This window comes from Peromyscus leucopus, chromosome 7 (genome assembly GCF_004664715.2).
Source record: "Peromyscus leucopus breed LL Stock chromosome 7, UCI_PerLeu_2.1, whole genome shotgun sequence".
NCBI classification, from domain to species: Eukaryota; Metazoa; Chordata; class Mammalia; order Rodentia; family Cricetidae; genus Peromyscus; species Peromyscus leucopus.
The window spans coordinates 40,964,579-41,036,667 of NC_051069.1; the positions used below are offsets into that span (position 1 = coordinate 40,964,579).

Consider the following 72,089-nt stretch of genomic DNA (forward strand, 5'->3'; position numbering starts at 1 on the left):
GCACTTTGTTAAGGAGAAAGTCCCAGTGAAGTACAATAACTGTTGTTTTCCTCTAGGTAAGCAAGCATAGGCCTCCTCTCTTCTGCCTCCTTGCCTTTTGCAGGCTGGCTACTCATCCTATTCATGGACTCTCAATGGTCTCTCTCTCCTCTGCAGTGCAGGCTCATTCCCAACTTGTGTGAGTCAACCATTGGGAGACATCTCTGATTCTCATCCAGGCCCTTTGACCCTGAACACATATGTGAGTCTCACCCTTTGGGCCTCCACAGGTCATACAGGGTCATACAAGAGACTCCTTGTTCTATCTTCTACATCTTCCTCTTGCCTCAAAACTTAGAGCCAACCAACTGTAAGAGGAACAAAGTCTTAACTGGAAAATTTCATTCTGCTATAGAGTCTATAATGCTATTGTTTACCTAACCTATTGAAGTTCTGTTTTCTGTAACATACTTTCTTTGTATCTTATCCAGAACTAACTTGCCCAGAATCCAGGACTGCCGAAGTCAGCAGGGCCAAGCCACAGACCTCCTGGATCCAGAGAGAACCAATGCTCCATCCCACATGCTGAAAAGAGAACAGAGAGTCCGTTCTCATCCATCTCCCCTTGCAGGCCCCATGCCTGAGTTTCCCTCTTTCTCCAAAGAAGAGATCACAGGTTGTGAAATACCATGATGGAAAAACAGCCACAGGGCACCAGCTTAGCAGGAGTATATCCAAAACCATTATGTCATGAAAAGTTTCTTTCCCCAAGTACATGCAGGCTGTTTTCCAGCAATTATCCCAGCTCACTTTTTATAGAGAGATGGGCTAAGGAGGAGGAGAGGGGGGGTTTACAGCCCAGAAATGCACAATCCCCCATTCATGTCTCCTGGCTCCAGATTATCTCACATTAGTAAGGGGGTTCTTCCCCAGCCTGAGGCCCTGGGCTCTCCCCAATCTGTCCCCTTCACCAACACCCTTTTACTCATCAGGAGGGATTTTGACATGCAATTTGCTAAGTTGGTATTTATCATATTTTGCAGAGCCTTGCTGGGAATAAGCTCCCTCAAGACAGGAATGCAAACCATTTATCTCTATGTAAGATAAGCAGTTGGCCTGGGCACCCTGGTGTGGAGCTATTCAACTGGGAGATGTTGGTGTGATGGAGAGAGATGGACACTAGTCTGAGTTCCATCATAAAAGAGCAAGTCGTGTAGAATCTAGGCACGGTACTGGCATGCCACTTAAAAAATCCAGTAGGCCTCTAAAAGGACTGAGCTGTCTGTCTATCTGTCTGATTCAGCTGAACATGGTACCTTGGAGACAGCGATGAAGGTAAAGCATGTGAGAGCCATAATTTCATTGCTGTAGGACAAAAACAAGGAAGGTAACTATGAAGTTGCATGGAGGAGCAGAGGCAAAGGTAGGGAGAGGCAGGTGCAGAGGATGATGGGAGATGGGAATCTTCTGCAGTTGATTTGAGAGAAAATCAGCACAATGATTGGCTAATCAGTATACAGACCAGTTCCAGTGGCCTGGAATTAACCAGCTAGAAACTTGAAGGAGTGAGCCTCAGAAATCAGGTCACCACCTCCTCACCTGTGGCAGAGAGGCTCAGTGGGAGCATGGACTTTGAGAAATCTGTGTGGGTCAAGAGTGGCCATGATACATACAGCTAAACATGAGACTGGCAGAGACAGCCCCTGGATTGTCCTCCAAGTCAATGAAGTTATAACTTGCTACCACAACAGCATTTTATTCTGATGGTTTTTATAACATGAGATTGAGATCAGTAGTCTGTTTTAAGACCCTTGTAGAGTATTGGGGATGGGAGGGGGTACATGAATATTTTTCATCCATAAAAGAAGAACTAAAGCCTAATATTTGAAGCAGTATGGCTAGAACTTGGGGTGGAATGTTAATCAAAACCAGCTAGATACAGAGAGACAAGTGTCCTTTCACATCCTTGAAACCTACAAAGGAAAAACAAGACTTAAAAGTTGGACGAAGAAGAGGGTTTACTCAGGACTGAGAAGGGGATGTGAAGAGAGTACAGAAGGGTGGAGAGATGTGATCAATTCATGTAAACTTCAGTGACGTTTGCAAGCATAGTAAAAGAGAAGAAGAGCCCATGGAGAATGGAGTCACCTGGCTTCCAGGCAGAAGCTCTGGGTAATTTCAGCAGCCAGGGGGAAAGCTTCTTCATCCTGGAGAGTGCTGGATTACAGCAAATTACAGCTTTATAAAAGAACTTATAAAGACACCACAGATCTAACTTGATCATACAAAGTGTGAGAGGTAAGAGTCTGGCCACGAGGATTTTCTTTTCCTGTGCGCAACATAGCTTTGCCAGCCATATCTTTCTGGGGACAGCGCCTATGGCAGGGGGAATTCCCATGCTGCTTCAACCCTCCTCTCAGGACATTAATATTAATGCTTGTGTTGATATGGTATAGATATCTTTAATAAGTTTCCTGGTTTCAACACCGCAGCAAAAAAACAGGGAAAGTCCCAGGCACAGAACAAAGTTCATTGACATTACATCCCCTAGCATTGTTCTCAGTTATTTCTTGGCATCAACATCTAGAGAGCCCAGGTCTTCTGCAAAAGCCCTCTGAAAACCTTCCATGAAGAGTGGAAGGACAGAGTTTGAGAACCCTCAAGACTAGGATCAAAGGGGACTGCGTTCGTTACTTCGGTTCCAAGATTAGCACAAATACTTGAGCGTTATGTTTTCCACACACAAGGCCGTTCTCTGACATAATGATACAGCATAAAACCCAAGAAATTAATATGCCTACATTCCTGCCACCTAATCATCATAGCCATTGAGGTTGTGCTGACTGTTCCAATAATGCTAGAGGCCCCAAAACCTTTTTAAAATGTTTGCATGTGTGGGTGTTTTGCCTGCATGTTTGTGCACCATATGCAATCCTGGTACCTGAAGAAGCCAAAAGAGGCCATTGGATCCCGTGAAACTGGAGTTACAATGGCTGTGAGCCACCATGTAGGTGCCGGGACTCAAACCTGGGTCCTCTGCAAGAGCAGCCAGTGCACTTACCTGCTGAGCCATCTCTCCAGCCCCTCCCTGGTTTTCTCCATCCATTCTTGACTTTCCTGACTGTGGTACCTTTGAGACCAGGTGAGTTATTTGTGACTGATTCCGGTGATGCTTTGGGGACAAGAGGGTCACACATGCGCTCTCATTGCATTCTCATTGATGACTGTCACTACAGCTGACCTTCCGTCAGCTGATGTGAACTTGGATCACCTACCTGAGGGGCCTCTCCAAGTTCTCTACTAAAAAGTTGCTCTTTTTCTCTTTGCAGAGACTAAGAAAATACATCTCCATCTAACCTTCAACACTCCTGGCCCATCCTAACATCCTTGACATTGTTTCCTGGGTGAATTAACTACCATGATGACTGCCAACTGGTAATTTTCCAATTTTACTCTTCCTTCCGAGTGCTTTGATTGGAAGGAGACTTTCTTTCTTTATTCGTTTGTATTTGCACCTGTCTGACTCATGGATTCCATTTTATCCAGCTGTATAGAATCCATTACTAACGCTCATTTTCATGACACATAATGACAGGCATGGTCATTGGGAGCCCCTTCAAGCTAGCTCCTTTGTGCTTCTGCCATGTTGGAATCATTCTTTAAATACTTCCTGATTTTCTAATGCAGCCAAACATCCCAGTTGCTTTCTGGACTTTTTCAGCCATAAACTTGGAGCTGGTCATTTCTCAAAGGAGTCTTGGCTCCTCTTAATGAAGAAGTAATTTGAAAGCTAAGATGTAAACATTAAGCCTGCTTATCTCCATTGGAGTATTCTTATCCCCCAATACACACACACACACACACACACACACACACACACACACACACACATACACACACACACACACACACTGTACTAACTGTATTAACTACTGTAACAAAAAGTAGATTAATAGTTCCTGAAAGTACATAAGCAAAATTTATCAAAGTTTCATTTCAAATATGCAGCAATCATATGCAAATCAAACCTCAATAAAGCAGTAAAGGAAGAAGGAAGCATTTGCAATCTGGTGAGAATAAAGAGGTTTGGAAGGATGCAGAGAGAAAAAGCCACACAGTAAAAAGTTAATGTGTGACTTTTGCTGTGGCTTCTGCCAATGAAAGCCACCAGAGATAGATGTTTGTCTCAACCCTTGAGGAGGAGCCACAGAACACGGCAATAAAGGGGGTTAGGACTGAAGTCACTGTAGGAGTTTATGTATGATTAGGGGGGTTAAGGAAGTGAGGGCTCACGTGATGTTGGACTGTGAGTAGAGTAAGCTCTGATCTCTAAAGCATGAGAGAGAGGTGGAGGGTGGATTTTCTATGAAAGGTTATGTAATAAATCTCATCTGAGGGAGCAGAGATGGACAAGATCAAAGCTGAATTTGGAAAGAGTGAGGAAGTGGTCATTATTTTCCCAGTCAAGGGGGACGTGTTCATCATTTTTCATGAAGTATAGTAATTTGTTTTTGTTCTGTGTTAGACAAAAGTAAGAAGTGGCTTGGCTTTGCCGCCTTCCATCATGACTTGGTGTTGTGTGTATGTCTCTAGTAGGTTCAACTGTAAATGCCAGGTCAGCTTTTGAATGTCTGGACTCTCCCCCACTCCTGTCTCTCTGTCTCTCTGTCTCTGTTTCTCCATCTCTGTCTCTCTCTCTCTGTTCAGTTTCTCCTCTCTCATGTCTTTGTCTCTCTGCCTCTCTGTCTCTTTCTGCTACAGACTGTTATAAGCTATCATGAGGAAGCTAGAAATCAAACCCAGGTCCTCTGGAAGAGCAGCCAATACTCTTAACTGCTGAGAACCAGTTAAGATCTCCAGTCCCCTGTCTTTGTTTTTGTTGTTTGTGTGTGTGTGTGTGTGTGTGTGTGTGTGTGTGTGTTGGTTTTTTGGTTTTGGGTTTTGAGATGGAGTCCTATATAGCGTTTGTCTCCAACTCACCACATAGTGGAGAATGACCTCAATTGAACCCCTGATGATTGCCTACCTCTATCTTCTAAGTGCTGAGATTACAGGTGTGAGCCACCACATCTCGTTTATATGGTGCTAGGAATCAAATCCAGGGCCTGTACATGTTGGAGCTAGCATGCTACCAACTGAGCCACATCCACGGCCTCTAGAACTTAAAATTTTTAAAGTAGCCAGACACAGGAGGCACTGACCTGGGTCCAGAGATCCAACATGAAAGCTGAACTGGGACAGGTACCCTTCTTGGAGAGTATCAAAGAGAGACTATGAACATAACCATCTCTCCTGCTCCCTGCCTCCATCTCCAGAGGAGCCATAGCAGAACTGGGCGTGCAGAAAGGAGGATATGGAAGTCAAGCTCCTTCTGCGCTGCAGTCTCCAAGCCTGATACAGACCCTGCCTCAGGTCAGAGCCGTTTAAATAGTCCAATGGACTTGACTCTGTAATATTCCAAGAGACATTTCTCAACATTTATGAAGACCAGGGAAGTTTCTGCCTATGATATCAATAAGAAGAGGACAGAGAGTCAGACAACCAGGTAGTTCCAGGCCAGCCTGGACTACAGAGCAAGACACTGGCTTCAAAGGGGGAAGCGGGGAGTTTTCAGATAAGACAAAATAGTATAAAAAATGGATTTGCTTTGTGAGTGTGTCAGCACACCCCATTGACTCAATAAGCCATTACATCTGCACAGTAATGATATACTGGTATGTTTTTTTTTAATTAATAGAGTTGTTTGAATAGTTTTAAGCTAATAGAAAACATGTTACATATTCCCTCTGTGCCTCACTACCCACAGTTTTTCCTGTTATCAACATATTGCATTAATGAGACACCCGTGAGCCAATACTGATACGTTATTATTGACTAACACCCGTGTTTATATTAGGGGTCGTCCTCTGTTTGCAGCTTCCTGGTTTTGACAGTGTACATGCCACACATCTACCCTTACAGTGTCATGCAGGATACAGTCATTAAAAGTCCTAAAAATCCATGCACTCCATCCTCTCAACCCTCCCCAATCCCACCTAGAACCAGAAACGACTGACATTTCTGGTTTCCACAGGTGTTGCCTTTTCCAGAATGTTGGACAGTTGGAAATCACACAGTATGCAGCCTTCCTAGACTGGCTTCTTAACTTGACAATATGCATTTCAATTCCTGTGTGTCATCTTGCAGCTTGAGACTTCATTACTTTTTACCAGTGAATAATATTCCACTGTATGGATAAGCTATACTTTATCCATTCCTCTATTGCAAGATATTTTAGTTGATTCCAATAGGGCAATAATGAATAAAGCTCTTCTAAACATCACTTGCAGGCTTTTGTGTAAAACTAAGATTTCAAGTCCTTTGACTAAATACCAAGGAATGTGATTGCTGGAGATTACAGTGGAAGTATGTTTAGTTTTGCAAGAAACTGCTTTCCAAAGTAGCCAAACAGTTCTGCATTCCTGCCAGCACTGAGTGAGAGCCTGTGTTGTTCTGTATTCTTGCCAGCACTTGATGTTGCTGGAACTGGATTTTAGCCATTCTCATGAATGGGCAGTGATATCTCATTTATTGTTTTACTTATGTATGTTTTAAATCAATTCTCCAGAAAAAAAGGAAAAGTTTGCCTTATTCATGAATTTCATGGTGTTCATGGTCCCATCGTGGGAATACAAATAATGTAGCCATTATGAGAAACTGTAGAAGTTCTAGAGAAAATAAAAAATAGAGCTGTCATATGACCCAGTGTCTAGTTTGCTTTCTGTTGCTGTGATAAAAGAAAGAAAGAGAGAGAGAGAGAGAGAGAGAGAGAGAGAGAGAGAGAGAGACAGAGAGACAGAGAGACAGAGACAGAGAGACAGAGACAGAGGCAGAGAGAAAGAGAGAAAGAGAGAGAGAAAGAGAGAGGAAGAGAGAAAGAAAGAAGAAAGAAAGAAAGAAAGAAAGAAAGAAAGAAAGAAAGAAAGAAAGAAAGAAAGAAAGAAAGAAAGAAAGAAAGAAAGAAACTGTCCAAAAGCACCTTGAGCAGGAAAGGGTTCCCTGCATCTTGCATACCAGCCTATCATGAAGGGAAGCCAGGGCAAGAGCTTAAGCAGGACCTGGAGGCAGGAATGGAAGCAGAGGCTATGGGGGAGGGCTGATGGCTGGCTTGTTCCCCATGGCTTGCTCAGCCTGCTTTCTCATAACCCCCAGAACCACCTGCCCAGGGATGGCACTGCCCTCAGTACACTGGGTGCTCCCACATCAATAATTAATCAAGAAAATGTCCCACAGACATGCCCACAAGACAATCTGGTGGAGGTAATTTCTCAGTTGAAGTTCCATCTTCTTGGGCAACTCTAGTTTGTGACAAGTTGACTCATAGATCCTACTTCTGGATATCCACAAAAGAAACAAAGTTACTTTCTCCAATAAATATCTCCACTTCAATGTCCATTACAGCCTTAGTCACCATAGACAAGACAGGGAAGTCACCTAAGTGTCCACCCACAGGTGAGGGGACAAATATGTGATGCACACTATACATAACAATAGAGGCACTGTGTGCCAAAACTATACAATGGAAAAAAGAAAGTATCTTCAACAAATGGTGCTGGCATAACTGGATGTCAATATGGAAAAGATTACAAATAGATCCATATCTGTCACCATGCACAAAACTCAAATCCAAGTGGATCAAAGACCTCAACATAAATCCAGTTACACTAAACTTAATAGAAAAGAAAGTAGGAAGTACTCTTGAATACACTGGAACCAGAGACCACTTCCTTAATATAACACCAACAGAACAGACCCTGAGCACAACATTTAATAAATGGGACCTCTTGAAACTGAGAAGCTTTTGCAGGGCGAAAAACATGGTCAATAAGACAAAAAGACAGCCAACAGAATGGGAAAAGATCTTCACCAACCCCACATCTGACAGAGGATTGATCTCCACAGTATATAAAGAACTCAAGAAACTAGACATCAAAATACTAAACAGTCCAATTAAAAAATGGGCTAAAGATCTAAACAGAGAATTCACAAAACAAGAATCACAAATGGCTGAAAGACATTTAAAGAAATGCTCAAAGTCCTTAATCATCAGAGAAATGAAAATCAAAACGACTCTGAGATACCACCTTACACCTGTCAGAATGGCTATGATCAAAAACACTAATGACAGTCAATGTTGGAAAGGATGTGGAGCAAAGGGAACACTCCTCCACTGTTGGTGGAAATGCAAGCTTGTACAACCACTGTGGAAATCAGTATGACGGTTTCTCAAAAAATTAGGAATCGAACTACCTCAAGACCCAGCCATCCCACTCTTGGGCATATACCCAAGGAATGCTGATTCATACCACAAAGATACATGCTCAACTATGTTCATAGCAGCACTATTTGTAATAGCCAGAACCTGGAAACAACCTAGATGCCCGTCAATGGAAGAATGGATGGAAAAAATGTGGTACATATACACAATGGAGTACTACTCAGCAGAGAAAAACAATGAAAGCATGAAATTTTCAGGCAAATGGATGGAACTAGAAAAAAACATCCTGAGTGAGGCAACCCAAACCCAGAAGGACAAACATGGTATGTACTCACTCATAAGTGGATTCTAGATATAAAATAAAGAATAATCAGACTACATCCCACAGGGGAAAAAAATGTCTGTTTGGAACCTGGGGCTTATGCAGGGACACTTAGCTCAGCCTGGGAGGAGGGGACTGGACCTACCTGGACTGAATCTACCAGGTTGAACTCAATCCCCAGGGGAGTCTTTGCTCTGGAGGAAATGGGAATGGGGGGTGGAATGGGGGGAAGGTGGGGGACTAGAGGAGGGAGGACAAGGGAATCCGTGGCTGATATGTAAAATTAAATTAAATTATAAAATAAAAATATAACATAAAAAAAGAAACAGTAACAGTTGAAAGGTATTTACACTCCCAGACCAAAAAGGGTCTGGGCTCTGCAAAAACAGACCTTAATATAACAACCCATTACTGTTAGATGTTCTCAACAATTGATCACCTGTGTCTCCTGGATGCTAAACTAATAAAGGAAACAGGTGCCTTAAAAAAAATAATGATTGGACACACATAGGATTATCTTTCAAAACCTCCCTGGGGTTCAATTACATAGCTGATTATCCTCTTCCTGGGACATTTTTCCCCTTAGTCACCAATAATCGGAGTTGGTAATGATTGCCTGGTGACTTACTGTCCAGCAGTTCTTTGACCAACACTAAATTTAGCCTTTTTATGTGAGATTATTCTTTGAAGTGTGACCAAATGAAACTTGGAGCCACAAGAATAAAACAGGTGCAGCCCTGAAGTCAAAGAAGGAGTGTGTGGGCAGGACTCCTGGGTCCGGTGCCCAGTTCTGCCCTGTAATCCTTAATCTGCCTTCACAGAAGGGACACTTTAGCATAATTAGTAACCAGGATTAGCAGGGATGATCATGCCAGAGAAGTTATTTATTTGAAAGAGAAGCAGCTCTCCTCAGCCCAGAAGGTCCCCGTCAGTGGCTGGCCCCTGTAAGTGCCCTGCATAAAGCCTGATCTGACCTCAGGCAGATTGCACAAGCCCTGTGAGATTAAGTTTCTCATCTGTTACCTGAGACCACAAGCCTTTCATGATGGACAGGTGGTCTGGTGCTGCGAGAACAGCCATGGGCTAGAAGCAGACAACAAGGAATTTAAAACTAGTCGTCTCCACGGGTGCCATGTGACCTTGACTAAGCAAACTACTTCACTTGAACCTGTTTCCCTCTCCTTGCTAAATCAGGATGCGGAAGGAGGAAGAGGAGAAGGAGGAAGAGGAGGGGGAGGGCTAGAAAGCTGCGCCACGACTGTTGAAGTTCCCTGGCTCTAAAAATGCCGTTAGGGCTGGCAAGATGGCTCAGCGGGTGAAGGCATTTGCTGCCAAACCTGATGGCCACATAATGAAAGGAGAGAACTGACATCAGTTGTCCTCTGACCTCCACTTGCACATCAAGGCATGCACAAGTGTGTGCTCGCACACACAAATAAATAAACAGATGGATAGGGTAGGGTAGGGTAGAACAGGATAGGGTAGAATAGAATAGAACAGGATAGGGTGGGGTAGAATAGGATAGGATGGATAGGGTAGGGTAGGGTAGGGTAGAGTAGGGTAGGGTAGGGTAGGGTAGGACAGGACAGGGTAGGGTAGAATAGGATATAGGGTAGGATAGGATATAGGGTAGGATAGGATATAGGGTAGGATAGGATATAGGGTAGGATAGGATATAGGGTAGGACAAGACAGGAGAGGGTGGGGTAGAATAGAAATGTTCTTTTAAAACAAAACAAACAAACAAACAAAAAAAGGTTAAACCTGATGTGAGCCCAAGCTTATTGGCCTTTGAGAAGCCAGTCTCCAACACTCTCTGGTGAGCACACCTCTTTTGAATAGCTCATCTATACATGATGTCTGTGTTCTGACCAACCCTCAGCCTCAATGACCACACATACACACACACACACACACACACACACACACACACACACACACACACACATTCAAAATCACTTCCATGCCAACAAATTCCTAGAAATCAAATAGGAGGAAAACACAGGGGGAATGAGACTTCTGTCTTCCTGCTAGTTTGCCCCTACAGCCTCCCCGGCATAACTTTTGTTTCTCTTGTTGGTTTTTTGTTTGTGGTTCTGAGGATGGAACCCAGAGCCCAAGCATACTAGACAAAACTCTGCTCTGGCCTCCATGGGAGACTGGGCAACCCCTCTCCAAATCTGTATCTCGGATTCTGGCTCTGCCAACGGCCCCTTTACACTTCGCCTCTGACCCAAAGAACTGATCAAAGTCCTTCTCCCACAAATGGTTTCCTCCCAAAGGGAACACTGTTAATGGGTGACTTACAGGAAAGTCTTTTCTCTGCCAGCCATCATTCAGTGGTCGCAGCAACTCTTTTGTTATTGTTTGGGGTTTTTTTTGTTTTGGTTTTTGGTTTTTGTTTTTTTTTTTTTTTTTTTTTTTTTTTTTTTTTTTTTTTTTTTTTTTTTTTTTTTTGTTATTTTGGTTTCTCGAGACACAGGGTTTCTCTGTATAGCTTTAGAGCCTTTCCCGGAACTCACTCTGTAGCACAGGCTGGCCTCGAACTCACAGAGATCTGCCTGCCTCTGCCTCCTGAGTGCTGGGATTAAAGGCATACACCACTGCTGCCCTGCAGAGCAACCTGAAGAAGTGCAGTTTTACAGATAGGGAACTGAAGCTCAGAAATGTCACCAGCATTGCACATTGACCAGGCTGGCCCCTTGCCCTCTATCTGCTACTGAAGAGCCCATGAGGGCTGGTCCTGAGGAGTCTCTGCTTCCAGGGAGCTGTTGCCTGCCACCCCTACTCCACAGTAATAGCAGAGACCTTCTTATCACCAAGTAACTGATGAGTCTTCCAGATTTCCTTCTCTGGAAGAGCAGGGCACCACTGCTTACCAGAGAGTTGGTGTTGGGAAGGACCCCATACGCTCTCCTGGTTGTATTTGTAATTCTGTATCCAGTCCCCTATTGATGTAACCAACCATCTTATTAAAGATTACCACCACAGTCCCCTCCCCAACTCTCTCATTCTTCAGCACCAGCAGTTCCAAATATATATATATTGTTTATATATCCATCCCCTGGCTGGTGAACAGATAAAAAGACCAAAGTGCACAGGACAGAAAGAGAAGCAGCAGAAAGTAAGTTAAATAAATTTGCCAACTGGACTGGGGGTGTGGTTCAGTGGTATAATTCTTGCTAAGAGCATGTGTGGCCCCTGAGTTCAATGCCAGACAATGTGTGTGTGTGTGTGTGTGTGTGTGTGTGTCAATGTGTGTGTGTGTGTGTGTGTGTGTGTGTGTGTGTGTGTGTGTGTTGGTTGGTTCGTATCTGCAGTTCCTGAACTAGGGAAGTAGAGACAGAAAGAGTCAGATCAAGACCAGCCTCACCTACACAGTAAATTCCAAGCCAACATGGGCTACAAAGAAAGACCTTGTTGCCAGGTGATGGTGACTCACACCTTTAATCCCAGCACTTGGGAGGCAGAGACAGGCAGATCTCTGAGTTCAAGACCAGCCTGGTCTACAGAGTGAGCTCCAGGGCAGTCAGGACTACAAGGGAAAGACCTTGTCAAAAACAAAACAAACAAACAAGAAAAAAGGCAATTATAATTATAATGAGGGGGGAAAGTGAGAACACATCTCAGAAACAGGTACCTAAAGACTGTGTCTTTGGAATTCAGCATTTCTGTTACAGGACTTCCTACCTGTAGTGATGCCCAGAAAAGTGCAGTGGCGCCCACTTTTCCCAATAGGGAGTGAAGGGAGGAGGCAGAGAATGTTCTGGGTGTCCCAGGGAATCAATCTAAGATTAAGGACTAGCTATGGATCATATACAAAATGAGCACCAGCAAAATGTTAACAGTCGCCTCTTCTGTCTAAGACTAGAATCTCCAAGGATGGGGTGATGAGACACAGAATAAGCAATAGTGAAGTTCGTGTCCGGGACTTAGGTGGATGGAGATGCAGTTATGATAACACCTGACATTGGCACAGCACTTCCATACACATCCAGAGCTTTCACATCCATAGGTCCATGTCCTGTGCTACATGTGCTGGAGTTAAACATCTCATTTGGTGGCCAGTACCACTTCCTGCCCTTCGGAGAATGTATGAGAGGAACCCACTTTGACTTGGCTCTCACTGCCCCCTTCTATACAGTAGGGATGCATCTCATAGGGGGACTAGGTAAGATACTCATTCACCCAGGAGTACTGAGGGGAGAAGGAAATACACACAGCAAATATGCCACATTGTATATTACAGAGCCAAGATGCCCAGCGCCTCACAAGCACCCAGCAAGCCTGGGCTGGTACTGTTTCTACCTCAAGCACCTGTGAGGCACGTTGGTGCCCAGCCTGTGTTTTACAGGTGTGCAATCAGCAGCTCAGAAGGTGATAGACCTGGTCAGGGACACACAGATGGCAAACGCCAAGGCAAGCCTCAGAACGAGCTTCTGACTCTATGGGGTGCTTCCTGCAGCTTTCCCTAGCCCCGTGATCCATGAGAGACCAGCGGTGGTGGAGGAGGAGCTTGGCCTCAGAGAAACTGTGGCTTTTCCGGAGCCCAGAGAGAAGCAGACTCTTCTTTCCGGGGGACCATGGACAGTTGACAGCAAGAGAGGAGGCTGCCTTGTCCTCCAGAGTCCCGGCAGTCTCACACTAAGGGTTCCCATGGTAACCTGGCTGTCAGGGTATCGGGGACGGACAGACACGCTGGCCTGCTGCACTGACTTTCCACTCAGCTTTTCCCTCCAGGCCTGTGGCTGGGAAACAATGAACGAGGGCCACAGAGAGGTGGCTCTGGCCCCCTGCCTCATCCCAGCCTGGGCAGAGCCACAGGTGTCCAGGGCTCGAGGCACTGGGCAGGGTGCCACCAGTCAAGTCCTGTGACACCAGCCAGGCCCTGCCTAGCCACTCGGCCATACAGGGAGGGGACAGACCTCAGGCACACTCTGTTCAGAAGGAGGGGAGACTTCTGCACAGAGCCTCAACGGGCTTAGAAACCAGTACCGGCATCATTTCGATCCTAGGCCATGGTGGCCACCATGAAGGGCTCTGCCTCTGCTGCATGGTCAGCTGCTCCTGTGCAGCTAAGGCTATCTTCATCCTGGTTTTCCATAAGTCCTGGCCTGGCCACTGGAACTAACTGAGTCACCCTGGACATAAGGCCCCACTACCTCTGTACAGTATCTGCTGTCTTCATCCCACATGTATTCAAACCACCCACTGGCTCTTTAGAACTTACTGCTCCCTCCATGGAATCCCCATTTCCCCAAGGCTAGTCTTTTCTCTTTCCAGATTTCTCTCCCATTCCTTCTACAAAACCACATATGCAGGTAGGTTGGAATGCAGCTCAGTAGTAGAGTATATGCCTTGTAAATACAAGGCCCTACGTTCTGCCATTGACACAGTAAAATAAAATAAGAATGTAAGTAATAGACTAAGTAAGTGCTGAAATGAGATGTCAACCCTGTCCATGGAACGGAAGACTCTATGACATCTTGATGAGCTTCTTTATGCCACCTGCCTACCTGCCTAGGTCTTTGAATTAAGTTGCTGCTGATGGTAGACCCCTAAATGGCATCTGGCACCACCCAAAGGTCTCCCCACTGAGAGAACTTCCTCCCCAAACTGTAAGACAAGTCCAGTACTCTCCTACAATCTTTCCCATTCCAAGGAGAACTAAGCAGACCCTGGCCTGCATTTCAACCTCATCAGCCAGGGCCCTGGTCTCTAACAGACCATGCCTGAACTCCATGTGAGGGCCAGAGTTTCCTAGTTCTCAAGAGCAGAATGGAAATGGAATTATATTCTGCTTTGTAAATACCTTTATTTCTTATGAGTTTTACCACAGAATTCAAACAACAAAACATGTACAAAGTAAACATGTACAAAGTAAAAATTAATACTCCCTGATGCTCCTCTTTCTTAATCTCACTGCCCTGAAGAGTCCAGTTAACAGTTGTGGGTATTTAAACACACACACACACACACACACACACACACACACACACACACACACACATGCATGTATGCACAAATGCACACACACAAGTATGCATATGCACACTCACTACTCCACATAGAATTTTTTTCACTTACATGGAAACAAACAGATTGTCCTGAACCTTGCCAAAGACATTTTTCCCCTTTTCAGGAAATGTAAAGCTAACTGGATGAGGCATAACTTGTTTAATTATTCTCTTACTAATGCAATTTAGACTGTTTCCAGCCACTCAGTTCTTTTTTTTTTTTTTCTTTTTTTTTTTTTGGTTTTTCGAGACAAAGTTTCTCTGTGTAGCTTTGCACCTTTCCTGCATCTCGCTTTGGAGACCAGGCTGGCCTCGAACTCACAGAGATCCGCCTGCCTCTGCCTCCCGAGTGCTGGGATTAAAGGCGTGTGCCACCACCGCCCAGCCAGCCACTCAGTTCTAAAACAGCACTACAGCACACACCTCTTGACACACAATTTTTGTTCTGGGGTTTGCCCAGGGGTGAGTTTCCTAACCTGCTCTAATGTGCACTTTAAAAATTAAGAGCGAAATTGGCTGGTTCTTTGGAGATCTTCTAAGACATATTTTAGACATGTGTGGCCAGGCTGACCTAGACTAATAATTATTCTGCCTCAACCTCCCTAGTGCTAGGATTTCAGGCAAACCTTACCACCCCCACCTTCTTCTGTGAGTTTATTCCTTCCTCCTCAGATGTCTGCAATTCAGATGTGTGTAATGGGACTGGACACTCTGCCTTCCACTTCTAGAAACCTTTATCCCACAGACATCACTGTTCTGATCTGCCATTGGATCAGCGTAGGCCAGAGAAGAAAGAACGTGTATAGAGACATCACTGTCGTCCAAGTGGCACAGCTGGAAAGTTCAAGGAGTGTGTCTTTTGGAGGGTGCCTCAAATGAAAATAGGGGTCTCAGGAGGGGGCCATGGAAGAACACAGCAGGGGACTGGCAAGATGTTAGGATGAGCACTATGGAAGAAGTCTTGTCATGGCATGATTTACAGAGCCTTGAGGGATGAGATTCTGTCCCATCTCTTGTCCCTCCCTGCACTGGGTGGCAAAAGGTGGTGAGTGAGCCAAACAGCGTCACTGGTCCTAATTCTCTGATGCCATGCTGCTTTTCAGAACTCCTGGGAGTCATTGGGAAGTGATGCACCTGATTAGGGAAAGATGAGTATGGCGCTATTTGGGATATGAAGGCGATGCTGAGCAAACATCACTCTTGCCCTGGGTCAGAGATGACTTGAAATTGAAGCCCCGTTCCACCCCTCCCCTCTGTTCCCTACCTGTCTCATGAAGGACAACCTCCAGGACAGATAACTCTGCTCTTCAAGTGTATTGTTATTGTTACATGAAGGATAAAACCAGAGTCATCAGGAAATACCCCAGCCTTGCCATGTTGGCTCAGTCTGTAATATGTGAGAGCTTCGCCTGGTTCTCTTCAGCACTGTCTCCTCAGAACCTTTTGGAGACGGGCTCTGGGACTGAATAACCAACTGTTCATGAATTGTATCGGAGATGCTTGAATGATTTGCATATCTCTTCCAGTTTTATTGAGGGGATATATTAAAAAGCTCATGTTTGAGGGCTCAACTCTCAGTGCCACTTACAGCGGTGGGAAAACAGTCTTGTGGTGAGGCTTCTGCTCCTCTCCCGGCTCAGAGCTAGAGCTGGGTCCAGACTGGCTGCCTTCTTTTCCCTGTGACACTCCTGTTTTCCTCCATGTTTCAACTGCCCTGAATCTTTGTGGATTTCCAATGTGCTCTCTCTCTCTCTCCTCCCTTCCTCTGTCTCTCTCTCCCTCCCATCCTCCCTCTCCATCTTCCTTCCCTTCCCCCTCTTTCCCTCCCTTTTTAGTATAGAGTCTACTTTGTCTTGTGTTGACCATTCTCTCTCACCAAGTGCACAGAGGCAGCTTCAAGTCCACCATCTTATTCAAAAATTTCCAAATGCTTGAACCTTGGCATTGCTTCTGGGTCAGTGTGGGCAAGGTTAGGCTTGTGTGTCCTCACAGGTGACCTCCATTATCTCTTCAAAGCAAACATGCAAACATCACACATTGAAGTTTATTTTAGGCTGAGGAGGTAATCCAGTGGCAGAGCACTTGCCTAGTACGTACAGGCCCTGATTTCAGTCCAAAGCAGTTAAAGAAAGATGAGGGGGGAGAGGAAGGGAGGGAGGGAGGGAGGGAGGAGGGAGGGAGGGAGGGAGGGAGGGAGGGAGGAAGGGAGGGAGGGAGGGAGGGAGGGAGGGAGGAAGGAAGGAAGGAAGGAAGGAAGGAAGGAAGGAAGGAAGGAAGGAAGGAAGGAAGGAAGGAAAAGAAAATTAGGAAAATGAAGTCATGGAATTTTAGAGTGCATGTAAGGGAGGAAAGGAATTAATGAATGCCGATGAGATTCTGTGTTCTATTCATAGGCCAACCTTGTGTTTGTTATGATTACCTCCACACTGCCATCAAGGAACACACAGAGGTCTCATGGTGAGTAAATGGCAAGGAGAAGAGCCCAGTTCTTCCATGTCCAGAACACTTCCAACACATCACATTGATTACATACTCTATTGACTATCTTCCATGGGGGCAGTTAATGAGCAAAACTAATTTGTCTTGCTTTCTCTGTATTTTTGTTCTAATATACAAATACCCCAAGTGGGCAAGGGAGAGGGAATCGGAAGACAGACAGCAAATCATCCTGTGGGCTGAAGGACAGCCTACAGAGGTGGGGAGAAATGGCATGCCTCAATGAGCCAGGATCTAGGCGCTATGGGTAAAAGAGATGTCCTTTGCAATCTGAGGGCTTCAGGCTGCTAGCTTCTAGCTTCACTGTGGAATGGCCAGCCATGGTGGGGTAGGAAGTGATTAATGATTTACTCCTCAAGAAAAATAAAATCCCCGAGTTTGTACACATTTCCTTAGTTTCCATAGTATAACTATGACTCCCATGCTCACTTTCAACCTCCAGTGTGATGCTACTGGCAAGCCTTAGCAACTGGTACCAGGACAACACCCACAGCTTTGGAAGTCTAAGAGAGAGAGACAGAGATGTCCTCAGACCAAGGAAGAGGATCAGACACCACAGGAGGGAGAAACAGACATCTTGGATGAGCCTCTACCAGCTACATTCTTCTCATCTGTCCTTTGTACACAGAACTGTGGGTGGCATTTAAGAAATAGAGTATAAGGTGGACAAAATTCTCTGTCAGAGAATCGTCTGTTTCTTAAAAGTTCTTTTGAAATTGGCCAGTTTGACTTCATCTTGTTTGGTTTGGGCAGTGTCTTGGACTAGGGCTGTACCTCAGTGGTGGGTAGAGTGCTTGCCTTGCATACAAGGTGTCATCATACCCAGTTTGTACTGTCTTCAGAGAACCATCTATTCATTAACCCACTGATTGTTGATTTATTGGTATTTTTGGTCTTTTAGTTGTTTGTATATCTTAGATATTAATCCTCTGTCAAATGTACTTAATTAGCAAATTTTTCTCCCATTCTGTAGGCTTGACTGTTTCCTTTGCTCCCCAGAAGGTTTTGATTTCATGAAATACCATTTGTCAACTGTTGGCATGGTTTCTTGAGAGATAGAGTCCTTTTCAGAAAGACCTTGTCAAGACCTAGATCTCAAATTGTTCTTCCTGGTTTCTCTTCCAATGATTTCATAATTCCAGATCTTACATTTAGTACTTTGATCCATTCAGAACTGACTCTTGTGCACATCAAGGAAATGCAAATTAAAACAGTTAATACATTGAGATTCAATCTTAACTCAGTCAGAATGGCCACCATTTAGAAAAAAAATTAACAATAAATGCTATTAAAGATATAGAGAAAAGGAAGCCTTTATATAAGTTCTATAGAAGTCAGTATGAAAAAAAAAACTAACAATAGCGCCGGGCGGTGGTGGTGCATGCCTTTAATCCCAGCACTCGGGAGGCAGAGCCAGGAGGATCTCTGTTAGTTCGAGGCCAGCCTGGTCTACAAAGTGAGTTCCAGGAAAGACACAAAGCTACACAGAGAAACCTTGTCTCGAAAAACCAAAAGAAAAAAAAAGTCAGTATGGTGGTTCCCAAAAATCTAAAGATACATTTATCATATGACCCAGCTGTCTCCCTCCTGGGTATATTTTACCAAGAGGTGCTCCAAGCCAATGTATCACAGAGGCACAACAGCTAAGCTATGAAATCAACCTAGGTGTGCATTATCAGGGGGATAGATAAAGAAAATGAGGACGGGGAGATGGTTCTGCAGGTAGAGCTCCCGCCATGCAAGGTTGAGGATCAGAGTTCTAATCCTCCGTATCCATGTAAATGCTGGGTGGGCATGGCATCCCACCTGTAATGCTGGCACTCGGAAGACAAAGACTGGGATCCCCAGAGCAAGCTGAAGAGCTGGACTAGTTGGAATGAATGCTGAGCTCTAGGTTAGTATGAGAGACTCTGCCTCTGTGAGTAAGGTGAAGTGATCAAGGTTTGGGGACTCTACATGCTCCTGCACCAAACGCACATGCACGCACACGCACACATACACACACACACACACACACACACACACACACACACACACACACACAGAGGCACATCACACACACATGCAAAAAGAAAATGTAGTGTACATACACAGTGGAATTTTATTCAGCCATAAAAAATAATGAAATTATGCCATTTGCAGGAAAACAGACATAATCAGAGATCATCATATTAAACAAATTAAGTCAAACTCAGGAAAAAATGTGCTGTTTTCCCCGGTTTGTAGATTTAGACTGTGTATGGACACATAAAATCATGTCTGTGTTTCAAATGGCACAAAAGCGGAAGTGAAAACCCGCCTGGAGAATGAAAGGGACTGAGCGAGGACAGATGTGGATAGGAAGAACAGGGGAGCAGGAGGGCGATGTGGTCAAAGTGCATTACCTACCTGGATGAAAACACCCTTATGTAATCCAGTACTACCTACAATGGACATAGGCCAGTAAGAGAAAAAATAGTCTGATTTTTAAAGAAAACGGGGACATTTTCTTCTATTGTCTTGCCTGGCCCTTATTTCAAAATCTAAGCCAGTGTGACTGATAGACCTTCCCACCTTCTATCAGTGGCCGAATTCCCAGGCCACCTTTCAGACTGGCCACTCATCAACCTCCGGTGTCAGGCTAGGACTTTTTCTAGTGGAACAATTGAATCATGTCTCTCTCTTGATTGAAAATTTTCCTCCCATCCCTTTCTGCTTCCTCACTAGGTAGCTATCTTTCTTAGCAAATGTTAAACTCCCTGAGGGTATGGGCCTTGTCTGCCTCATTCACCGTGGTACCCCACTGCTGAAGGTGGTGTTTGGCATGCATGAGCACTCGATAAATATTTGTTAGATGACTCTCAAACTGCTACTTAATAATGGATTCATCAAATATTTTTAAGCTCCTCGACATGCTAAGAACTGAATAGGGCCCTGAAGATGTAGAAATCAATAGGCATTGTTGATGCCGTCCAACGTTGGTTTCTCCTTGTGCGCAAAGACGTGAGCCACAGAGCAAATATTCCCACATTCTCCTGGAAGGGCAGCCAGGTACCGATGGAAGCAAGAGGAAAACCATGGATTCCAGCTATAAATTATACAAACGCATGGCATTAAAAAATTATTTTAGCACATCAAATATTAAGTCATTTGTACGCTCTGCAATTACTTTATCTGTCATCAGCACACTCGAGCTGTTTGAAGCGGTGACAGATGGGAGGAAGACCATGCCAAGTTCTCCTGCAGGTGTGCATCTGGGCTACAGGGGAGGGTTCCGTACGTGCAGCAAGGGAGGGGAAGGGAAGGGTGACTGAGGTTATGAAACTGGAGCTGATGTGAGAGGCTTGGCAGAAAAATAAAAATTACCAATTTGCATCCTGGCGAGCTTCAGGGCACTGCACTCCCTGGGAACCCGGAATGGGGATTAGCCAGGCAGCTTGGGGGAGTGAACTTGCATGCTGCCTGATTGCAGAAGGGGCAATCAAGGCCCAAGACAGGGCTTCTGGCTCCTCCTGCTTTGTTCTGAACCCTAATCTATTCTGAGGGCAGCAACCCAGAGGAAGTCAGGCAGAAATCATTTGGGGAGGAGGAGATGGAAGCTCACCCCGAGGAGAGCACCTCAGTCATCCTGGGGAGGGTTGGCATGCCGGGAGGTTATGGAAGGATCGACACAAAATATTTGAATTAAGGAGAATGATTTTTCTCAGAACACAGAAGTTATAGAACTTAGGACCCACTCAGACTGAATGGTTCCTTCAAACCCAGCCTGAGGCAGAACATCTCTGGTGAGCTGTTTTCTTCCTGGGATTTTGGCAGATCTGGCCAGATTCATTTGTCCTCATCTCCTCCCCCAAGATTCCCAGAACTTGAGGCTCTGCTCCAGGGCCAACATCCTTGGCTGCTTCTGGTGAACGGCAACCTCCGCCGCCTACTCTGGAGGGCTCAGCCCATCTCTGCTGAGCTCACCAATTCCACCCTCAGCGGCTCCACCTGCCAACGCCCTCTTCCACCTGTCTTGACCCAGCCGCGGCGTTGTTGAGCCATGATCCCTTAACTCTCTTCAGTAGCTTTGGCATCACAGCTCGCCCCTCCTTCCCTCCACAGTCTCTCTCAAACTCTGGAGGACTGGAGAGGACTGGATGGTAGGTTGACATCCCCTTCCCCTGCCACTGTATCCCTGCTCCAACCCAACACACATGTAGTTGGAATGGGAACATATGTGAAAGAAAATCACTCCATGGGTTTCTTTCACTGAAGCTCAAATCCACAGAACTGGCTCGGTTCTGTCTTCTAAGGCAGGGAGCAGAATGACTTTCAAAGCACGGCATGAAGGACAGAGGAGAGGTCACTATGAGACATAAATTCCACCTGGTGGAGTTGCATAGTCTAGGTTTATAGAGGTTCTGAAAGTGACCTATTTGACTATGGCGGAGGTTTTCCAGTTATGGAGAAATTGGGCAGGGCATTGCTTACAGAGGCGTGGATGGAGGCAGTATCTTCCCCACTTCCAGGGACCCCTTAAGATGAGGAGGCAGTGGGTACCTTACAGAAAGACAATTGCCAAATGGTGAAAGCACCAGGAAATAACTGACTCTCAATAAACTGAAGTCAGGGCCTGGTCTAGAGCCATCAACAGTCTAAGTAGGCTGATAACTCCTGAGGCAGGAGGATTTCAGTGTTGGGAGACTGAATAAGCATATGTGAGTCCAATTGCTTTGAGTTGGCTTAATATCTAGATTTGATTGTTCTGAAATTTCAATAGCATTAGAGAGAAGAAGAAGAAAAGAGTCTTATGTTTAATTGCAGAGAGGGTGGCTTTCTGAAAATTGTGCAACTTTGTTCTTAGATAACACACATCTGGATTGGGGCAAAGGCTGCACTGAGCTCAGCGCTTCATTCACTCCGTCTATTCAGTCCGGTAAGCAGGAGTCATTCGTTTCCCTTTGTGGGAACAGCTCTCTGCGAGGCCTGGGATTATGAGATGAATAAGCCTCGTCCCCAGCCCTGAGAAAGGCATAATCCAATGGTTAGGAGCTGGCATGAGAGGGAGCAATAAATCATTCTCACATGGGACTGGCTGGTTGTGCTGTGTAGAGGGCTAGGGCAAAAAGATAGAGGAATGGGCCTGCCATGAGTCAGAGAGACTCACAGGAGGTCGAAAAGAAAGGGCACGGAGGAACAGCAATCAAGGAAGCAGGCGAAATGTGTGAGATATGGTGGCTGGCGCGTCCCCAGGTGTTCAGAATTTCCCCCCAAATGACAATTTCTGAATAGCCACGAGGGAGTGGTGACAGCTGCTCCAGGGACAGGGGAGGGTGGTGACAGGGACTTGGAGAGCCTGGGTACCAAGCTACTGAGTTACAGATTTGTTTACAGGTGACGGAGACCCATTGGATATGCTTAAGGAGGGGGTGGCAAGAGCCCTGAGACCTGTAGAAATCACCCTGAGTGTAGACTGGAGAGGGACAGTTCCGCACAGGAGGTAGAGGCAACATTAGGAGGTGACCGCCATGAGCAGAGTCTGTGTGCCATAATCTCCATCACGTTGGCCTGCCTGACACACCTTCAGTGTCCACGACACAGAACTGTGAGTCCAACCTTAAACTTCGTAAGATTTCCATCAGGAGAAGGGAATAAAGTTGGGGTGAAAGTGTAGTAACTATGGGGGTGGGGCAGAGAAACAGCTTCCACAAGACAGGGAAACACAGAAAGATAAAAATCCACTTGATGAAAGAACTCAAGGACTGGTGAGTGTTAAACTGTTTAGTGTGTGCAAGGTCCTGGGTTCAATCCCCAGCAAAGAAAGGGAAGGAAGGAAGGAGGGCAGGAGGGAGAAGAAAGGAAAACGCAAGAGAAAAATAGAGAAGAAATATCCCTTCATTCCATGAAAAGCTTTGCCCTGTATCCTAGAAGAATATTTTAAGCTTCTCCAAGAAGCTGAAGATTGCAGACCTCTGGTAGAAGAGGCCCCAGTCTTAAGGTCATCTTGGCAGATACTCTCCTGTGGATCCCTAGTCCCACCATGTTTTGTGCAGGGGCTGTTTGTGCTCAATTTCATGTGGTCATGAACAGAACTGACCTCCCTGACTCAGCGGTCCTGACGAGATCCCTGCCCCAGGAGGCCAGGCTCCCTGGCATGCCCAGCTCCTTTGCCACACCTGATGTCAAGAGAGAATGATGCATGCTCCTGAATGGATGGGGCTGAATGGGGAGACCAAGCCCCTGTCAGTCAAACGCCAACAGGGCAGCTCTGAACCTGCCGGCTGGGTTAGTCATCACCTTTATAAAACAAATACTCCAGTAATTAATACAGGGCAAATTAATTAAAGGAAGTGGGAGCAGTGCAAGGCCCATTATGAACTGGGTGATAATTATTAGCAAACACAGGAAGAGGTTGAGTAAGTGCCCCTGCCTCCTGCTTCATTGGCAGTGAACTAAGCCTGAAATCCCATGTGTCAAAGGTCAGGAAGAACTGGGCATCGCAGACCCGAGCCCACCCGTCCACGGGACTTTACCCACACGACTGAAGCACCTAGGGACTGCCCAGCTCAGTTCTCTCTCTGACCATTCTACCCACTTGAGAACTTTCTAGCATTTCTGCCCCTCGATGAGTTATGACTCCAGCCCTCCACCAATATAATCATGAGTCTCTTAAGCTTTCTATGCAAAAGTTAAAAAACAGGGATTTTAACCCTGTAATAGTCAAACATTGCTTCAGCTTATGCCTACACACATCTTTCATAAGCACTACCCAAGCCCTAGGTGACATCCTACCCATAGGGACAAAGAGCCACATTTGTCTGGACCAAAATTTGTAAGTGACTAGAAACACTCTGTCTGGTCTCATCTCTTCCTCCTCTCTCCCTCCCATTTCCACAGTATGCATTCCACATTGTTTTAGAAGATCCATCCAAAGTGATGGGCATGTGGATTGGAAGGAAAAGAGCAGAACTATGCACAGGTGCAGGTGAGATCACGTGGTCTCAAGAGAACCCACAGGAGTAACCTAGAAAGCTACTAAAGTGATAAGTTCTGTGAGGTTGGAGAACTGACCTTCAAAACTTACACACAAGGTACCAAACATTGGAAAACGAAAGAAAACAGAAGTATCATCTACACTAACATGGAAACAAGAGAATACCTAGGAATAAACTTATCAAAAGTTATACAATGTTTGCACTCTGAACTCCAAAAAAAGCCTCCAAAATAATGTTGAAAGAAACAGCAGAATGCCTAGAAAAATGGAAAGATGCCTTGGATTGGACTGGTTTGTTTTTTTTTAATTTAAGAACTTTTTTATTCATTTTACATACCAACCACAGATTCCCCCTCATCCCTCTTCCTGCTCCCCACTCCAGGCTTCCTCCCTTCCCCTGTGCCCTGGTCCACCCCCCATCCCCTCCTCTGAAAGGGTAAGGTGTCCCATGGGGAGTCAGCAAAGCCTGGTATATTCAGTTGAGGCAGGACCAAGCCCCTCCCCCCTACATCAAGACTGTGCAAGGCATCCCACCATAGGTAATGGGCTCCAAAAAGCCAACTCATGCACCAGGCATAGATCCTGATCCCACTGCCAGGGGCCCCTCAAATAAACTAAGCTGCACAATTGTCTCCAGTATGCAGAGGGCCTAGTCCATAGGTTCCACGGCTGTGGGTCTAAAGTTCATGAGTTTCTATGAGCTTGGTTCAGTTGTCTCTGTAGATTTCCCCATCATGATCTTGACCCCCCTTGCTCATAGAATGCCTCTTGTCTCTCTTTGACTGAACTCCTGGAGCTCGGCCTGGTTCTTGGCTGTGGATCTCTGCATCTGCTTCCATCAGTTACTCGATGAAGGCTCTATGATGACAGGGTATTCACCAATCTGATTACCGGGGTAGGCCAGTTCAGGCACCCCCTCCACTATTGCTAGTAGTCTAAGCCGTCATCCTTGTGGATTTCTGGGAATTTCCCTAGTACCAGGTTTCTCCCTTACCTCATAAAGTCTCCCTCTATCAAGATATCTTTTTCATTGCTCTCCCACTCCATCCCTCCCCCAGCTCGACCATCTCGTTCCCTCATGTTCTCATCCCTCATTCCCTACCCTCTATTGCCCCCCTCCCACAAATTTACTCCAGAGATCTCATTTATTTCCCCTTCCCAGGGCAACTACAACCCACAGCTCCAGAGAAGCTAGCTAACAAGGATTGGACAATTTGATGTTTTTAAAACAGCAATAGCACCCACATGGACTAAAAGGTTCAGATATGACACCTAAGTCAACTCTACTTTCCTCTTTCATTTCATTCAGTTCCCTACACCTGCAGCAATTGCCTGTGGCCTTGCTGGTTTTCTACCCTAGCTCATAGCAGAACAGATCTCTGCAGCAGAATGTCAGCCCCATGAGGTGAGGCTTCTTGACGAGCATGGGCTCCCTTGCCACACCTTGCATCAGAGGGGATGATGTTTCCACCCAAATGGATCAGACTGAATTTTGAGTCTGCAACATCCAAAAAAAAGGAAATAGTGCATTTATCGGTTCCCTGGCATGCTCCACTGTAACAAAACTCCCCAGGTGAAGAGGTCTTCATTTAGTTCACGAAGATAGTCTTTGAGCCCAGAGTAGTGTCTAGTAGACAGCGAACAAACATTTTGATGAGTACGGTGATAGCAGTTATTTTCAGAGTGACTCTGTAAACATCGTAGAGTTCTAGGGGTGAGCTTCCCAAAGCATTGACCCTTCCGCTTCTCACTGCTGCGCTTGGTACAGTGGGAACTACTGAGAAGCCAGAAGGGATGAGAACGTAACTCCTGCAGCAGGTGACCACACAGGCTGGGTGGAATCTGAGCCTCTGAGATTCCCTGGTGTGCTTGTGAACTTGCCAGCACCTGTGAGGAGATAAGAATAGCCGGACTTGAGTTTATGACCCAAAGCTCTGAGCAGTCCTAGAGTTAGACAGGCCAGGCCCTCACACCTCCCCCGGAGGGTCTCGGACCACGTCTCCAGCACGCTCAGTCTGATCTCAGAACGCAGGCCAGCTAACCTTGTGTTCTGGGTATGCAGTGAGTGGCGTGTCCTGTTCCTGATAGAAAATCTTGTATTGAAAGTCTAGTCACTAGTCCTGATCCCTACTCTTCAGAAGGGCTGTGACCCACTTCTGGGACTGCACCATGCTACAGAAGGTAGTAGAGGCAACTCTCAGCTAGGAGAGTATTCTGTTCTTCCAATGCAAGGCTCCAAGAAAAAAAAAATGTGCTCTGCTGCTGCCTAGGCAGAAAACAGCTGGTCTGCAGACAGAAACTCAACAGATCCCAGAAGAAAGTCTTTCTTCAATGGAGTTGAGAGACTCTTGTACCATTCCTGGTGACAGATAGCATCTCATTAATCCAGGTCTCTGGTTAGGGGCCAGCTGGAGTTTTATCTCTTTTTTCAATGATGCTTAAAGTGCCAGGGTATTTTAGCTGTGGGGCAAACAGAGCGCCCCCTCCAAGGTGGAGTGGTAGGTCTCTGTAGTTACCTGTCCACACAGGCAATGCAGTCAGATTAAATGAGGAAGGAGGTCTCAGTAGGAGGAATATCTCTTCACATTATCTGTCTTGCTTGAGGGGACACAATTGTATCAGTTTTGCTCATTTGGCGATGAAGCCATGGGTTTGAAAATCTACTCTGGCCACCTACTAAACATCACCGTCTTCTTCAGCTCCCTCTAGAACACATCAGTCCACACCATCTCTCCCTTGTGTGGTTGTAACCAGTCCTAACCGGAGTCCCTGCAAAGCCTTATTCCTTCCATACATGTGCCTTCCAAAGGGTCTTGTGGTCCTGGAGGCTGAGCTGAGACTCCTGATGTAATCTGTCCCCTTCTGAGCCTTTCAGCCTATGTTAACCATTCCTCCATCTCCCATCCAGGAAATCAGCCATATCTGTCTTTCCAGTTCCCACATGCCATGCCCCTGCCCCTGCACAGTGCTTCCATTACAGTGATGTCTCCCTCACATGGCTTCCTCCTTCCTCCATCACATCCACAGCTTTCAACTTCCCTTTTCACACCTTAATTCCTACTGGTCCTTACAGTCTGCTGCCTTCGGCTCTTCTCTGACCCCCAGACCAGATTATATCTCTGATACATATTGTCCCCTGTCCAAATTCAGCCCATTTTTAACTCCCATAACACCTTTGTGATGGCCAACTGCCCATGGGCCTGAAAGCCCATCTGTGCCCATTCCATCGTCTTTACCAGTACCTGGGATATTCCTGGATTATTCAGTGTTCACTGAGTGGAAAAACTGGACTCATTTTAAAAATAGCTACCAAGTTCCCTCTGTGCTCATCTCCAAGTTTAGCCTTCAGCGCTGCATTCATTACACGCCTGGGACCCTCCTTTGATTCAGTCTCTTTGAACCTTCCTTCCCTGATGTATCTTTTGCCATCTCCTTTCTTACTCGCTATGAGTACTCAGCCTCAGGTTCCTTCCCTAGACAGTAAATTCTTTTTCACTTAGAACTCAGATCCCCAGAGACATTGGGAATGAGGAATTGCCCGCTTAACTTTTTAAAGCCATTGGGAGTCCTGGCATGCCCCCTAGAGGAGGTAATATTAAAATGCTTTTATAAACCACGTGCTCTGCCAACAACCACCAGCATTCCCATAGTAGTCACCAGATCTAGAAAGATCGTGAATGTCCACATTCACAGATTAACTCCCCAGAGTCACCCCAAGATGTGATGTGACTTGACAACAGTTGGACAGAGGTCTGGAACACAACCCAGTGTCCCCTGTGTTGTTGACAATCGTAAGTGACCTCCTTAATGTACAAGTCCCCAGTCTCTCCACAGACTGCCCCTGGCCCCTTTAACCCTGCTTTCTGAGGGCAGAGCCCGTGGTGAGCATGCCTGTAGGGCCCACAAACTTCCCGATGATCTCAAAGAGAAGCAATGGTGAAAGTTCTGACCCCACACTGCCCCTGGCCCACTCCTGGCGATCTAAATTCACCCCGACTGTAGATTCAAAAAGAGTCACAATCTCCTGAGGTGAACCTCAGCACCTGGGGTGGGACCCTTCCTTTCTAACAGGGGTGGAGAAATGTGACTGTCATCATGTGAGTTTATTTTACAGCCAACAGAAGTCTAAGGCAACCAATGAAGTCAGGGCTCATTTTCATAGGAGCATTCAGAAACTCTAGTTCTGAATCTCTTTCCTAGAAGCAGGCATAGTGGAATACTATTGCAAAACTTTATTTCTATCAAACAGCAATCACTGATAGAACACCTAGAACATTCTACCTAAATGTAGTAATCACACAAAATCAGAAGTATCTACAACAGACATTTGTGTAGCGCCTACACAACAAAATGAGGGACAATCTCGGTGTTTGTAAGTCAGGTGCATCTCTGTCCCACTTCTGCTGAGTCTGAAGTAAGACAGGCCTATTTCACCATCAGTACCCTGGGAGATTTTACGGTTTGAAAGGTGAAGGAAGCCCGGGCACCAAGGAGCAAACACAGCCCTGCCATTGCCATCAGGGATTGAGCAGACAAGAAGACCCACACTCACGCCTGGGGTGCCAAGGAGAAAACACAAGTCCACCTGGTGCCTTAATGCACCAGGCAGTCTGGAAAGGAACTATTATGGTAAGCAAACGTATGGTGTGGTGTGGGAGAGAGACAGAGAGAATGGTTCATGTCCTGTGAACAGAGGCATACCTGAAGAGGTGAAAGCAGTGAGCAGTGGGCTGATGTAGGTGGTGTGATTGCCAGCCAGGGCCATGGTGATGTCTGGGCCTGGGCTGCTGCCGGGGGCCCATGTCTGGGTTCATGGCCCTCATGCAGCCATGATCTGTGTTGACGTCTGTGGATGCTGATACCACAGAAGGTTGTGAGGATAGGGCTGCACAGAGTTGGCCCAGCCACTCACTGGCTGCAACACTAGGGAGAACTGGTCCTTCCCCTCACCTGCTGAAGCACTCAGGAGAAAGGGACCTACACCTCACCTGGGCAGCACAATAGAGCTGACCCTGTTCATGGGGGCATGGGCAAGCTGGCCATGAGAGTGTGAGAATGGGAGAGCAGGTCCTGCCCCTCCCCATCTGCCAGGTGGTGGTGTGGATGAGGGAAGGATGCCCTCACTCCTCACTCTTTGCCACCTACGGCAGGCAGGGAAGCTGACCCAACCCCTCACCAGTGGCAACACTCGGGAGAACAGGCCCTGCACCTCACCTAGGCAGAACAGTAGAGCTGACCCTGTAGACAGCGGCACCGATGAGCCAGCCCTGAGGGCATGAGAGTGGGATGCCTGGTACAGCAACTCCCCACCCCCCATCTGCAGTGTGATGGTAAGGGTGAGAGAAAGATGCTCTTCCCCCTTCACCCTGCCACCTGCAGCAGACAAGGGAGCTGACCGTCCCCCTCACCAGCTGCAGCACTCAGGAAAGCAGCACAGTAGAGATGACCCTGTTAATGGGAGTCCACATGAACGTGAACTTGGGAGATCTGGCCCTGTCCCTCACCAGATGCAGTACTTGGGAGAGTGGCACCTGCTCTTCTCCTGGGCAACACAGAAGAGCTGGTCCTGATGGTGTGGGTGAGCTGACCTGAGAGCATGAAAGCAGGAAAACTGGCCCCACCCCTTGCTCATTGCTTCAAGGGGTGAACTAGCTGGGGAAATGCTGGAGAACTCACCATGGTGGTGAGGATGCGGAAGAGCCGAAGGGGTGACCAGCCCTGCATACCCAGGCCCAGAACCAGGGTTATGAGTTGGCCCATCACATCATCCAGCCATCTGTGATCTGCTGGAGCACGTGAAGGGGCCGGTCCTGCAGATTCAAAGCTGCAGGATCTCTCTGTTGACACAGGACAACAACAGGATATCCAAGAGGAGCCTCAGTGAGGGCCCATATCTAGGGTGTAGCAGAAACCAGAGGCCTCAAACCAAACCAATGACTCTTTGTAATGAATACTTTACTTACAAGTAAAGATATGTGGACAAAAGGATTTACTGTGTGACTCACCATGTCACACTACAGCTTCCATGACGATATTTTTTTTTCTTTTCTCTTTTTTTTTCTCTTTTCTCTTAAATTTAATTTTATTTTATTTGGGTGGGGGAGGTTGCAAGGGCAGAGAGGGTGGAACACGAAGAGATGGGAAGATGAATGCCATTGAGATGCATGAATGTGAATGACTTGAAGAATAAATAAAAAGAAAGTTAAAAAAAAAAAAAAGAAAGGTAAAGGGAAGAGCCCTGAATTTTATATATATCAACACGGAGCAAAATGCTGAGTGCAAGACCAGATATGGTCATTCAGGAGCAAGAGGTTGCCCCACACGCCACATGCATCTACCTGGTTTTTTCTAAAACAATACAATGGTTCTGCCAAGACATTTTGTGAGTTTTGCACACTCTTGAATCTATAGCCATATTTTCAAACTGATCTACAGATTGCAAGGAGTTCTCCAGAACTGTATAAGTGTTTTCAAAATAGTATCACCATGGACTCTGTCTTTTTATTTATTTATTTATTTATTTATTTATTTATTTATTTATTTATTTATTTATTTTTGCTGTGTTCACATTTGCACTGATGGGGCAAAAATAATGGTGGCAAAAGTGCTTGTGCCTTAACACAAATCGAGGAATCACCAGTGGCCATTGCACTCCTAGCTGCACACTCCCAGCTGAGGAGGAAACACCACTCTCACTTGATGAAAGAATAGAAAATACTAGTCCTCCCAAGTCTTAGTCCTTCACACACCATATAATGGTTCATGCTTGCAGTCCCAGAACTCGGGAGGCTGAGGTTGGAAGATGACACATTCACAGGCAGCTGGAGCTGCACAGGGAGCCCATTTTAAATAAATAAATAGAACATCACAGACCCCATCAGTCACATTGCCACGTACAGTACGGTGGTAGTCTAGCAGGTAGACATAGTGCTGTGACGTAAGTTGCCAGCTAAACTAGCCATCAGTTCATTTGAATGTGGATGTGTAGAGAGATTTTGCGGCTTTTCTTTAAATAAATAAAATAAGCTTGCCACTTCAATGAAAACAGTTAGCAATACTTGTTGCCAGTGACAAAACTGGACCTTTCAAGCAAAAAAAAAAAAAAAATACCATTTTGGAACACTAGTTTCTACCACTGTAAACATGACGATTTCCAGTCTTTTAATAAGACCTTTCCAGTGGTATTGCTGACATTATTTAACGATGGGACTATTTGTTATACTGTTGATGACTTGTGAACATTTAAAAACTCTGCTTAAGAATTTCCAAGTGACCATTATTACCAAATTACACTATATTGCAACCAAAGAAGTTACTGAGAATTTAACATAGGGGCTGGGAGATAGCTAAATCTGTAAAGTGCTTATCTTGAAAGCATGAGGACCTGAGTTCAATTCCCAGAACCTGCCTAAAATTATTGAGCATAGTGGTGTATGCTTGTAATACCAGTGCCAGGAGACGAGATTAGAGGATCCCTGGGTTGCTGGTCTACTTGGTGAGCTCCAGGCCAGTGAGAGAGTTCTTGTTTCCAAAGGAGGTGTATGGAGGTCCGGACGATGAACTCAAGGTCATCCTATGGCCTACACACACACACACACACACACACACACACACACACACACACACACACACACACCGTGGAGTGGGGGGAGTAATGTATGAAGTTTGATTGACACATCATTTCCATTCTGTTTTTGTTAATGTCTTACTGAGTAATTTTCTTTTCTTTCAAATTCCTCCCCATCCATAGCTTTCATAGAAACATCCACTTCTCAACAGAACTTTTTACTGCTGATTGCAATGGCTGTCGAAATGAACATTCTACTCTTTACAAAGTTCCATCAAGACCCTTCCAGGTGACACAAAATGACACATCAGGAACCTTGAACTAAAATGCTCCACTTGCACTTTTTGTTCCAGCCTCTTACTTCTGGACATCCAGAATCTTGGAACGCCTGCCATACACTTAGAGCTTCTCAGTGCACGAGGAGAGTCTACCACATAGACTGCTCCAAGTGGTCCATGTAGATTACATTCTTTGATGAGAGAATGTGCAGCCTCCTCCCTGTACTGAGTTCCTTCCTGTGGTCAGCGAAAGGACCACTTCCACCTGACTGGCAAAGATAGCCAAGTAGCCCACTCCATGCCTTCTGGAAATGCCTGGTCCTTGGCTCCTCTGAGCAGAAGTAGAGATGAGACAAGATGATTCACTTCAGATCTCACATTACAACTTTTAAGAAATCGCTATTGTGTGGACTAGGAATAAAACTTGGCAATAGAGTTCTTATGCAGCATGCCTAAGGCACGGGGTTCAATTCCCAACACTGGGGAGAAAAAAGCTACAGGCAAACATACTGTCATTTCACTGACATAAAAGAATAAAGTTAAACTACAGAGTGAGGAAAGCATTGCTCAGTGACAGATCACTTGCTCAACATGCAGAAGCCCCCAGGTTTGACCCCTAGCATCTGTAAACATAAACTACATAAAGAAAATGAGAGCTGGGCTTAGTGGCACACTAGAGTAAGATCACAAGTTCAAAGTTGGTCTACACTACATAGGAGACCCCACCTCCAAAATAAAAATTAAATTAAAAAAAAGAAATTGGCCGGGCGTTGGTGGCGCACGCCTTTAATCCCAGCACTCGGGAGGCAGAGGCAGGCAGATCCCTGTGAGTTCGAGGCCAGCCTGGGCTACCAAGTGAGCTCCAGGAAAGGCGCAAAACTACACAGAGAAACCCTGTCTCGAAAAACCAAAAAAAAAAAAAAAAAAAAAGAAATTGATGCATTTAATTTTTCATGGTATCCACCGTTATCTACCAAGTATTTTTACTTTTTTACAGTGATATGTGAGTGTGAAGCCATGTAAGAGACCACAAACTGTGCTCCGTGCCCAGCTCTCCATGTAAGAGGGCATGAACTGTGTGTTCTGTGCCCAGCTCTCTTTCCCCTCGTTTTTATTTTTTCACTGAGCTAGGGTGGGTCCTTGTGCACACAAGGCAAGCACTCCACCACTGAGCTGCATCTCCACGTGCCACCCCACCTTCCTTCATTTGCCCTTTTCAGTGTCTAAATGCAGTCTAGTGTGCTGACTTGGTCTATCCTGTTCTCCTTCTCTCTTTTTCTTTGCAGTCTTTCCCGAAGCACACATGTTGGCGTAGCGTTGGCACCTGTCTCCGCCTCCAGATCCTAGAATTGCTTTAGGTTGTCTGACCACATTTCTGTAGTGGGTAGCCATTCCAGCTTTGATCTGGAAGTTCCAACCCCATTGAGGCTTTGGTAACGGTCACACCTACAAGGCAGGGCTGAGAGAGGACCCTGAAGACCCGAGACCCAGGTGTGCCGGCTCTCTTGGTTCCTGGACCCTGGACGCTGGAGGTAGACTGAGCAGAGTTCTCCAGAGAACACTGCCGGACTGTGCTACACCTTTCCAGACCCTGTTACCTATCCCTTCATTTGTGAGTTACCCACAAATAAACCTCCCTTTTAACTACATGGAGTTGCCTTAATAATTTTACCAATACATTTCCTTATATCTTCCTCTTCTCATTCTACTTTGAATGAGACTTGTCTTGACTTCATCTTCCTATTGCCCTTCCCATTTGCTCTCCCACATTCTTTCTGCTCTGTTGCTATGATACCAGTGGCTAGTCTTATTACACTTATTTCTTTTCCATTGCTATACTTAGTAACTAATATTTTAGTACCCACCTACTATCCTTGCTTTTTTATTTCCCCCAATTATTGCACTTGAAGGAATGATTATTTTGTTGCTTATTACTATATTTTCATAGCAGGCTTAATTATCAATTGTGGTTACTCTTGCAGTTAATGTTCTACTCTCAAAGTAGACTAACGATGTGGGCAGAGACATTAGTGACTGAGCTACACCCCCCAGATCATGGGGGGAAATTGAGGTCTTAGCCTAACTAAAATCTAAATGCAAATGTCTCCACTGAAAGAATATAGATACTTTAAAAAAAATCAATGACCTAATACCAGCAATGCAAGTCCCAATTGAGAAACACAAAATATCAAGGCAACATGATTCCTTTTAAAGTTACTGATTCTTCAGAAATGGACTCCTTTGAAACTGAATTGGATGGATTTCAAGATAAAAAATTTGAAAAAAAAATGGCTGTGGGAGTGCTCAATAAGATCAAAGAGAATATAAATAAATTTCCATATGAATTCAAAACAAACAACTAAATGAAATGTGGAAATCAGTACAGATCAATACAGATTGATTGATTGTGGAAATCAATCAATAAAAGATGAGTTCAACAAGAAATAGAAATACCAAAAAATAAAACTGACATTTTGGAAATGAAAAGCTCAATAAGTCAAATTAAAAGCAAGAAACTTGATGGAAAGTCTCACAAATAGAATGGAAAAAGAAGAAGACAGAGTATAAGGGCTCAGAAACAAAGTAGATGAATTAGAGCATCAGATAATGACATGATAAAAAGGGAGTCATTAACACACCAAGGCTTCAAATTATGGGCATGGAAGAAGTTCAAACTAATGGCACAGAAAACATATTCAATAAAATTGCAGCAGCGAATATTCCAGTGTAGGAAGAAAGATGGCCACCCATCTTTATTTAGGTGATCTTTAGGGGTGTTTAGATGACAAAAAGAAATGTACCTTTCCACATTATATTGTAGATTAAGGAAATAGCCCTACCAAGAAAGAACATTGAAAGTTTTAGGAGAGAAGTACTGAGTCATATGTAAATGAAACCCTTTAATAATAATAGCAAATTCTGAACATAAAACTAAAAGCCAGTGATAAATACTATGATGTATTTCAAGCTCTGAAAGACAACTCCCCACACACATTCCTCTGTGCAGCAAGGCTACCCTTCATAAAAGGAGAAAGAGAGACTTGCAACGATAAATGCAGACTGAAGAAATCCATGGCACTGAGACACCACTGCAGTGCTACACACTAAAGAAGGAGACGAACATACCCATGAGGCCCTGGGAAAGCACAAACTGCAGAAGAACAGTAAGCAAGCAAGTGAGGACTAGCAAATTACCAAACATTTAAAAAAAAAAAAAACGGAATTAATGAGAACTTCAATAACAGCTCTGAATGTTAACAGACTCGATTCTCCAACCAAAGATACAGACTAATGGGTTGGATTGAAAAACAGAATTCATAGCTGAAGAGATGGCTCCACGGGTGATAGATAGCACATCCTGTGCTAACATGAGGACCTGAGTTAAAGTCCTCATGAAAAGCCAGATGTTTACAATTCTAAACAGGTATCTTCTATGATGCTTAATCTTGATGGTCAGCTTGGTGGGGTTTAGAACCACCATGGATACACATCTGTAGGCATATCTGTAAGGAAGCTTCTAGACTCCCTTAGGTTAATTGAGGTGAGAAAACCCACCCTATATGTGGGCTGGGGTGCTAGACTGAGTGAAAGGGAGAATAAGCTGAGTACTCCCACCCATCACTATCAGCTTCCTGACTGCTTGTCCACTGGGATCAGCTGCCTCCCCAATCCGGCTGTCACGTCATTCCCATGCCATTCCCCACCACAGTGGACTGTACTGCCGTGAACTGCAAGCCAAGATAAAACTCTCCTACCAGAAGTTGCTTCTCGTCAGGTTTTCAGGCACAACAAGACAGCTGTTAGCACATGCTATGGGTGCTGGTACAGCAACGCTATAACAGTACTAGATATAACAATGAATCTCAGCACAGTAACGGTGGGTGACTTCACTACCCCATGCTCATGGGGCAGGACAATCGGGCAGAAATTGATGACATGAAAACAACATAGAACAATATAAACATCAAATAATTATTTATCCAAAAGGATAAAGTTGGCAAGCCCTTAGCCAAACAAACCAAAAGCAAAAAAGAAAAGATGGTTCCATATTAATATAATTATAAACAAGAGGGTAGATATTGCAGTAAGCACCTACAAAAGTCAGGGCATATTTTGAAAATCTATATTCCAATATATTAGACAATGTAGAAGAAATGGATAAATGTCTAGACATATATAGTCTACCAAACTTAAACCAAGACAATTTAAATAACTTAAACTGGTCTATAACAAGCAACAAGATTAAGCAGTAATAAATTGTCTCCCAAGTACACAAGACCTAGACAGAGTCAAGACTGAAGATGTCTTTACAGATGAACTAATGCCAGGGCGTCTCAAGCAATTCCGTAAGTGTAAGGGAAAGGGATGCTACCAAACTCATTTTATGAGGCCAGCATTACATTAATACAAAAACCACACAAGAACACAAGAAAAAGGCAAATTGTCAAGCCTTTAACCCCAGCACTCAGGAGGCAAAGTCAGGCAGATCTCTGTGAGTTTGAGGCCAGCCTGGTCTACAGAGCAAGTTCCACGACAGGCTCCAAAGCTACCCAGCAAAACTCTGTCTCCAAAAAACAAAACAAAAAAAAACAAGCAAAAAAAGTAAATTGTCCACCAATCTTTTTGATGAACAAGGATGCAAAAGTTCTTTAGCAGACACTTGTAAATTGAATTCATTTACATATCCAAAATATGTGAAGATGGTTTGGCATGTGCAAATTAAGAAATATTATACATCACACAAATAGACTTAAAGACAAAAAGCTCACATGATTATCATCATATTAGACCAACAAACTTTCACGACAAAAGTCCTGAAGAATTAGGAGAAGAAAGAACATACCTCAATGTAGACACAAGTTACAAATGAAAACTTATTATATGAGATGGAGACATACTCAACTCTTTTACACAAAAATCAAGAAAGAAACATGGTGTCTACTTTCTTCATTCCTATTCAGTACTGTGCTTGAAGTTTAGCTAGAACAGTTTGGCAGGATACAAAAATCAATAAACAAAAAACTGAGCTTTTCTAGAGACCAATAACAAACATTCTAAGAAATAAATCAGGAAAAGAATCTCATTTTCAACTGCTTAAAAAAACAATGAATTGCATACTAATAAACCTAGCCAAGGCTACAGTGAAAATTCTAAAACACTGAGGAATGAGACTAAAAAAGATATTGATCATGGATCGGCAAAACCGTATCATGAAAATTGCTCTATTACCAAACGTGATCTGTACACTCAGTGCAGTAATTCCCATCAAAACATCAGAGTGGACAGGGAAATATCCTAAGGCCCCTGCCTGAATATGAAGAGCCAGGCAATCTCTGACTGCTGAGAAAGGGAGAATCCATCTTTTCCAGGGAAGAGTACACTGATAGGTTATCCAATCCCAATGGTTGGCCCTAAACACACATATATATGAGCAAACACTAAATGGACTGAGTAAGGGATGTGTGTGTGTGTGTGTGTGTGTGTGTGTGTGTGTGTGTGTGTGTGTGTAAAATCATAATAAAGAAGAAAAGGTCATGAGTTTGAGAGGGAGGGGGAAGCTGGAAGGAGGAAATAGGGAAATAGAAATGATTTAAATGCAGAATTTAAATTTTCTGTATGAAATTCTCAAAAGAATAAATTAATTAAAATTTTCAATACCAGTCTTCACAGAAATAGAAAAGGGAAATCCTAAAATCCACTTGAAAGCACAAAAGACTCTGGGTGGCCAACATAGTCTCAGGTAAAAAGAACAAGGCTGGAATCATCCCATTATCCCACAGAGCCGTCATTTGCTTTTCTAAACCAGACACAGGTCAAACAGTGAGATAATGGAATACAACAGAAGACACAGAAATAAATCCATATGGCAATTGACACCTGGTTTTTAACAAGGATACCAAATACAAACTCTTCAACAAATAGTCCTGAAAAAAACTAGATGTTCACTATAAAGGGATGAAACTAGATCCCTCACACCCTGTACAAAAGGCATTTAAAAATGGATCATAGGCCTTAATGTAAGACCCAAAATTTCAAAACCATTAGGGAAAAGCACATGGATTCAGACATAGGCAAGGATCCTCTAAAAGGCCTCCAAGGAAAGCAAGGTGGCCCAGTAGGTAAAAGCACTTGCCGTGACGCCTGGCAGCCTATGCTTAGTTTCCAGAACCCACGGAAAGGTAGAAAGAGAGACCCAACTTCATAAAGTTGTCCTCTGATCTCCACACACTTGCAGTGTGAGATACACACACACACACAAATGATAACAATGCTCCTAATAAGCCCAGGCCTGGAGAGAATGCTCACTGGTTAAGAGCACTTGACTGTTCTTCCAGAGGTCCTGAGTTCAATTCCCAGCAACCACATTGGTGGCTCCCAATCATCTGTAAATGAGATCAGATTTCTTCTTCTGGTGTATACATAAAATACATGAATAAATAAATCTTTTTTAAAAAACAGATTAAAAAGCCCAGTGCTAAGAATGGATTACTTCCTCTTTTGGCCAGTGAGGTTCCATAGACCCCAAACATTAAAGACTACTGCCAATGCAATGATTACCCTCCAGAACTTGACAGGAAGGTTGTATTGCTGAAGATATCACATAATTGAGTTATAGAATATGATGAAATCACTGTGATGCTATCTGGAAGCTTCGCCCTTGTTGGGTAGCCTTCACAATTGGAAAGTGCTATACTGGGGGAGAAAAATAATCATCAATCTTACCTGGCTCTGAACCTGCAATAATGACTGGCCTGTTAAGACATGCCCAATAGTGACGTGAACATCAGAGGAGTAACCAACCACTTTCTGATTGAATTTAAGGCTTCCTCCACAAAATGCAGCCCATACCTGCTACCAGTATCAGGGCTAAGACCCTGAGGTTAGACAGGTCATAGGACCTAGGAGAGAACCTACTACTATTATTCTACTAAACTGATCTAGTTTGAACCAATTCATAATGACTTATCATCATACCCATAGATTAATGTATCTCTCAACCCTTATCAGACAAGCTTCTATTTGTAGTAGATGGTGATTCACACAGAATCACAAAAGCCGGTTCAAATACAGAGAGTAAGAAACTGCAGAATGCTCAGCCCTAAATGGAACGTCGATATCACGCCCAAGACGGCTTTAATTTATGACTTTACAAGATCTGGTGTTAGCCTAGAACGCAAGAGTGCTGACTGAGGCAAAGAAAAATCTTTATACACCCCAACACACGCCCCTCCCAAGGCCTGGGTATCATTAAGAGAGAAAGGGTTGGAAGGCTGTAAAAGCCAGAGGTGGTCGGTGACCACGAGGAAACAGTGTCCCCTGGCCACAACAGGGCAGCTGAATGTGTGACCTCACAGTGGATGTGACAGCAATCACAGGACCTGTACAAGCTCCAGACAGACACAGTTTCACCATGGAAATGGGGAGTTAGCATGAAATCCCAACCCTGGGAAGAGCTGGGAAGAGAGGGATGTGATCAAAATATAGAAGACATAATTTTCAAAGAACTACTAACTTTTCCAAAAGATTGTAAAGGAAGGGAAGAAGTGTCACATGTTAGGGTTTATAAAGATTTTTCTCTGCCTCAATTGTCATTCCTGCTGACCTAGGTTGACACCTGGTCTTAGAAAGACGTTAATTAAAACTGTCTTGCTTTCACTAAAAAATTAAATTTGTTAGAAGTAAGAACATTGTCCAAAATAGATTGCGCCTCTTTGCCCCAAATCAATGAAGTCACTTGCTTCTGCTCTGTGGATCACTGCAGTCCGAGATCAGGGGGCAGCATAAATAAGGCAGTCTATGGACTCTGAGGTAGACAGCATGTTAATTGTGAGTCTCCCATAGACTGGAGACCCCACGGGTACAACTGATGTCCCCCCCTGCAGAATACAAGCTCTGAGTGACCAAAGTACACACAAAGTCAATTAACACAAAAAAGAAACGCAGTGGAGTGCATCTAATACAACTACCAATACAAATATGAAGATGGATTTGTATTCACACCTCAAGTGATAAACACATGAGTGGATTTACTCTTGTGTTCATGCCACTGTGCAAATTTTTATAAGATAAATTTCCAAGGGTCTTATTGCTGTGTCAAAGATTACATAACTTTCAAATTTTGACAGATGTTCCTAATTGCCCTCTGATTTCCCATCAACATCAATGTAATCTATTCCCCACAGATGTGTCCACAGAGGTATTGTCAGTTTTTTTTTTTAATTCTGGTAGGTGACAAATGATCTTTTATGGGAGTGTGTGTGTGTGTGTGTGTGTGTGTGTGTGTGTAAGTGTGGAGTATGCACATGTGTGTGCATGTGCACTCCTGTGCATAAATGGAGGCCAGAGGACGGCTTCAGAAGAGCCCTCCACACTATTCCTTTACACTCAGAGCTCAGATTTTTCCACTAGCTCGCAAGTCCCAGTGATCTCAACAATTTCAGAGAACAGCTACATCTACCAAAGTTTTATTGAAATGCAAAACACATAAGAGTCTTGTCAAAATAAGAGTTAGGTATGTCCACATACCTAAGATCAGGTTAGAAGCATGTGTGGCGCCACACCCGGCTTTGTTTTGTGGGTTCTGGGACCCAGACTCTGGTCCTCATGCTTTCACAAGAATTCTTTCCCATCCATCCATCTCTCCAGCCTCCCTCAAGGACTTTGCAATTTGCATTGTCCCCACTGTAAAGAGTTTGGACCTCGTTTACATATAGTTAAGGACCTTTTGTATTTGCTGTCCTGGAAATGATCTGGTCACACCGTCTATCCATTCTTCTTTGGGGTTTTACTGTTTTGCAGGCTGGTACCTGTGAGTGCTTGAGCCAGACTGGCTTTTCTATAACATGGGTCACAAATCCTTTCTATTTGATTATATTTTTTAAATCTTATGTTTGCCATTCAGAGAGAGCGTGTGTGTGTGTGTGTGTGTGTGTGTGTGTGTGTGTGTGTGTGTGTGTGTGTGTTTGGTGTATGTGTATGTGCCAGATGTAGACACCCCTGCACACACATGCGGAGGCCAGAAGAGGCCCTGTAGGGTCTTCCTCTTTCCCTCTCCACCTTATCCCTTTGAGACAGGGTCTCTCACCAACCTGGGGGGCAGCAAGCCCCTAGGATCTTCCTCTATCTAGCCCCCCAACCCTCCCCAGTGCCAGAGGCACAGGAACACTTGGCCACAGCTGTTTTTTCCATGGGTCTTGGTGAATCCAAACTCATGTTACCATGTATATGGAGTAAGCACTCCATCCCATTCAGCCATTTTCCAGCCCCTCAGACTTTTTTTTACATTATTTAATTTACTAATCCTCTCTGACTTTGTGATTTCTGAATTCAAAGTCATAGTTAGAAGCATAATCACTCACTTGAAGGTTATAAAGGTTTTCTCTCAAATTTCACCCAAGTATTCACCTAGTGGTTACATGAATTTAAGAATAAATAAATAGAATTCTGCACCAAAACTTGAGGGGAAGCCTGGCATCTGGGCTGGCGAGGAAGCGATCACCACTGCCGTCATGGTTCATTCCAGAACTGCATCATTGATTTGACCCACAATATGAGCATCAGCAAGTATGGAGATCTACCCTGGTCTCCGATCAGGAAGGAGTTCAAATACTTCCAAAGAATGACCATAGCCTCTTCAGTGGAAGGTAAACAGAACCTTGAGGTTACAGGTGGGAAATCCTGGATCTCCATTCCTGAGGGGGAAAAAATGGGCTGTTAAAGGACAGAATTAACATAGCTCTCAATAGAGACCTCAAGGAACCGCCACAAGAAGAGCTCATTTTCTTGCCAAAAGTCTGGACAATGCCTTAAAACTTATTGAACAACCAGAATTACCAGATAAAGTAGGCAAGGTCTGGACAGCCAGAGGCAGTTTTGTTTATAAGGGAACCATGAATCAACCAGGCCACCTCAAACTGTTTGTGACAAGGATCATGCAGAAATCTGAAAGTGACATGGTTTTCCCAGAAATTGATTTGGGGAGATAAAAACTTCTCCCAGAATACCCAGGTGTGCTTTGTGGGGGTCAGGAGGAAACGGGCATCAAGTATAAAGCTGAAGTCTGTGAGGACTGAAGGACAGACGCTTTGTGCTTGACTTCAAGCTGTCCTCCTCCTCACATGATGGTTTTGACAAGGCCATGGGACTGCTGTCGGCTGTCAATCTACGAGCAAGTATTTCTTTAGGGAGGGGGAGTTGGAAGTGTTTGTTTCCTCGTGCTGGAGATGGAACCTGGGGCCTGGTGCATGCTGGGCAAATGCTGTATTGCTGAGCCACACCCCAGCCCCTCTATAATTCCAAATAGTATGTCTTCATTTCCCATTAACCGAACTAGGTTATATTAAATATGCTTTAAGAAAGAAAAAAAAAACAAGAATAAATAAACCAACCTTTGGCTCATGAGGAGTCGTTGGCTACTTTTTCTCCCTCGGGGAGGAGTGCTGTTTCGTCTTCCTCTGCCTTCGCCCTCCTAAATAACGTCCCTTTCATCCTACCCTGAACTTGGCCTGGCCCTGCTTAGGCATCACAACAGCTGCCGGCTGCACAGACTTGAGGAAAGGCAGTGGCCTCTGCCTCCCAGACCGACCAGAATCTCCCCCACCCTCTGTGAATCTGAGCTGTCTGGGATGGAATGAGTTCGGGGTGATTACAAGGGACCACTGAATGCAATCCAGCGGTGGGGACCCTCAAAGGTAGTTGCCTTGTCCACTTAAAATTCTTGGAAGTGCTGGGAAGAGTCACTTGGAAAGGGAGAAAAAATGGACTTTGAAGGGTGACGTCAGGGCTTCATCATGTGCTCTTGGCTGGTCCGACTCAGGGTGAGGATTTGGAGGCGCTGTGGGAGTATCCGTTCACTACTCTCCCCTAATCCTCTCAAATCGCCCGGCTCTACAGCTGTTGGTGCACCAGATAAACTATTTGTTCAATTATTCTTGGCCGGGAGAGGGCGGCTGGCCTCAAAGGCTATGGGCTTCATAATTCCGGCTACTTCAATCAGCCAGGCCCTCCCCGGGCTGCCCACGGGAGACAGGGCCTGTTTGAAGCCAGGGCGCTGGGCTCCCGTCTTCTTTCTGCCCTTTTCATCTCCACGCAGACGGCGGGGCGCGGACACCTCCCGGTGGACCCCGGCAGGGAGCAGCATCAGCCGTGGGCCCCGTGCCAATGCACAGAATCAAGGCGATAAAATAATTACAAATGAAAGGGAGATTAGCGGGCACTGTGGAGACAAATGCTTCCAAAATGGTTCTAGAAATCTCCTCGGTGTGTTCTCAAAGGGGACTTTGCTGCAGCTGCCAGTTCCATGGCAATCGGGCAGCAGATGCCGGGCTGGGAGCACTCTGGACACTTGTCAGAGCCACCCAACACCAGCCCGGGAGGGAGATGTAAGCTGGTCACCTTGGCATCGCGGAAACGCGCCGGCCATGAACACAATTTTATTTTCCCTAGTTCCATGGCCCCTCCCCTTCTCTAGGCCTCTGCAGAGTCCCACTAATAAGTGGGTGACAGCTGCCTAGAGACTGGTCCTGTCTGGCAGTTGCTCTGAAAAATACTGGGGAGTGAGGGGGCGGGGGGGGGAGGGGGCGAGATGAAGTCTCACATGGCTAAAAAGTCCTTTGCAGCCAAAATGTCCTCTCACTAGTCCGTTAGTTTTTCCTCCAAACTTTATTTCAGTGACTTGCGAGACTAAGTCAACACCAACAAATGACTTGGGATGACCCTCCTCTTTCCAGCCCACTGTCTCCACCACTTTGCTCAGACTTCCTCCAATAAGCAAAACCTAAGGCAGAGCCATTGACAGTTGTGAATTCGAGACTCAACACAAGCCACACGCTGCAGCAAAGAACTCGAGAACATCGCAGAGGCCTCTCCACCTCGTGTGGCATGAAGTCGCAAACAAGGCCTGGCGTAGTCTGCAGGACATTTTCCCAGAGCTGGTGGCCAGGCACCTCAGCAGTAGTATGGAATGTGCGTAAGTGACCTCTAAATATGCAGTGAGTGGTCTAGTTGTTAATTCACTGGATAGTGGGGTACCAAGTACCCCTAACTCAAAATTCCAAAATATGAAATGCTTTATAATGCAAAACTTGAACATCCACATGAGCCCTCAGTGGAAAATCCTACTCCTGACCTCACATGGTCTTAGCAGGAAGTTCCAGCATTCATTCCCCATAGAATGCTTAAATTGTATGAACTATGCTAACACATGGCATTATGTAATACAGAAGAGCAGACGCTGAAAATGGAGTGGAAATTCTGTTCCACTGCCGTGGATCTCTTTCCCTCCCACTTTGGAGATGCCAGCACTGCCCTCAAGCAGGGTCTAGCTGAGAAGTGTAAAAGAACACTCCAGGACTACTGCAGCGAGTTTAAACAATAGGGGCAGGAGCAGCCACAAGTCCAGGTGGGTCTCCCAGGCCACACCCTCCGCTAAGACTGAATGTACCTGTGTGCATTTTTGCCAAGAAAGCTTCAAAGTCCTCATGCCAGTTTCAAATGGATCTAAAACAAAGTGAGAGAACAGGCTTAGAGTGAGGAGAGGACACAGGGGGCCCAAGGGGAAGCACGAGCATCCTACCCACACAGGCATGGCCCAGTGCACACCTGCCCACACAGGCACAGCCCAGTGCACACCTGCTCACACAGACATAGCCCGGTGCACACCTGCCCACACAGGCACGGCCTGGTGCACACCTGCTCCCAGGGAGACTGAGCAGCCCCCAAGGTCTGAGGCTTTGTCTCTGGATTAATAACTTTCTCCATCTTCCATTACATGTGGCCACCTTTCAGGTAGAATTAATTGTACATGGAATCCAGATAGCTAAATCTCAATCAAAATAAAGATGCCTAAGTAGGACAGGTTCCTTTCAGGTAGAATTGTACATGGAATCCAGATAGGTAAATCTCAATCAAAATAAAGAGGCCTGAGTAGAACAGGTTGATTCCATATTATCTTTCCTCGGGGTCCCCAGCTTCAACGTCCTACATTGGGTCGGAAGTCTCCTGTGGATAGAGCTGGAAGTCCCCCTGCCTTAGGTATTCTTGAGCCTGTGGTATGATGGGTTTCCTCCCCAGTGAGAGTAAACTAGTCCCAACCAGCCACACACCCACCTCTGCTTCTGGTGCTGTTGTGTAACTGTTTCCTCCTGGACATGACCACAGCCATCCTGAGTCAGGGCATCTTGGATGACCTACGCAAGTCTCTCATGAGATCAGAGTGGGGGTCCAAAGCCGTCACAAGATCCTCACATATTCCTCCCCTCTCCTAGGTTACATAAGAGGCAGGCAATCACTGTGGCGGGACTCTCCAGTAGTGTAGCCCCCCAGATATCACCCAGGGGGGCTCCTCAGTGGTATAGCTACCCATATGTCACACAAGAGACTCTTCGGTGGTGTAGCTACCCACACGTTGCTCCCAGGACTTCTTGGGAGTATGGTGCCTTTGAGTCACCCATGATCTTGTAAGTAACTCCCATAAACTCATTGGTTCATTAAGCAGGACTTCGCCAGTCCTTTCTTTAGTCTTTCTGAAAGGGTTCTTCCAGCACAATGGTATCCTAGCAGTCGGGAGCCAAGCAATACCACAAAGTCACACCATGCAACAAACCCCACACAAGAGATTTATTGGGGGAGAGGACAGAATAGTGGCTGCCTCTGACTGGAAACGGACAGCAGGAGACTTGGGGAGGGGAGGGCTTTTATAGGGCTTTTGGAACATGCTCCAAATGAGCTAGTTGAAAAGTACAGTATTAGTTGCCAGCCATCAAGGAAGACTCCTGGGTGGCAGGCTCCCCCACCCAACCCCCCATTGGACCCTGCAATCTACAAGACCCACGCCCTACCCCAAACCTACTCATCCCCCTGCAACACCAGTGGCTTCCTGAGACACAGACTCTGCCAGCTCTCATTGGACCAAAAGGAGAGTGACTCTTCTCCCACCCAGAAAGTCCCACCTCTACCTAGGCCCTGGGACACAACCAATCCCCAGGAACACCCACACATCACTGCCCCAGTTGCTGGCCAGCAGGGAAGACTCCTGAGGGCAGGCTTCCCCACCAACCCCCCCGCCCCCGTGGAAAAGTACAGTATTGTTTGGCCGGTAACACTGAGTCACAGGGGTAGGGATTTCCAAGTCTCAGAATCTCTGGGTCGAGGTGCTTTTCCCTTGACCCTGGTCTCAGGCTTGGGGTCAAGTCAGGGGCAGGATGTTCTTTCCTCTGTCCTCTCCCCCTACAGTCTCAGTACCCTCCTCTTATCTGGGGTGAAACGATGTGTCTTACCTCTCCCTGTAGTGGGTATTCATTCTACCTATGACCTTGGAGTACTAGCCCCTAGGGTATGGCCTCTTGGCCAGCTTAAGACTCGAGAGGCACCTACGTCACCCCCTTCTCTTGCATGCTCTTGGATGATGAAGACCGGACCAGGCATGAAACAGCATGGGACCGGTTCTTAGCCTCCCAGGGACTCTGGGACTGAAATGGCCATATCCCCTATCAGTGAGTTGATACCCCATATAACCCCTTAATAAACAGATTCGTTATCGGTATCTGTGGATTTCAATTCCTGCATTATCTCCCTAGGAAAGTCATGGGGCAGCTGTCATCCTTGGCCCCTATCCCTCCTTCACTTTCTCATTCAAATCGCCTGCTCACTTGCTGTGATGTCCCTTTCAAAACCTACTGGCTCACAACTGCCAAGTATGAGGTCCTACCACAGGAAACTCCCCCAAGCTCTTAGACGGTTAGCCACCAAGTAGGGAACCCGCAGAGGCTCTGGGGTGGGCCCACACTGCACTAGTGGGACTTTGAACTACAAGGGGCAGCAAAACTCGCAAAACCCATCTCAAAGCTAAAGACACAGCCAGGAGAAGCAAATTCCAGGACTGTGTGTCCATGGCTCTGGGGTGCGTGTCCTGTAATAGGTTCCTCCGATTCCAGCCAGGTTGAAACTCTCCATCCTAAAGAAAAGCTCTTCAAGACAGAAAGTAAACTTCTCAAAACAGCTTCAGGGAGTCCCTGAAACTGACCAGATTTACTACCCTCCCCCAGAGAGTATCTAAACACCCAGACTGCTAAGAGTCATACTCAGACGAGCCCAGCCCTACTGGAAGACACTATGACCAGCCCCACTGTCTAGAAGAAACAAAGACCAGCAGAACCACCTGGAAGAGGTTTAGACCAACTGAAGCACCTGAAAAGGACACTCCCAACTTGTTGAGCTGCCTGTAGGTTGTTCAGGGTGCTCCAGGTTCCCAGATGTGTAAGCTGTCACCCATGCTGGGGTGGGCTTTGGTAGTGGTCTTCAAGTCACTTCAGCTCCCTGTAAGTAACCCCTCACCTATTCTCCTATAAGTAACCCCAATAAAACTCAATGGCTCACCAAGTTGGACTTTGGCGGTATCAGTACTTTGGTCTGACATGGGCTCCCTATTTGGGTGGGTAAACAAATGTGTGTGTTGCGTCTCCCCAGGGAAAGTCTCATACAACCGTGCACCACGGTGGTGTGTCTTCTGACGTGCCAAGCCGTTCTCAGGTCTGGAGACACAGTGGCTGTTCACTATTAGGCTGGCCTTATAACTTCACAAGCTTCTGGGGGAGGTAAGATCAGCTCAGAGGAGTGGAGTTTGTCGACCTGAACTCAAGTCCTCTGCAGCCACAGTACAGAGAGTCAATGGCAGACCTAGGTGGGGGAAAACTGCCCCCATTTGCTTTGGGAATATTTGCTCAGTGGAATGAGACAGCCCCTGAACCTCGGCCTCTTTCCTTACAGTGGAAAGGCAGTGATCGCCTAAGCTCACACATGATCTACCTGTGGAGCATGAGACATGCCCCAGAGTGGAAGTTGTGTTCTCCATGTTGATACAGACGTTAAAGCAGTCCGGGGAGTTGTCGTTGTCGGGGTGGAAAAGTCATAAATCAGTTCTCCATGGTCCACCACCTTCTGGCCGCAAATCAAGTTCTGACTCTTGGGACGCCTTCCCCAGCTGGTCGTGCCCGCTGGGCTCTAATGATACCCCCCCCACACACCCCATGAGCACCAGAACCACCTGTGAGCACCTCAGCCTCTGCCCTTCTACACCCAGGCTGTTGGCAGGGTCCACCCAGGACCCAAACGCTGTCAACGAGTGAATCAGGGATGACCATGTCTCCTCCCTTCCTTTTTCTGTCTCCCTACAAAAGGGGCAGAGACTTGGGTAAGGTATGTTCTAGAAAGAAATCCTATCACATATGACATGTATCAACATGGGTGAAGTTGTTTAGCCATGGAGGACAGTGTGGTTGTGTGACTGCACTTACAAGAGGTGTCCCTAGCTGTAGGTTTTGTGGGAGGAGAAAATAGAATGGTGGCCAGTGGCGGCTTCAGAGAAGGGGAGTGGGAACTTGCTGGCAGGTATAAAGTTACAGTTACAGAAATGAGTAAGTTCTAGACATCTGCCTTCGGATAACACCTAAGGTTTTAAGATGTGCCTGGGACTTGAAGATGTGGTGTTTATGGCATTGTGCACTCAAAATTTGTTAAGAGCTTGGGTCTTGTATTAGTGGTTTTAATCCCCAATAAAAAAATTTTTTTAAAAAAATAAGGAAACTTGGAGAGGTGGTGGACGTGACATTTACCTTGACTGTGAGGATGATTCACAGGTAACAAATGTCCAAACCCATGGGACTGCGTGCATTAAATATATGCCGTTTTTATATCAGTTTACACTGCAATAAACCTATTTAAAAGGTAACATGTTCTTAAATTCTCCTTCATTCAAGATTTCCTGCAACTTTCTTCAGCATTCAAATGGGCCAACTCTGATCCAGTTCACATCTATTCACGCTTGATGAATTTCCCCCTCTTCTCTCCTGCTTATGAGAAACGAGTTTTCCAGTCAAAACCTTGTGAAGGTGAGTGGAGGGTACTCCCTGGCTCCAAGCTAGAGCAGCCTGAGGAAGGAGGATGCTGTCAGCCTGCCTCCACCCAGGGCTATCTGGAGGACAGTTTTAGGGGAAATGTCCTGAGTTTTGTTTCATGTCACAGGCATCCAGCATCCACTGAGGCCAGAGCAGCCTCCGTGTGGTGAGGGGATTCGTTCAGGCTGTGACCTTCCCTTGCCAGCTTATTTCACTTAGCATGTTTCCCAGGTTTATCCATCTAAATAACACAGGCAGTTCGTGCTAGCCCTGGATGGCGTGTTCACAGACAGCAACTCTGTGTCTCAGAAGCCATCTTCCACTGACAGACCAAGGTCAGGGTGGAGCGGGGACGCCCCCATTGATCATTGTACCTAGCTTCTTCCGAATGCCCTTCATGCCTACTTTTCCAAGGCCTGGCACCCTCGCTCCCCTCTGAGAATGGAAAGAGCCTGAGAAACGAGGCTACAATACTGTTGTGAAATGATCTTGAATTGGGGTGTGTGAGATCAAAGACATAGCTCAGAGGACAAGAGGATGAAGGATGAGAGGGATCGTCCCACTGGCTGCTGCAGGAGACCGGAGCGCAGGCTGTAGGAAGCGCTCAAGGACTAAACCTACGCAGTTAGAAACCCTAGCTGAATAGACGCTCGAGAAATGGAGCCGAGAGTCCCTATTACAGAGGAAAGGAATATGATGGCTTTGGCTTTCGTTTCTTGGTGCTAGATCAGTCAGGATCTCGCCGCTAATTATCCAGGCTCAACGCAGTGCCCCCTGGTGGCCGTATGAGGTGTTTCCTACTATAAAAGTGTAGAAACAGCACCATCTACAGGACGATTTATTACATGCTGCCTTACAACGAACATTTCAATTTGCTCACTTTAACTTGGCACTTGTAAAACAAAAAGAGAGTAAAAATAAAAAGCACTTCTTTAAGAATGTGTGCTCCATGTCATACTGAGGTGTAAACGGGCTTTGCGTGGCCATGAGCAAAGCGTGGACTCTCAAGTCAGGTGACTGGAATGGAGTCGCTCATAACTTTTTGAGCTTAGGAAAGTTACTGCCTCAAAGCTTTGCTTTTTCTTATCTGTGAAGAAGTGGGTGTGTTTATCTTGCAGTATTCGACCAAAGTTTAAATGAAATAATGCACATAAGATAAAAATCCAATGTGTATAAACTAAGTTACAAGGTGGGTATAATAAATGGGCTTCAAATTACAACAAAAAAATCACCTGGAAATTTTGGGGGTGTTGTTGAAGTTGTGAACTATTTTCCAAATATGAACTATTTCTAACATGAGTTTTATCAAATAAAAAGCAAAAAAGAACTCTGTGGGTATTTTTTTTTAAAGAGGATAGTCTTTCCGCTCTCTAGAGTGATCGAGTCTGACCCTCCTCCAAAAGTCAATCCACCCCCGGCTGGGCACCAGGCCTGGAAACAAGATTCTGCCAACAGAGGCTCCACAACATGAACTGAACATCTGCCTCGTGCTAGACACTCCAGAAGTGCCGCCATCATGGGGGAGTCTAAAGCTCCACCAGAGAGGGCTTTGCCAAGAGTATGAGAACGTCTTCTTTTATAGTTTCTCAGGCACTTTTGAGAGAAGTCAGAAAGTCTCAGCACTGGGAACAGCATGAGCTGGTTAGGAGAAGCTTCTGTGGTGTATAGTGAACTGGTACTGAGCCAGAAAAAAGCCAACAGCCAAGAAAAGCACAATATGGTGAACGTCGAATCTGATGGGAAACATAATGCTGTGTTGTCATAATGTTCTAGAACAATAAGATCTTCTCTATGGTTGTGGAAATGAGCACAGGCTGTTTGGGGGGACACCAGACATGTAGGGGGTGAAACTGGCTTGAATCCTGGCCTGGAGTTTGGTTACAGGGGTGTAAACAGGCAGGGTTTTCCTGAGTCCACTGGACCCTCTGAAAGCAGTTTTTACAATTTCAAGACATTTGCAAGTTGGTTCAAATTAGATTCCTAGACTCTGCCATAGTGGAAGTCTTTACAGCACAGAAATCAATAAACGCTATCAAGTGGGACTTCTTCATCCACCAGAGAACCAAATATTTAGCATACATGTACACAACCATCCATTTATTCATCAAAGCCACCAAATGGCACAAGATCTATTGTATAACGCTGTATGAAAATTGTATCTCAAATAATTATACTCAAAAATATGCCTCTCACTTCCAGAGTTTGCAGAACGCAGCTGGCACCCAGTACTGGCTGTGACTTAAGAGAAATTGAAACGATCATTTCTGAAACTGAGCAGCAAAACCTAAGAAGTGTTGAAGGATGAAGCTCAGAGATGGTCCTGGCTAGGTTTTTGTCAGCTCAACACAACCTCTAGTTATCTGAGAAGTGGGGAACACAACTGAGAAAATGCCTCCATAAGGCTGGGTTGCATGCAGGCCCTTGGGCACTCTCATAATTAGTGATTGATGTGGGAGGGCCCAACCTATTGTGAGTGCGGCCATCCCTAGGCAGGTGGTCCTGGAGTCCATAAGAGAGCAGACTGAACAAGCCCTGGGGAGTAAGCCAGTCCCTCTACGGTTCCTGCTTCATTCCCTGCCTTGTGTTCCTGCCCCGAGTTCTTTCGGTGATGGACTGTAAGGTGGAACTGAAGGCTGAAGTGGACCCTTGTCTCCCCAAGTTGCTTTCGGTCATGATACTTCATCACAGCAACAGAAACCCTGACTAAGACAAAGACAGCATTCTGCTTGCTGTACTGAAGACCCTAGGTTCCATCCCCAGCACTGAAGAAAGTCTTTTTATCCAGACAAAATGGAGCTAAAGCAAAAAAAGCAGATCCAACACACAGGCTTCAGGGAGAGACGCAGAGCAGGATCAACCATAGAGAGTTGCTGCACAAGATATAGATTGTCAGCCTTCCCTTGGTGAGGACCTAGGCAACCATTCCAGAACTACTGTCTGTCCTCTGTCATTTAAAAAGAACGTTAATTCTTTGTGTTTCATGTGCAGGAGCGCCTTGCCTGACTGTATGTGTGTGCACTGCATGTGTGGCTGGTGCCTGCAGAGGCCAGAAGAGGGCATCTGATACCCAGGGACTGGAGTTAAGGATGGCTGTGAGCTACCATGTGGGAGCAGAAAGCATAACCCCAGCCTTCTGCAAGAACAGCTAAAGATCTTAATAGAAGGCTGTCCCTCAAAGCAGAGAGCATCCTTTTTCCCAGATGGCCTTCAGACTCCATCTGCGACATGAACTCTGCCCAGAGTCTACCCTGCCTGTGTGCCTTAAAGAATTTGGAAGCCAAGTTCTCAAAATATTTCTTGCCCACCATTCCACATAGCTATCTATCAATATGAAGGAAGGGTTAGTTCCAAGTACCCAAATCCAGAGATGCTGAATCCATTGATTGCATGAGACCTGTGCCTGGCTTCCCATGAACTGCATCTCTGAATTACTTTAACACCTAATACAATGTAAATGCTATGTAAATAGTTGTTATACTGTATTGTTTATAGAATAACAGCAAGGAAAGCAATCTGTACATGTTCAATAAAAATTCAATTTATTTGGTCCATGATGGATTGACTCCATGAATGCAGACCCACAGAAGCAGAGCGGCAACTCAATATGTACATATAGATGCTTTATTGATTCTGTTTCTCTGTGTGTATTGGCCTTCTGTGCTGCAGCCTTGTTCAACACTCCAGTCTAGGGAGGCGTTTGCAGACTCCTGGTGCCCTGGTTTGCTTTAATTGTCAACTTGACACAAGCTAAATTCATCCAAGAATGACTCAATAGAGGAATTACTTAGATCAGAATGGCCTATGAGCACATCTTGGGGGGGGGTGTCTTGACTGATGCAGGATGGCCCAGCTTATTGACAGCAGCATCCCTAGGCAGGTGGTCCTGGGTGTTACCAGAAAGCTACCTAAGGGGCTGAAGAGATGGCTCAGAGGTTTAAGGCATTGCAGAGGACCCGAGTTTGGTTCCCAGTACCCTCATTGGGTAGTTCACATCTGCCTGTATCTCCAGTTCTGGGGGATCTGATGCCTTCTTCTAGCTTCTACAGGCACTAGGCACTTACACGGTATAAATCCATGCTGGTACACATACACATAAAATAAAAATAAATGAATTGCTATGGGATGTCTTTCTATACTCTGTGAATATGTGTTGCTCTGATTGGTTGATAAATAAAGCTACATTGGCTTATGGCAGGGCAGGATAAGGTTAGGTGGTACATTTAAACTAAAGATGAGATGAAGAAGGGTGGAGTCAAACACCAGCCTGCCGCCCAAGGAGCAACTAGGTGCCAGCAGACCAGTAATGCCACGGCCACATGGCAACATATAGATTAATAGAAATGGGTTGAGTTAAGTTATAAGAGCTAGCTAACAAGAAGCCTGACCCATAGGCCATACAGTTTTTAAATAATATAAGCCTCTGTGTGTTTACTTGGGACCAAGCGGCTGCAGGATGCAGGTGGGAGAGATTCGTCCTGACCATGGGGGCTGGACAGGACTGGAGAAACTTCTAGCTACCATGAATTTTTCTTAAAAGAAAGAAAGTGAAGCATGAACATGACTGAACCAGCAAGAGTGTTCCTCCATGTTTCTGCCTCAGGCTGCTACTTGAGTCCCTGCCCTGACTGTCTCCAATGATGGAATATAAACTGGAGTGCAAGCCAAATAAATCCTTTCTTCCCTATGTTGCTTTTGGCTGTGGTATTTGTCACAGTAACAGAAATCAAAGTAGAAACACCTGGGGATTCTGGGCAGATACCCTGCTCACTGGGAACAGGAGCTGGTGCACCTTGGGCCGGGTCCACAGCCTGGGTCCACAGCCTGGGGTGACAGGGCTGCATCTCCTTTATCATATTAGGAACTTCAGAGACACAATCTTTGTCCTAGACCCTTTGAGAAGCATAGCTCCTGAGAGGCAGAAACTAGTTATAAATCTTCTTAGTCATGTGATAAGAGATGAATTAATACCATTGATTGGCCATTGGTAAGGACAGGCCCAGGCAGTAAGGCAAAAGGCAGACAGGACAGACAAGGACCACAGATAGGTTAGGTTAGCCCGTTTCTCAGTAGGGCCAGGCTTCAGATAAAGCAGGAATCTGCGCTTCGATTGAGGCTAGATCCTGAGCAGGAATTCAAGGTCTGGCATCTTGGTAATAAGCTATGTATCTTTGCTTGAGGAGTCGGGGAATGTTCTGGCTAGATGTCTTTAAGAGGAAATAAGATGTCAAACACAAGTTGACCAAGTGCAGAGCCCAGGGCATTGGGAACCCAGCAGAAAGGAAGCCTTGCCTTGTCTGCAGTCTTCCAGGACACTACATACCTCTTCCTGGGAACTCCACTCTCAGACTATAACCTCAGTGAGACAGAGGCTCCCACACTCAGAGAGTGCCATGGCATTGATGCCCTGGAGCTTCAAGTTCTGATACACAGCATGCAAAATGTTCCCCCAGGGCTCCCAGAAACACTCATTAAAGACTTCAGAGAGACGAGAGACTGCAAGGGAACAGGGTGTAAAACCCAGTGAAACTGAAGTTATTAACTCATGGTAAGCTTTTTCTCTTTTTCTACAAACCTGTGAAGCTAAGAGAAAGGGAAGTTCCATCTTTGTCCCTCTAGAACATTCTGCAAGCCTCCTCTACCACCACGTATGATAAGATGTCCCTGCACTCTGCCATCACTGGAAACTGTGACACTCTGACCACCTATGAAGTTGGCAAAGAACAGTTAGGCTGTCACCTGATTAGACTGCCTACAGGTCACCAGACCCCTCACATCACATCATTACTATATTTTTTGTCACCTTATCAAAGGCTCCAAACAGCTATTCCCAAGTCCTCCCAGACTATAGAAGTCCATATTTACAAACAAGTCTAACTTTTTTTATGTGTAGAGGAATTCACTTGCATCTGTCTCTGTGCACCACAGGCATGAAGGGTCTGCAGAGGCCAAAGAGAATCGATCCCTGGAACTACACTCACAGAGCATTTTGGGAGCTGCCACATCGGTGTTGGGAACCAAATCCAGGTCCTCTGGAACAGCAACCAGTGCTCCTACCTACAAAGCCACCTCTCCAACCCCAAGAAATTGCTCTTTAAACAACATATCAAAACACCATTAATGCTCCCGATAACCTACACCTTTGCCTCTACCCCTTCCTTTTCTGCCTCTCCCTCCACCTCTCACCCATTCCTGTTTCCTCACTCATCTCCTCTCAAGACTTCCCTCCCACCCACGCTCCTCCTCCTCCCCACTTCCCTACACCAACACTGAGTACATATCAGAAACAATTCAGGTCTCAGGCCCTCAAAATCCTGCAGCTCTATCCCTCATGGCTTCCTACCCGCCCCAGCTCCTGATAGATGTTTAGCCTGGGATACATGTGAAAATCAGGAAACTAGTAATGGGCTACTGGGAGTACATTTAGGGAGTGGGGGTCATAGATTATAGGTGAGCTGGAAATAGAGAGGGAGAATGTCGGGGACAGGAAGGTTCAAGATGGGAGTGAAGTGATAGGGATTCAGAAACAAGGGACTAGGGGAAGGCCTAGACAAAATGGAGGGTGCATGAAGAAGCTACCTGGAAATCTGTCATCTTCAACTCAAGTAAAAAATATAATAAAAGAGGATAGTCATGTCATACGAAAGGCTAGAGAGGATACAGAATACTGAGAGCCAAAGGTGTGAGTGGAGATGACAGGTTAGTGAGGGAGACAAAGGGCAGGGGGTGAGTTAGCCAATCCTAAGGATCTATGAAGAAGCCTCATGAAACTAGTTTGTAAGCTAATTAAAGTATTTTTTAAAGGTGTTTGAACCAAAGTAGCCGATATGGGTGGATAATACTGCTCCCCAAAGACAGGGTTATTAAATGAAAATCTTAGTACCAGGCACAGGTTATAGACATATAAGTTATTGGTCAGAGAAGTTCCAGAGGCATCCAAAACATGACGGGTTGTTGGCATTGCTGTGTTTGCCCATCATAACTAGATAGTAAGACTATTACTGAAGACATCACACACTTCAGTTGGAGAACATAGAAAAATCAATCCTGAACTGACCAGGAAATCTCTCTCTCCTTCCTGGCCTGCTTTGATAGTGCTGGAAAGTGTTGTGCAGGCTTCCTGGGGAGAAAAGACATCAGTGATCTTACCTGGCACAGGATCCTTCCAGCTACAGTAATGATCTGCCGGCCCAGGCATGCCTGCTGGTGTAACAGTGGTACGACTGTCCATGGCGTAACTACCTGCCTTCGTGATTGAATCTGAGGCCTGCTCCATAGAGGGTGATTCATGCCTGGTGTTGTAAACATGGTCAAAATCCAAGGCTAGGGAAGTCAGAGGCCGGGGGGGGATCTGTGGATGTTGTTTAACTAAACGGTGATGTTGTCAAACCACCTTCCAAATATTTATGTTTCTATTGGTGGATTTGTTCTGCTCTTGACCTTGGTCATAGAGGACTCTTATTGCAGAGAGCAGTGGTTAATGCAGAGACTCATAATTGTTCAAAATGTTGAGACTAACCATTTCAAGTATTCAGCCACAGATGGAACAGCTGTATCTACACTACCCTCTGCTGATTCAAGGGACGTCTGGGAAGAGGGAGCACAAAGAATGCCAAGGGTGGAAGCTGAGGAGGAGTGCCGAGAAGGGCTAGCCTCCACACATGACATGGCTGTAACACACAGCAACTCACAGCAGCTTTGGTTGGCCATATAAGACCTCCACAAGACCAAAGAACTAAAATCTCCACCATGAGGGTGGCTGGAGAGAAGACTCAGCAGTTACAAGCACTGGCTGCTCGAACCCAGAGGACCTGGCTTCAATTCCCAGCACCCACATGACAGCTCACAACCCTCTGTAACTTCCGCTTCAGGGGCTCAGATGCCTGTCATGGGCAGGCACCAAGCATGCCCCAGGAGACATGCAGGCAAAATACCCATACATATAAAATAAAAATAACTAAAATCATTTAAAGCTCCAGCATGGAGTGGGGAGGACTCCCAGTGCCGATGTCCCACTCCTAGCCACAGAGCTAATGGCAGCTGATGGCTTCCGAGGGAGAGGCAGTCACTTTTCTTGGGGATGGGTATTGGTAGGTTGTCCAGCCCCAGTGGATGACCACACACACATGTGAATATAGGCAGCACTAATTGGACTTGTTGGGTTATAAAAAATATTTTAATCCAGGGGATGGAGAGATGGCTCAGTGATTAACAGGACCTGAGTTCAGCTCCTAGAACTTATGTTGGGAAACTCACAACCACCTCTAACTCCAGCTCCAGGTAACCTGACACTGGTTGTCTCTTTGGTTGTCACAGGTACCCCACCCTCTACACACACACACACACACACACACACACACACACACACACACACACCACTCAGATATATACACATAAATTTTTAAAAATCTAAATAAATAAAAAAGACACGAAGTTGGAAGGGAGATGGGATATATGTTGGGGGGGCAGGGGAAGTTGGAAGAATAGGGGTAAATATGACCAAGATATACTGTATATATGTATGAAATTTTAAAAGGGGGGAGGCTGGAGAGGTGACTAAGAGGTTAAGAGCACTGCTTGCTCTTCAAAGGTCCTGAGTTCAATTCCCAGCAACCACATGGTGGCTCACAACCATCTGTAATGAGATCTGGTGCCCTCTTCTGGCCTGCAGAGATACGAGCAGACAGAACATTGTATACATAATAAATAAATAAATCTTTTAAAAAAAAAAAACTTTAAAATCTCTCTACTCAAGTGTCAGGATACAAGATCAACTCAAAAAAATCAGTAGCCCTCCTATACACAAATGATAAAAGGGCTGAGAAAGAAGTCAGAGAAACATCACCCTTTACAATAGCCACAAATAATATAAAATACCTTGGGATAACACTAACTAAACAAGTGAAGGACCTTTTTAATAAGAACTTTAAATCTCTAAAGAAAGAAATTGAAGAAGATAGCAGAAAATGGAAAGATCTCCCATGCTCATGGATAGGTAGGATTAACATAGTAAAAATGGCAATCTTACCAAAAGCAATCTACAGATTCAATGCAATCCCATCAAATCCCAACACAATTCTTCACAGACTTGGAAAGAAAAATACTCAACTTCATATGGAAAAACAAAAGACCCAGGATAGCTAAAAGAATCCTATACGATAAAGTAACCTTTGGAGGCATCACCATCCCTGACCTCAAACTCTACTATAGAGCTATAGTAATAAAAAACAGCTTGGTACTGGTATAAAAACCGACATACAGACCAATGGAATCGAATTGAAGACCCTGACATTAATCCATGCACATATGAACACCTGGTTTTTGACAAAGGAGCCAAAACTATACAATGGAAAAAGAAAGTATCTTCAACAAATGGTGCTGGCATAACTGGATGTCAATATGTAAAAGATTACAAGTAGATCCATATCTGTCACCATGCACAAAACTCAAGTCCAAGTGGATCAAAGACCTCAACATAAATCCAGTTACACTAAACTAATAGAAAAGAAAGTAGGAAGCACTCTTGAATGCATTGGCACGGAGACCATTTCCTAAATAAAACACCAACAGCACAGACCCTGAGCACAACAATTAATAAATGGGACCTCTCGAAATTGAGAAGCTTTTGCAGGGCAAAAGACACAGTCAATAAGACAAAAAGACAGCCAACAGAATGGGAAAAGATCTTCACCAACCCCACATCTGACAGAGGATTGATCTCCAAAGTATATAAAGAACTCAAACTAGACATCAAAATACTGAACAGTCCAATTAAAAAATGGGCTAAAGAGCTAAACAGAGAATTCACAAAACAAGAACTACAAATGGCTGAAAGACATGTAAAGAAATGCTCAACATCCTTAATCATCAGAGAAATGCAAATCAAAACGACTCTGAGATACCTCCTTACACCTGTCAGAATGGCTCCGATCAAAAACACCAAAGACAGCCAGTGTTGGAGAGGATGTGGAGCAAAGGGAACACTCCTCCACTGTTGGTGGGAATGTAAACTTGTACAACCACTGTGGAAATCAGTATGGCGGTTTCTCAGAAAATTAGGAATCGAACTACCTCAAGACCCAGCCATCCCACTCTTGGGCATATACCCAAGGAATGCTGATTCATACCATAAAGATACATGCTCAGCTATGTTCATAGCAGCACTATTTGTAATAGCCAGAACATGGAAACAACCTAGATGCCCATCAATGGAAGAATGGATGGAAAAAAATGTGGTACATATACACAATGGAGTACTTACTACTCAGCAGAGAAAAACAATGAAAGCATGAAATTTGCAGGTAAATGGATGGAACTAGAAAAAATCATCCTGAGTGAGGTAACCCAAATCCAGAAAGACAGTCATGGTATGTACTCACTCATAAGTGGATTCTAGATATAAAATAAAGAACAATCAGACCACAACCCATAGATTCATAGAGGCTATATATATAGCATGGAGGTCCCTAGGACGACTGTGGCTTATAATAAATTTCAGTTTTACTCAATTATTGAAAAAAAATAGCCAAATGAATGGAAACACATGAACTATGAACCAAAGGCTGAGGAGCCCCCAGCTGGATCAGGCCCTCTGAATAGGTGAGACAGTTGATTGGCTTGATCAGTTTGGGAGGCAACTAGGCAGTGGAACCAAGTCCTGTGCTGAGTTGGCTGTTTGAAACCTGGAGCTTATGAGGGACACTTGGCTCAGTCTGGGAGGAAGGGACTGGACCTGCCTGGACTGAGTCTACCAGGTTGACCGCAGTCCTCGGGGGAGGATTTGCCCTGGAGGAGGTGGGAATGGGGGTAGGATGGGGGTAAGGGGAGAGGGTGGAGGGGGGAGAATAGGGGAACCCGTGGCTGATATGTAGAACTGAATGGTATTGTAAAATAAAATATATGTATATATATATAAAATCTCTCTACTCTAGGAAGCGGCACACCAGAACTTCTTACTGCGACTACTTGGCATCACTCACCATTCTCTCCTCACCCTTCCTAAGGCCTCTTTATCAGTCACTGGAGCCACCATGCTGCTCTCGGCCTCCATGAAGTCAGCCTTTGCAGGCTTCCCACAAGAGTGACATCAACGACTTGTCCTTCGGCACCTGGTGTAGTTCTCTTAACGCAGTGACCTACGGCTCAGCCACGCTGCAAATGACAGGATGTCATTCTCTCGGGGTCGAATAGCATTTCCCTGTGTATAATCTTTTTCTCTATCCACTCACCAGCTTATGTGCAGTCGCTGAAGGGGAGGAAACATAGATGAGACGTCTGACAAGGCGTGGATGTCCAGAATACAAAAAGTTCCACATACTCAATAGCAAATAAATAAAATAACAACGTGAATCTTAATCGGCATTTTTCAAAAGAAGGCATACAAATGGCAAACAGGTACATGAAAAAATGTTCAACGTCATTAATCAGGAGAGATTTGTAAACCACAGTGAGGTATCACCGCACTCCCCTGAGTCATTAACAAGAAGTCTAAAAGTAAGAGTGTACAGAGATGTGAGGAGAGAAGAACCTTTGCACACTGTTGTTGGAAATGTAAATTAGTACATTAGCTACTATAATAAACAGTATGGAGATAATACAAAGAATTAAACGTAAGAATTTTTTAAAGACACCTGCTGAGACAGCTCTTTGTGTGAGTGAGTACAAAGCGAGCCTGACCGATATAGCAAGTCCAAGGCCAGCTAGGGCTATATAGTGAGACCTTTCCTCAAAAAAAATGCTGATTCAGAGACATAAGAACCTCTGTAAACCACACACTCAGGAAACTCAGATTAAGTGTCATGGGCCTACATGCTGAAACCTGGCCAACGGCAGACCTCTAGACTATGGGGATGAAACTTTGAATCAGAACGTCCAGTATTCAGAGAGGTGGAAATGTAATCATAGACAGAGTCTGCAGGGGACATAGACAGCTTCCAAGCAGCACACCACACACTAGGAAAGGGTTTCACAGAGGCTGGACTGGGATTCACGACTGGACTCCTAAGAGATTCCCAGGGGTGTGGCCAGCATATGCAACTGGTTCTGAGAAGCACATCCCACTGGCCAGACCAGCATTGGTAATGAAGCATCCCAAAGAGGGCCTATAGGCAAGAACAGCATTTACAGCACAGCCCCTGAAGGACCACCCCCAGGTGTGACCAGCATTTATGATCCAACATCACAAAGGAACACCCAGGGCTAGGATAGGCATCTAGGATCCTGGCCAGTATTCTACTGTTGAGAGGAGCACTGGAGATAGACTGTGGTACCCAAACACCAGTCTAGCAGAAGATGACACCTAAATTCTACTACCACTCAGTCCCCCTTGAACACTGCAAACCACTCCCACTGAAAGGATAGATAGATAGATATAGATAGATATAGCTATTCTTTCTATATATTTATATATAGCTATTCTTTATACATATATATGTGTATGTGTGTATGTATATGTATATATATATGTATGTATATATATATATGTAATTCAGGAGCTGGATGTTTGCTATATAAGCAAAAGGGCCTGTGTTTGTATTCCTAGAACTCATGTAAACGGCAGGAGTGTCAGCACTTGCTCTAATCCTGGCACTGGGAGGTGTATCCTGCCTGACCTGCTAACAAACTGGTCAGTCTAGATGAAATGGTAAGCTTTGGGTTCAGTGAGAGAGCTCACTTTTAAATAATTAAATTAGTAGATAGATAGATAGATAGATAGATAGATAGATAGATAGATTAGATTAGATAGATAGACAGACAGAAAGGTAGAAAGGTAGCAAAGCAATTGAAGAAATATATCCTGATATCAATTGCTATATGCATCTATGAGGGCAGGTCTCTCTCTCTCTCTCTCTCTCTCTCTCTCTCTCTCTCTCTCTCACACACACACACACACACACACACACACACACACACACACACACACCTGAATAAAATAAAGAAGCCTATACAACAAGATATGAAAGCATAATTCAATGAGGAGATACTGGAAATTAAAAATTCAACAAGTCAAATAAAAAGCTCATGAAAGACTCATCCACACAATGGTTGACAGGGAGAACAGAACAGCAGGCCTTGAAGACAACAGAGATAAATTGGAACATCAGTCAACAAAGACAAATTAATAAGAGGGGACAAATGGAACATTCAAGATTTATGGGACAATATTAAAAGACCAAATCTGTAAACCATGGGCATACATGGAGAATAATATCTTGCTAAAGAAATAGAGAATGTTTTTCAACAAAATCATAGCAAATAATTTTCCAAATATAGATTTTTTTTTAAATGCCCTACAAGACACAGGAATAATCTGGAACCCAAAACAAATGAGACCAGGAAATAACTTCTCTAACTCATAGTGTAGTTAAAACAAAGAAAGTATATGGAAAGCTGCAAGAGAAACCATCAATTTGCACAGAAAGACAGGCAGATCAAAGTAACAGCAGATTTCTCAACACACACGTTAAAAGTAAGGGGGCTGAGAGTGCTGCATTCCAAGTTCTGAAAGATGACTGCTGCCAGCCCAGACCACTCTACCCAGCAAAACCATCTGTCATAATCCGAGCAGAAAGAAAACATTCCCATGATATAAACAGGCTGAGAAAATCCCTGACAACTAAACAAGCTCCTCAGAACAGAGACAGAATCTTTGAAGCTGACAGAAAAGAGGGACGCATTCAATTTAAAAAAAAAAAAAAAGAAAGAAAGAAAGACACTCCCAACTAAAACATTCCAGGTCCAGATGAATTAACTCTGAATTCTACTGTATCTTTATCAAACTAAGGTCACACTATTCCATGAAATAGAAGAAGAAGGAATGTTACCAAACCTTCTCATGAAGTCAGTACTACTCTGATGCCAAACCGGACAAAAATATAACAAAGAAAATTATATGGTGAACACAGGAGCTATTCAATAAAATATCGAATTCACCTTTACAGAGAAAATGAGGATACTGAAAAGAGAAGTCAAAAAAGATACCAGATGATGAAAAGCCATTTTATGTTCCTGGATTGGCAGAGTTAACATTGTAAAAATGGCTAGATCAACAAAAGTTATCTACAGATTTAATGCGATCCTCATAAACCTTCCAATGATATTTGCCACAGAACTAGGAAAAGCAATCCAAAAATATATCTGGAAACACCAAAGGCCATGAACAGCCAAAGCAATCCTTAGCAGACAGAGCATTACTAAATGTATCAGAAATTAAACTTCAGAGCCACAATAATCAAAACAGCATGGTACTGGTACAGTAACAGACACATCAATCAACAGACTAGAACAGTGGACCGAATATAAACCCTCCTAGCTGAAGCCACCTGGTTTTTGACAAAGATTTAAAAAAAAATACACTTTGAAGAAAAGACAACCTCTTCAACAAATAGTGCCTGAAAACTGGATGTATACATTTAGCTCTCACCCTGTACAAAAAAAAAAAGTAAACTCCAAATGGGACAAAGACGTTAAGGTAAAACCTGAAACTCTAAAACTGTTTAAGAGTGGGGGAAACACCTCAGGATACAGGCATAGGAACAGGCTTTCTCAACAGGACCTCAGTCACTTAGGAAATAAGGCCAACAACTGACCAATGTGACTTCCTAACTGAGTGAAGAGACAACCTACAGGATGAGAGAAGACCCTTCCTACCTATACAGCTGACAAAGGATTAATTCCTAGAATATATGAGGAACTCAAAAACCCAGGCAAGAAAGCAGGCAAACCAGTCAAACCAATGGGCTACATGAACAGGCGGTTCTCCGAAGAGAAAATACAAATGGCCGATAAACACAGAAGAAAATGTTCACATGCACTAGCCGTCGGGAAAATGCAACCTTCAGCGAGGTTCTGCCTTACCCCAGTCAGGATGAGAACAATTAAGAAACAAATAACAAACGCTAGTGACGATTCAGCCAAAAGGGAGTGCTACTATACACCCCTGCTGGGAATGTAAACCAGTCCGGCCCAAGTCCCGACTGGCTCTGTGTGTGCAGTGGTGGCGGGGTCTATGTGACGGTATCATTGTGATTGTGTGCTATAATCGGATTTATTATCTGTTATAAACTTTATTACGGTTTTAAAAATACCATTAGAGTTACTGAATGTGGTCCCTCCTGTGTGAAGCCTGCCCTCCGTTCCTTCTGATGGCTTGTCTTACTCACTCTGAACCCCACACGCAATAAGCTCTCCTGTGCGCCAAGCTGGCTCCTCGGCTGTCCAGATCACTCGCCTTGACGTCGCAGCTGTGCTGAGCCCGGACCTGAAGCGAGGGTCAGCGCGCTTGCTTTCTATGCTGCAGCCACAAGAGGGAGCACTGTGACAGCTCTGCGGCCAGAGCGGCAGACGCATCGCCTAGCCAGGTCAACTCCTCCACGTCGTGAACCCAGTAAGAAAAAGCTAAGAGGCAAGAAAAGTGCAGGGAAAACACGGCTCAAAGAGAAAAGCAATCAAGAAAACTAACCGAGAAGTGACACAGACTTCAGAACTGGGAGACAAGGACATTAAAACCGTTATTATATGTCATATATTCAAGATGCCAGAGAAAAAACTAAAGCTGTTGATAATACATGAAAGACAGTTCTCAAAAATATTGAAATCGGACTGGAGAGATGGCTCAGCGGTTAAGGGCACTGGCTGCTCTTCCAGAGGTCCTGAGTTCAATTCCCAGCAACCACATGGTGGCTCACAACCATCTGTAATGAGATCTGGTGCCCTCTTCTGGCCTGCAGACAGACATACAGACAGAACACTGCATACAAAATACTAAATAAATAAATAAAAAATAAATAAATAAATAAATAAATAAATAAATAAATAAATAAATAAATAAATAAAAATGTTGAAATCAAAGGCAAAGGATGTTGCTCAGCTTTGGCAGAAGGCTGTGAGTTGGAGTCCAAGCATGATGAGCAGAAAAAGAGGAGTAAGGGAGAGGAGGGGGAAGGGAAGAGGTGGGGAGGAGAGGAGAGGAGAGCAGAGCAGAGGAGAGGAGGGGGAGGAGGGGGAGGAAGAAATGATCTTGTGTTAAGCCAGGCATGATGGTCCACTCCTGTAGTCCTGGCTACTCAGAAGGCTGAAGTAGGAATATCAAGAATTCATAGCCAGTGTGTGCCACCTGGCATAACAAGTCTCCATATTTAAATAAATGAATGAATACATTAATTAATTAAATTGAACTTGTGAGACTAAACCTACATGTCGGAAATAAAATCTACAATGATCATCACAAAAATCCAATGGATGAGATGAACAGAGTGGACACCAAAGGAAAAAAATCACTGAACTTGCAAATATAGTAATTCAAGCCATAAAAAAATTGAAATACAGAAAAAAAAATGTGCTGATTACAAATAGAGTAGTAGTACATTGTGAGCAACTTCAAACACTCTAATATATGAAGAACTAAAAATGCTTCTAAATGTTTAAAAAAAAAGACAAAAGAAACCTCTAAATTAGCAGACAGACCATAAGAATTTTTAATAGGTTAATTGGAGGTTAAAAAAAAAAAACAAACGAACATGAAAAACAGACAGGCAGTGGTGGCACAAGCCTTTGACCCCAGAACTCGGGAAGCAGGTAGAACTCTGTAAGTTTGAGGCCAGCCTGGGCTACAGAGTGAGTTCCAGAACAGCCAGGACTACATAGAGAAACCCTGTCTTGGGGGGAAAAAAACAGCAAACAAACTTATTTCACTCTCTACACAGCCTCAGTTTGTAACTAATTCTTTGTGAATTAGTTAGATTGCATCAATCCAGACAAGCTGCTCCTGGGTTTTGCTATGTAGCCCTGGCTGGTCTTGAACTTTCAGTCCTCCTGCCCTGCCCTCCTGAAAGCCTGGATTACAGCTGTGTGCCACCAGGCTCAGGCAATATTTTTTTAATCCTTTAAAATTAGTACCTGACCCAGAAGTCTTCCTTCCAGAAATGTAAAGTCATTCCATTTATATGGGAATTCTGTCCATATAAATTGTTACACCCACAAATTAAGAAGAAAACTCATATAACTTTATGAATAATTGTAATCTTTCTTCATATGTAATAGTCCTCTAATTAAAAAAAAAAAAAACACTAACTAAAACAAGAATAGAGACTACTGAGACAAAATGAAAACTATGGACCAGACAGAATTCTGTGTTTAGCCATGATAGAACCTCCGAGACTAATTTACCTTTTCCACTTTCAAAACTAAAAAGTGAGGAAAGTATATGATGCTGAACAACAGCAATACAGAACAGCGACCTCGGAGAGGAAGAGAACACATGACCAGGACAACAGAGGTGCCGCCTCACTGCCTGGAGAACTTCCAGCTGGCCATCAAAGAAAGAACCAAACTGGAGCCAAACAGTCTCCCCAGGTAAAGAGACAAAGTTCAGGGCTCCAGCCGAACCAGGTGAATGAGGCAAATCTCAGAGGCAGGTCTCCTGGGAAGGCAGAGAGGTCCTCCGCCCAGGGCTGAAGATGGTGGGCGGGGCGTCTGTGAGCCGGCTCAGTTCACAGAGGGCCAGATCCTCTAGCACAATGGTTCTCAATCTGTGGTCATGATCCCTTTGGCAAGCCTCTATCTCTGAAAAATATTTACATTACATTGCTATTTACAGCAGCAAAATTACAGTTATGAGGCAGCAACGAAATAATTTATGATTGGGATCAGCACAGCATGAGGAACTGTATTAAAGAGTCACGGCATTAGGAAGGCTGAGGACCACTGCTCTAGTATGTGTGAGCTGTTGGTGCTGTTCTCAAAACATGTTGCCTCCACCAGGCCAAACTAGCCCTTGAGGAAAAGGTGCCTTAGGTCTGCCCTATCCAAGCAAGACTCAAAAACCCCAGACTACAGCCATCCTGGCAGGAAAGGAGCTCTGAAAGAATGTGATTTTCACAGGATGTGAGAAAAATTGTTGAGATATAACAAAAGACTAATACAGTTCATAAAACTATCTTACATAAAGAGAAGGTCTCTCAAAAAAAAAGAGAGAGAGAGAGAGGGCCTCTCTCCAGCTCTGGTGTGGCTTTTCTTACCCCCTGGCTTGTAAGCTTCGCAGACCTAGGAAAGCCTTCTTAGCTTGTCCTTCTTTAAAAAAAATATTATTTTTATTATTGTATTTGTGCACTGTGTACCTACTTGTGTGGGTTTAAGACTGCATGAGTTTGTGGAGGCCAGAAGACGGCATCAGATCCCCTGAAACCGCAGTTATAAGAGGTCGTGAGCCTGCTGGGAACTGAGCCCGGGTCCCCCGCAAGAACAGTAAGATCTCAATTGCTGTGCTACCTCTCCAACCCCAGAGATCTTCCTCCTTTTTATCCACTTAACTGTTTGTTGTTGCATATGGCATACTTAATCACTGAGCCATCTCTCCAGCCCTGAGAAAAACAATTAAAAGGTGGGCTGGGAAGGTGGCTGAGTCAATAATGCTTGCCATGTAAGCAAGATGACATGAATTTGACCCAACACCCACATAAAAATGCCAGGTATGGCAGTACAGACTCGTAAACCCAGCTCTAGGAATCTGGATACTGACTGATCATAAAGACTTGTTGACTAGCTCTGCCTGAGGACAAACACCTAAGGCTGACCTCTGACCTCTGGCCTACACACACACACACACACACACACACACACACACACACACACACACCCTCACACATTAACACATGTATACATACATACATCACACATACAAGATATAAATGCAAGAAGGATGATGGGACCTTGGAACAACTTTGTGAGTAAAACACTTACCTCAAAAGCATAAAGACCTGGGTGTGGTGTCTGGTATGGTAGCATGCACTTAAAATTACAGGTGCTGGGAGTGGAGAGAGGGAATTCCAAGGACTCACTGGCCCTACACTACTAGGTTAGTTCCAGGCCAGTAAAAGACTCTGTCTTTAAAAAATAAAAGTGAATGGTACATGAGGAACACCGGAGGTTATCCTTTGACCTCCACATACATACATACACACATACAAGTGTACCTACATGCACACAAATGTGTACACATACATATATAAAAATGCAAGAATGACTCTAGTTTTTTTTAATTTATTGAAAATTGTTTATCAGAATGTATTAGACTGGGGTTTTTTTTAGACTGGGTTCTTAAGAGAAGCAGAATTAATGTTTTATGTTACTAATGCACATATAGTATAAACATACTTATGGTATGTACATTATATGTGTGGAGAGCCGGGTACGGGAATTCAGCCCTGTCATCTCAGTACTTGAGAGGCTGAGAAAGAAGGATCTAAACATTGAAGGTGGAATTGGACTATGTAGTCAGTTAAGGCTAGCTCAGGAATACATAGGTGAAACTCTGACTCAATAAAAGTAAATAATTGATTAAAACTTGTGTAAAGAAGGAGAGAGATTTATTGTTCTGATAAACGGGCTCATGCAGTCACAGAGTAGGAAGTACCATGACCTGCCTGTCATCTACAGGCTACAAACTAAAGATCCTGGAAAAGCCAGCTTGATCTTGTCTGAGAGTCTGTGAGCCAGGAGAGCCAACGGCGGAAAGTCCCGATCTAAAATGCCTCCTTCTCTGATCTTTGTTCTATCCAAGTGCTTATGTGAGGGACTGGATGCTGGCCACTTTTATAAAGGTGATCTGTTTTACAGAGTCCACCAGTCCAATTGCTAATCTTATCGGGAAGTACTCATACCCAGATTGTTTAATGTTTAATCCAGCCTAGTCACGTCAACAGATACAGTTTAGCACCACAAGGCTGGGCAGAGGGCCCTGTGGATATTTGTTACGTAGACGTGAGGGCTTGGAGTTTTCATCTCCAGAACCATAACAAAACCAGGTGCAGTGCTGTGTATGTGTCTGTCACCCAGTGCTGGGACTGGGGCTTGGGGGGGGGGCATGGAAGAGGTGCAGGCAGAGATAGGTAGATCTCATGAGCTTGCTGGTCAACCAGCCTGAGCTCCAGGTTCAGTGAGAAATCTGGTGTCAAAAAATAAGGTGGAGATCAAAGAAGGAAGACACTTGACAGTGACCTCTGGACTCCCTATGCAGCTCCCCTGCACAGGTGTGTACACACATACATGGTACACACAAGCACACACAAATAAACCATCACAAACCCACTCTTTACCTTGGCATCTGTCCAAATTCCCTTATAGCCTACATAGTAATAATGACTTTATAACTCTACTCAACTTGACACAACTAAAAATGCACTAATCTCCCTTCCAGAAAAAAAAGTCAAGTCCTTGAGTGATGGCATAGGCCTTCTCCTTGATACCCCATAACCTAATACTGTCATACAGAATCAACAGTGCTTAAACAGTGTGACAGAAAAATCGTTGTATCTTACACCAAGGGAAGAAGAGGAAAGAAAACAAAGATACACACACACACACACACACACACACACACACACACACACACAGAGTAAAATAAGGATCAATCTCCATTCTCCACTCTGTAGTTGATCACGGGTCATGGTTGATATTTACAACTACCTTCCTGCCCTACACGTTCTGTTCTTTCTTTTAGTTTCAACAGGCATCTCAGCTAGTCATAGCTTTTGCCTAAAGGGGTGACATAAATTCCCCCCACTCTGAAAGTGCCATACAGGATTCGTAAACCCACTGTTTCTGTTTTTAGATTTATTCTTATTGTCTTTATCTATATGCATTGGGGTAGTGTTTGTTTGGGGGTAAGTTCAGTGCACACAGAGGTCAGAAGAAGGAGTCAGATGCCGTGGAACTCGAGTTACAGGTCGAGCCTCCTGTAGGCACTGGAAGTTGAAGTGGGTTCCTCTGAACAGTACATGCTCTTAACCACTGAGCCATCTCTCCAGCCCCACTCCAGCCTGCCCCAACACACAGTTTCTTAAAAGAAATTAGGGGACAACTAGATCAAGAAAAATGGATTTATTGCAATGTGGCCCCGCTGGGGAAAGAGTGGGCTCTGGTTTTTCTCCACCTTTTCTTGAGCACTGTTTCAGTTTTACAGGAAAGACTAACCAAAGTTGGAACCACACATATGTTCACAGAAGTTGTCAGAACCGTGAAATCCTTCCATCTCTGGCTGGCAGTGGGGCTTCAGCCCTTCCGGTCCCCAGACTGGGAGGCCTGGGGATTTTTTTAATTCATTGGGGTCCATCATTTCAATAGTCTGGTAGCTAGAGGAAGAGGCTCCTTTTAGAACACTTCCCTTCTGTGGTTAGACCTCTGTCTTGAGAGACTTGAATGATATGTCGGACTTTGTGTAAAAGTTCCTAAAGTCTGCTCCTGCCCTGAAGAGGTGTTCTGCTTGCCTGTGGATAATGTCTTGGTTATCCACAGGCTTATCTTACAACTTTTGTAAGAAGCTGTAACTCGGCAGGATGCCGACAGACAACAGAATTCAAGCACAATGACAGAAGCAAATATCTAAAGACAGCCAGTTGAATACAGAGCACACGTAGAGTCAGTGTTCGGAGGCTGGGTGTAAATTCTTTAGAGACCAAAATGTGGGTAACAAAAGCCTTAGACTTCCCACAATCAGAATGTTGCAGAAAGTTTAGCAGTTGGCAAAAAACTCATCTTTGCTTAAAGATTCTGGTCATGAGGGCTGGAGAGATGGCTCAGTGGTTGAGAACACTGGCTTTTCTTCCAAAAGACCCAGAATCTGATCCTAAAACCACAGGGGCATCCAATGCCCTACTCTGGCCTGTAAGGATACCAGGCACACAAGTGGTACACAGACATGCATGCAGGCAAAACACCCATACACATTAAAAAAGTAAATACAAATAAAAAATATTCTGGTCATAATACAATTAGGACCATATGAACACCAGCCAGAAGAGGGTTTGAATTACCAATAATTCCAGTTTAGAAGGCACAGCTTGGTAACCTCTTCTTTTAACCTTTGTATTCTAGAAGGCTTATATACTCAGTGAATATAAATACATTCGGTATGCAAAGAAGCCAACAATTAACACACAGAATCCATTCTCCTTGTGTTTATTTTTTGCTTTTGCAGTAAAATTTTGAATTCTTAGCTTATTAGAATAACAAGTGTACAACAACTGCAAAAATAAAAACATTAGTCCCCTGTTTTATTATTATATTTATGTGTGTGTGTGTGTGTGTGTGTGTGTGTGTGCGTGTGTGCGTGCTTGTATATTAGTGCCATAATTTGTATGTGGAGGTCAGAGGACCACTTGCAGAAGTCAGTTCTCTCCTTCCACCATGTGGATCTCAGGGGTCAAACATAGGTCAACAAGCCTTGGCCCACTGTGTCATCTCATTGGCCCCAAACTTACAAAGACTTAGAGACTAGATAGTGGCTAAAAATAGACTCATTTTCCAATGCACAAAGTGTATCTCATCTATACAATTAGAAAATGCTTAGTCAAAGCAAATAGACGTAGACCCCAGTCTTAAATACCAGGACTGCTCAAATGGCAGGTTTTTCTTTTGAAAGATACTGATAAAAATAGAAAAAAAATGTTTTTTTTTTTTAAAGGCCTCTTGGTATGTTGAAAGTCTAGATGCAATATTGTATGAAAAAGAACACTTCTGATAACTTTGCATATATTCAACTTACACACTCTGACTCTGCCAACACAGTCAAATAAAATGTAAATAGGTAGCTCTGCACATTTCCAGGCAGAGGCATAGGAGACAGGCACAGGTATTAAATACACTAGATTCACCTTAAAGTAGGAATTGTTTATAAGATGGTCATCAAAGTGTTTTGACATAAATGGATATGTAAATGAGCCTTGGCTTTAAGACTCAGTTTCCTAAATAGTTAAAAACCTCACAAACTCAGCAGAAAACATAAGCAATTAGCTTCATGAAACATAAAATCTGGAAGCTGGGTATGGTAGCATGTGCCTTTAATCTCAGCACTAATCTCAGCACTAAAAAGCCAGAAGCAGGCAGATCTCTGAGCTCAAGGCAGATCACCCAGGGCTACATAATAAGACCCTGCCTCAGAGAGAGTAAAAACCTGTCTTCTAGGCCACTTCTCTTCATAAATGTCACTCAGAGCAGAACAACATTTTTTAAAAAACCTTGTTGCTTCAGAACCAGAGAATTTGTCTCTAATTTTACAGTGGTGTGTTAGTCCTGACCTTAGAAAATCTTCTGGAAAAATTCATATTTAGAAACATTTTTCATATTTTTTTGAGTAATGTCAATGTTCTAGTTGCTTTTCTGGGACTGTAATAAACATCAGAACCAGAAGCAGCCTGATGGAGGAAGCGGCTAATATCATCTTACAGGTTCCGAGGAGAGAACCTACGGCTATTATTCTGTTAAATGGACGTGGTATTAAACTGGCTCCTAATAATACATTAGTGCGTCTCTGAGGCTTCTGCAGAGAGGCTTCC

General features: G+C 44.6%; 1 pseudogene; it reads left to right on the plus strand.

The window, feature by feature from the left end:
• Positions 1-29,051: 29,051 nt before the first annotated feature.
• Positions 29,052-41,943, plus strand: LOC114699755 (annotated as a pseudogene).
• The last annotated feature ends 30,146 nt before the right edge of the window (positions 41,944-72,089 follow it).